The sequence below is a fragment of the Apium graveolens genome, chromosome 4 (assembly GCF_009905375.1).
Source record: "Apium graveolens cultivar Ventura chromosome 4, ASM990537v1, whole genome shotgun sequence".
NCBI classification, from domain to species: Eukaryota; Viridiplantae; Streptophyta; class Magnoliopsida; order Apiales; family Apiaceae; genus Apium; species Apium graveolens.
In genome coordinates this window covers 164,447,564-164,519,652 of record NC_133650.1, presented here as the reverse complement: position 1 = coordinate 164,519,652, position 72,089 = coordinate 164,447,564, and the positions used below count along the sequence as shown (strand labels likewise).

Here is a 72,089-nt window from a genome sequence, read left to right as displayed (position 1 = left end):
ACCCACGTTTTCTCTCCCACAAACCCCACTCCTACTCTAATTCTAAACTAAATCATACCCTGTATATACACACAACACCTCCATATACACTCCCATATACTTTCAACTTCAAAACTCTCTCCTACACTCAAAACACAACTCTCAAACACTTTTCCTCAGTTTCAATGGTACCTAAGAGATCTCGCACTATTGATAGCAGCAACAACGTTCCTAATGCTGATTCTTCGAGGGGAACTGCTGCGAGGCCCCATTTGGTGGATAGGGCTGCTGAGGAGGAGTATACTAGGCTTCTCACTAAGCCGATTCTGAAGGCACTACTAGAAAAATACCCTTAAACATCGGTTATAAACCGATGTTTTTTTTTCACACCGATGTCTTCGCATGTGTAGAGAAAGATAGGGGTCTTTAATATCGGTTTTTAGCCGATGTTAAAAATGTATAGTACATCGGTTGCTACATAGAACCGATGTTAAACATGGCATATCACATCGATTTTAATTAGGTTAGCGATGTTAAATATGGCATATCACATCGGTTTCACTTAGGTTAGCGATGTGAAAGTCCCTATTTACATCATTTTTCCTGTCAAAATTGTTGTGTTTTGCATATTTTTTACATCAGTTGGTTAATAATTAAAAGCTATATAAATAAAAAAATAATCTTAAACGAGAACAAATATATACCAAAAAAACTTATATATCAGCATTCAACCAACATATTTCTATATCTACATCTACATCAACATCAAAAACTATCTACTTACGATTACATTCCTAACCTATCTAGCTCACTCAAGCCGCATTCCCCAAGTAATTCTACCCGGATGGATACGCTGTTGAACCATAAATAGTATCTAGTATCTATTGAAGCAAGACATGGATTTCTACCATTTTCCCTAGATTGCAAGTCCTATCAAAGACATCTTCTGTTGAAGATCCATACATCCAACTAACCTGAAGTTATAGTAGAATTTTAGTAAACAAAATATCAAAAGTACATTTAGTTTGGGACAAGGACATAAATTTATGTAAACAGAACTTAACTTAGCTCGAAAGGACCTATTTGACAAACCTTTGAGCCTTAGCAAGTCCCATATTCATAGTCACAGCCTGTAGCTTGGTTTGCAGTTTCAATAGAGCTCCAAAAACCACTTTTATCAGCCTTAATGCTTCATGATAATATTTGAGTTGATTTGATGAACTCTAGTAAGAACTTTCCAAACTTCTTCTGCATGAACATGTCATCCTCTTCTCCCAACACAGAGAGAGATAATAAGACAAATTCACAGTATTCGGTTCAAGATAGATTAGCAACAAAAAAGAGAAAAAGAAGGTCAAGACACTATATTACATTAATACATCAATCAAATAACGTATTTATATGCTACTGATTTTTATAGAACAAGATTGGAGAAGGATCTACTAGAATAACATGGCCATGGTTTATGTGGGGGAGATTAATATTTTACAAAATTAAACCAACGAAAGATGATGACAACTCCACCTGTGAAAAATGACATTTTAGGATTCATTGGATGTTGTGGTAGTAGATCAATTATACCTTAATTAACTAATCACTTATTAGCTTTTAGAGTGTAACATATGCAAATTACCTTGGAACTTCAATTTGTCATATAACATTCCTCAATCTATTAATATCACTCTAGATAAACTATGTAAGAATATACTGGCCTTAGGATTGCAGAGGACACGTCGAAGATTTGAAAAGCAGCCATCACAAACAATTGTAAGAGGGGCAGATGCTGACAGTTCTTCGCCATTCTTGGTTTTATATTGCACCCCTGTTACAGTTCCGTTATGCTCAACCAGAGATGTCACTGTCCCTTATTCCATTCTTACACTGCATAACAATTAAAAAATATTTGAAAACATTCATAGGATCTAAACTGTATTCATATAATTCAATGCAGTACTGTTGGAATCGTAATATCTAACCGACATCAAACAGAAATTTGTTCATGGAACACTATAATAGAATATATATGAAATATCTATGTTTTTCTTAAAGCTAGTCAGCTAGCCAATAGACTGCTCAGTATTTGTCTAAACAGCCAACTTTGTACCGAACACGAGCTAATTCCAACCCAACAATCTTCCTCTCTGGATAAGAAAATTGAAGAACATTAAGGGAAAAAGCAATTGTATTTCCCACCAAGACAGAAGTGTGTAACATGCAAGACTGCAGTAGTTATTTGGAACTAAATCTCATCTCACATATTCAATTGTAACTTGAAGGGACCAGGACAATTCATAGCTTCATTTGTACCAGTTGAGTTGCTTTGTAAACATGCTTTCAGATTATACTTTATCTCTTTAAGTATGTTAATTTAGTTATAAACACTTGAAATAAAAAATTTACCTCCCTCTATTTTGGTTTTTTCTATCAAGTATTTGATTACACTCAGGGACTTGCAACATTGGTGCTTCATCATTTACACCACATACAAAGATTGTACTCGAATGTTTGTTTACAGCTTGTAATCCAGTAGCTTTGGTTTTATGTCAAGAACTAAGAACTGGTGAATTTCTCAACTTTTCTCAATCAAGCTATACCCCGGAGTCCTTTAGACTCGAGAAATTCTCATCTTTTTCCTCACTTTCTCGTCCTATGTCCATCTACTATCCGCGACATACATGTTTGAAAGAAGAACATAACATCCAGAGTGAGATGGATTCATCTGTGTCAGGATTTCAGCTACCTTCTCCCCCATGTGAGCATCGTCGTGCATTATACATCTGCCAAGATGGGCTCCCCAAACACCTGCATCAGCCTAATAATCCAGCTCGTGCAAGTATGTCAACAATACAACCAAAGTGTTCAGATCTTGGTGTGATGCCATAAATAAATGCTGCACAATATAATAAATAAATGTTGTACATCATATTTGGATTAGCCATTATTCCATAATAAACTTTTAACATAATTATTACGGCTCATAACATGTTTAAATAAAGAAATATCACTGAATTTTCAGAATGGTTGGAAAAAGCAAACTTACGGTGGTGCAAAATTGGAGGCATCACTGTCATAACCATCTTTATCTGAAGGAGTTGGAAATCCATTACTTGAACCAAATGACGATGATGACCTGCCTGATCTCATACTTTGAGACATAGCTGCTGCCAATCTTTAGTGTTGTGTACGTCCTTAATGAGTGTGTAGTGTAGCATAACATAATAGAGAATCCACAGTGTGTGTGTTTGTGAGTGTAAGAGCATATGCACTGATCCTTCCTTTTACTTAATTTAGCAGCAGCTACACTGATATGCAGCATTGCTTGTTTTTTAATGCCATCAATTTTCATTGATTCATTCATAGCAATATTAATTAATAATCAACTGAGCTCTCAACTGGCCGGAAAATGGCTGGACCCACACATATATTTACTCATCTGCATTGTGAAATTAATAATAGCCCACATATTTATGTATAATATAATACAGAAAAAGCCCAAAATGCACAAATTTTACATCGACAGTCCAAAATAGCACTTGAAGAAATATTAAACCTTCAGTGGCACATTAATAATTTTGAACGTAAATGCCTTAGGTGTTGATACCGGCACAAGTTCTATACACAACCCTTAGTCGTCCCTAACACCAATTATATTCACACAGCCCACCAAAATAAGAAAATCTCAAAAAATATAAGTTCTAAACACAACATAGGTTTAAGTTCATCATGCTGCAATTTCACTATCATAAAAACCAACAACAAACATAATCAACTATTTAATCTTCAGACCATAACAACCTATAATAATTAAAGTAGAACAAAAACAAAAATTTTAAATTTAACTAACCGGAAAAGCATGTGTCAAGTAGTTATAATAGGCATGATAAAACCTGAAAAAATAAAACAGAACAAAAAAACAATTGCAATTAAACCTCAAGAATTCCCCCAAATTTCGAAAACTAACCAACAATCACAAACATCATAATTCAATTACACATCACTATAACAAAACTCTATTAAAATGAAAACATAAAATTTGAAAATAAATTCGAAATAAACTTACTTTTCTCACATCGAGTTTAATTAATGGTTTGTACAAATAGGGGTATAAATAGGTTTAGAGAGAGTGATTGAGAAGGGAGATAGTGAGAGATGAGAGAGAAGAGAGACTGAGAGAAGAGAGACGAGAGACAGTGAGAGAAGAGAGACGAGACAGTGACAGAGAAGAGAGAAAAGAGAAGAGAGAGAGAGAGAGAGAGAGAGAGAGAGGGAGAAGAGAATGAGAGAGAGGGGGGAAATGGTTTTGGTTAACAAGGGGGGAAAACTGAGAATAAAATTTTTGGTTAATGGGGGGAATTTTTTGGTGTATTAACGGAGGAAAGAAAGAAGCGGGCCTTTTTTATTTTTTTTAAAAACGATTATAGACATCGGTTGGTTAAGATACCGATGTCTTACAATAACTTTAACATCGGTTTTGAAGCGACCGATGTTAAAACTGCTTTTAACATCGGTGACATTTCTAACCGATGTTAAAGGGGTGATGTCATAGGCACTATTTCTAGTAGTGAGGAGAGGGGATTTCTACCATCGGGGAGGGATGGTGAGTTGTTACCAATGGTTGCTGAGAAAGGGTGGATTTCTTTTTGCGAGTCACCGGAGGCGGTTCCAATGAGTGTGGTTCGCGAGTTTTATGTGAATGCAAAGGCGAACAAGAATGGGTTTACTGTTGTTCGTGGGCTTACTGTTGATTATCAGCCCGCGGCGATTCGCCGTGTGATTGGACAGTGACAAAGGAAGCCCGAGGAGGAGAATTGGAATGAGAAGACTCCCGAGGATTTTGATTTGGATTTAATTTGTGCTACTCTCTGTCAGCCGGGCACGGTGTGGAAGTGTAAGACGGGATCTAACGAGTATCATTCTTTTCCGGCGGTTGCGATGAACAGGTATACCCGTGCATGGAATGCCTTTATTTGCGCTAATATTTTTCCTTCTTCACATGCACATGAGGTTACAGTTGAGAGAGCAAGGTTGTTATGGGGGATCTTGAATGAGGAGTATTATGTGGACCTTGGTGAGTTCATCTACCAAGGGATTTTGAAGTTTTTGAGGGGGAGAACATAAAGCAACATCCCTTATGCATCTACTGTCACGAAGCTGTGTAGAGCAGTTGGAGTTCACTGGCCTTCTTATGAGTAGCTGCAGATGCCGGCCGCTTCTATTGACTCATTGACTCTGAATGCGATGCAGGAGTGGATGGGTGGAGAGCCCGAAGAGCATGGTTTGGGATATCGTCTTCCAGGAGGACGTCCAGCAGCTAGTGCTACTATGGCTAGGCCCAGTCAGGCTCGTGATGAGGCAGGATCTTCTAGAGCCCATGAAGGTGCTGGTTCAGGGATGGCTGATGCCCAGTATAGGAGGTTATCCAGGAGGATGGATGCGATGTACGAGTCGCAAAGGAGGCCTTGGAGCTAACATCTAGTGGCCCATTTTTGGTGAGGACTCTGCTTATCCGCCTCCTGACACTCCACCCTCTGAGGGTGATGATGATGATTTCTCCGAGTAGGTATACCCTGTGTTCCTTTCTACTACCTTCACTGGGGATAGTGAAGATTTTAAGTTTGGGGGTGGTAGTTAAGGAGCATATTTGTGTGTGTGTCATGTAGTTGCATATTCATGATAGTTTTTTTTATTTGCATATTTTTAAGGTTGCATGATATAGTTGCATATTTTTGCCATATAGTTTTTTTTTTATTTTTATAGCTTTATTTATAATGTCATTTAGCTCATGTATATATCATGATCCCTTTTGCGTTGCTTTACCAATTGATTTGTGATATTGATGCGAGTGTAGTGATAGCTTTAGAGTGATGTTGACTCTTGTAGGTTGACATGCATATTAGAAACACTTGTATATAGATCTTATCATCCTAACGGTTGTATCATTCATAAATATTTTGTAAAAAATCGAAACATCAGTATGAGGCTAAACACTAGTAAGAAGTGCTAGTCAATCTACTAGTTCACTGTTAAAATAACAAATCAAATATATTTATTTTTTTATAAATTTTTTAACATATCACTAAAATATATAGATCTTGAAATTTTTACGGTTGGATCATTCAAAAATATTTCGTAAAAAATAAAAACATCGGTATGAGACTAAACACTTGTAAGAAGTACTAGTTAACCTACTAGTTGACTGTTAAAATAAGAAATCAAATACATTTATTTTTTTCTAATTTTTTTATCATATCACTAAAATATATAGATCATGACATCCTTATGGTGGGATCATTCATAAACATTTTGTAAAAAATCAAAACATCGGTATGAGACTAAACACTAGTAAAAAGTACTGGTCAAACTACAAGTTGACTGTTAAAATAAAAAATCAAATACATTTATTTTTTTCTAAATTTTTTATCATATCACTAAAATACATAGATCATGACATTCTTACGGTTGAATCATTCATAAACATTTTTTAAAAAATCGAAACATCGATATGAGACTAAACACTGGTAAGAAGTACTAGTCAAATACTAGTTGACTGTTAAAATAAAAAAATCAAAAACATTTATATTTTTCCAAAATTTTTATCATATCACTAAAATATATAGATCTTGACATCGATATGGTTGGATCATTCATGAATATTTTATAAAAAATTGAAACATCGGTAAGAGACTAAACAGTAGTAAGAAGTACTAGTCAAACTACTAGTTGACTGTTAAAATAACAAACCAAATATATTTATTTTTATATAATTTTTTTTATCATTTCACTAAAATATATAGATCTTGACATCCTTACGGTTGGATCATTCATAAATATTTTGTAAAAAATTGAAACATCGGAATGAGACTAAACACTAGTAAGAAGTACTTGTCAAACAACTAGTTGACTGTTAAAATAATAAACCAAATACATTTATTTTTTTCTAAATTTTTTATCATATCACTAAAATATATAGATCTTGACATTTTTACGATTGGATCATTCAAAAATATTTCGTAAAAAATCAAAAGATCGGTATGAGACTAAACACTAGTAAGAAGTATTAGTTAAACTACTAGTTGACTGTTAAAATAATAAATCACATACATTTGTTTTTTTCTAAATTTTTTATCATATCACTAAAATATATAGATCATGACATCCTTACAATGGGATCATTCATAAAAAAATTGTAAAAAATCAAAACATCGGTATGAGACTAAACACTAGTAAGAAGTACTGGTCAAACTACTAGTTGACTGTTAAAATAACAAACCAAATATATTTATTTTTTTATATTTTTTTTTATCATTTCACTAAAATATATAGATCATGACATCCTTACAGTTGGATCATTCATAAATATTTTGTAAAAAATCGAAACATCGGTATGAGACTAAACACTAGTAAAAACTACTGGTCAAACTACTAGTTGTCTCTTAAAATAACAAACAAATACATTTATTTTTTTATAAAATTTTTATCATATCACTAAAATATATAGATCTTGACATCCTTACGGTTGGATCATTCATAAATATTTTATAAAAAATCGAAACATCGGCATAAGACTAAACACTAGTTAGAAGTACTAGTCAAACTACTAGTTGACTGTTAAAGTAACAAACCAAATACATTCATTTTTTTCTAATTTTTTTATCAGATCACTGGAATATATAGATCTTGACATTCTTACGGTTGGATCATTCATAAATATTTTGTAAAAAATCAAAACATCGGTATGAGACTAAACAATAGTAAGAAGTACCGGTCAAACTACTAGTTTGCTGTTTAAATAACATACCAAATACATTTATTTTTTCTAATTTTTTTATCATATCACTAAAATATATATATAATGACATCCTTACGGTGGGATCATTCATAAATATTTTTTAAAAAATCAAAACATCGGTATGAGACTAAACATTTGTAAGAAATACTGGTCAAACTACTAGTTGACTGTTAAAATAACAAACCGGATACATTTATTTTTTTTCTGTTTTTTTATCATATCACTGAAATATATAGATCTTGACATCCTTACGGTTGGATCATTCATAAATTATTTGTAAAAAATCGAAACATCGGAATGAGACTAAACACTAGTAAGAAGTACTGGTCAAACTACTAGTTGACTGTTAAACTAACAGACCAAATACATTTATTTTTTTCTAATTTTTTTATTATATCACTAAAATATATAGATCATGACATCCTTACTGTTGGATCATTCATAAACATTTTTTAAAAAATCGAAAAATCGGTATGAGAGTAAACACTAGTAAGAAGTACTGGTCAAACTTCTAGTTGACTATTAAAATAACAAACGAAAAACATTAATATTTTTCTAAATTTTTTATCATATCACTAAAATATATAGATATTGACATAGTTATGGTTGGATTATTCATAAATATTTTGTAAAAAATCGAAACGTCGGCATGAGACTAAACACTAGTAAGAAATACTGGTCACAGTACTAGTTGACTGTTAAAATACGAAACCAAATACATTTATTTTTTTCTAATTTTTTTAATCATATCACTAAAATTTATAGATCTTAACACGATTGGATCATTCATAAACATTTTTTAAAAAATCGGAACATCGGTATGAGACTAAACACTAGTAAGAAGTACGGGTCAAACTACTTGTTGACTATTAAAATAACAAACCAAATAAATTTATTTTCTTCTAAAAAATTTGTGAGATCACTAAAATATATAGATCTTGATATCCTTACATTCATAAATATTTTGAAAAAAAAATCAAAAAATTAGTTTGGGACTAAACACTAGCAAGAAGTAGTGGTCAAACTACTGATTGACTGTTAAAATCGCAAACCAAATACGTTAATTTTTTTCTAAAATTTATATCATATCACTAAAATATATATAAATCTTAATATTTGTTTTGTGAACAACTCAACTCGCAAATAACTTAGGTTAGTCTCTTAACAATATAACAAGAATTACAGAAGGGGGTTAAATGGAATTCTTGAAACTTTTTCTTGGATAAAATTTGTTCTAACTCAATTATATATAAATGTGTGAATTGATTAACAGAATGCAGAATAGTTACTTGAAATGAATAAAAACACAAGTAATTAAAAACAAGAGTCTTTAAAAACTTTCTGGTGGATTTGAATGATTCCACCAAAGCTATATATTATATATCGAGAGAACTCTGTGTGCAAAAAGCTCATAGCTGCTTACAAAAATGATAACAACTAAGAACGAAAGAAATGCAAAGAATACTGCTTACAAATGTTTCTCTTCTTTTTGCTTGGTCTTTTAGTTACTATTCTATTTGCTGCTTCTTAGTTTTATATCACCAAGATTACAAAGTAATAAGACAGGATAATAAAATAAAAACTATCAAGTCTAATACAATGCTACTTCATTACTCTATTCCAGCATCTTTAAATATCTTCATAATAGCATGGAAATGACAATGCTTCTTTGTTCTCGAGAACCCAGTTGAATAGGCTACCACATTCCATTTACATACACTCGACGCATGTGACTGTGTTGTCACTGTCAACAGATATTTGAATTCTTTATCCGTCGGGTTTATGATCATCCGTCGAGTTAATGATCATCCGTTGAATCAATTGTTGTTCATCCGTCGGGTAGCAATCAGGCACTTGACTCCATTTCATTTATGCAGAATTACAAGACATCATCTATGTACAATTAATCAACCTATTCTGCATATCTAGTTACAGCCAACATTACTTAATTACTACTACAGATTCTAAACAATATGTATGCAGGAATGTGCTACAGACTTATTGTTACATAAGCTACTCACTCGATGGATAATAAGTCATCATCCGTCGGGACTAAAATCAGTTATCCTTCGGGACTATTAATCTTATCCGTCGAGTGCTACATTTTCACTAAGTAAAATCTACCAAGGTGTTTTGTTTATGAAATCATCAAGTACACAACATATACACAACAATCTCCCCCAATTTATGTCTACTGGAATTATAGCCATAAATTAAGAGAAACTTGATGATAACAAAACACCCTAAAAATACAACTTTGAAGGAAAGTAGATGATACTGAAAAGTGCTTCAAATAACAAAATGTACAAAGTTTAGCTCACACTCATTTTCAAGATGCTCCTCTAGCCTGAGCAGATTTATCTACTTCCTTGAAGGTCTGGATCTCTTTCCAAGCTTTCTGTTGTTTTTTTTCAATCTGATTTTGGAGCTGCCTGTGGAATTCCAGTTCATCAGATTCTGAGAGATCTAGCTTTTCTTGAATTTCCAAGAGAGTCTCATTGCTAGAGATGCTCAATTGGTCTTCTAATCTGAAAAACCTTCTCACTCCTTTATCATCCATGAACTCCATCAGCCAGTAGGGCCTTAGATGCACTCTTCTCCCTGTGTAGGGGATAATTAGAGTCTTTGGGAGTGCATCTTTAGCTCTAACACTCCTTAGTTCTTCAATCATCTTCAGTACCAATCTTCTTGCAGTAACATTGAACCCAAAGTTCTTTTTGAAAGATGAATAAACCTTAATCAGTACAACTTGGCTTTCTTGAAGGATCCTGTAAAGTGGCCACTGAATCTCCTTTCCTCCTTTGTACTTGAAAACTAACCTTTTAGGTAGGTTTCTATATGCATCAATTCCTCTCACTTCATCTAGTTCATCCAGATAGAGGTTTAAATTAGAAAACTCCTTGATGTCTCATAAGTACAGGTAATCTCCCTTATTGGCTTTAGTATGAGCTTTGACTAGATATTTGGATTTGAGAGGTGACAACTTCACTTTCTTGACTGCTCTTGACTTTGTTCTTTTTGGCTTGCTAAGGATTGGCAAATTGAAGTCAGGAATTGGTATGTTCTCCCATTCTATTGGCTCATCCTTAGGCACAATAGGTTCACCATGAATGTTCCTGTAGGGATCCACCATGTTGATATCTTCAAATACCATAGAGGGCTTTGATGCTTTAGTTGTAGTTGGAGTGGATTTCTTGAGAAACTGATTCTCCAATTCCTTATCAACAATGTCCAGGTTCCTTTTGATTCTTTTAGCCAATTCATTGATTCTTAGAGCTTTCTTCTGTTGTTCAACTTGCTTCTTTGGATCTTGAGATTCAATGATTTCAGATGGCTGAGCAGAGATTTGTTGAGATGAATTTACAGCATGTAGCTTGGCCAAGATAGCAATCTGCTCTTTCTTTTGTTTAGCCTTTTTGGAATCTAGAGCAGCTTGCTTCTTTTCCTGTTTCAATCTAGCCTTTTCTTCTCTCTTTGCTTGAGCAAATTGAGGATGTCCAGCCACCACACAAATTTCTTTCCCATTCCTGAAAACTTTAGCAATTCTCTTTTTCAAAGCTGAATCAACTGGATCTTTGTAGAAAGTAATTGACCTTGACAGAAGCTTCTTTTCATCAGGCTTAGGTGTCTCATACACAGTATCCAAAGGGTTCTTCAATGATGATTTTGGATAATTCACCTTTGGTTTCAGAATTATTTTAGCCTTTAGAGATTTGATGCAGGATGACTGTCCCCTTTCCAGATAGTTCATGCTAATCTCATTCACAGAAATTTGCTTGACTTGAGAATGATGGATGGCTGACTTTACTGGCTCCTTGACAAGTTCAAACTTCTTTTGTATATCCTCATCAATCTTCTCCCAGTTGAGTGGACTCAACTTCTTCTTTTCAGCTGCTCTAAAGTTGGCTGCTGCTGCATTTATCAGATCTATACTGTTTGTAACTAGTGGCTTTGAGATATTAATTGAAGGCACAATTACTGTACTGATTTGGATTTGAAGCCTCTCCCCTTCACTTGGTCCTTTCTCCCCCTTTTTGTTATCATCAAGTTGGGTAGAGGATGATGTTTGAGCAGCCACCAGTTTTTGAAGTAAATCTATCTGTTGGGCTTGATGAAGATGAGTGGCTGTTAAAGATGCTTCCATGGCTGACATTCTTGTATCCAAGGCATCTATCTTAGTTACAAGATTAGAATTTTTCCTTAATTGCCTCTTGATTTCAAGAATTGTGGCTTTTGGAAGCTTAGAATCCATCTTGTTTGAAATGGCCTTCTTCATCTCATCAATATCACCCTTGATGGTGTTTACATCCCTAACATGTTGGAAGCCTTGAATTTGTTGAAGTTGCAGTGAGGCTAGATGTGCCTGAAGGAGCTTCTTGGTGCTGGCATTTATAATGGTTTGAAGAGCAGTATTTGTCTGATTGATTAGTTGGATCAGGGTTGTCTTGAAGTAGTGCTCATCACAGTACTTTGAAAATGCCCATGATGGCATACCTGATCTTGAACTGGAACCTACTTCTCCCCCTATGTCCATTGGTTCATCTTCACTATCCCCACTTCCATTACAAAAGAAATCAGTTAAACCATCAGTCTCATAATCCACATCACCAGCTGTAGAGGGAAAAGCTGTGATTGCATCCTTAGCTCTTAGCATAGACTGTGTGGTATGCACCAGATTGAGCATCCTTTCTGCATTGTCATTGCCCTGTTCAGCTAGAAGTTGATAAGCTGGAACAGGGTGAGTAAATGCCTCAGCATCAAGGGAGATGGAATCTATAACAGCTTGAGGTTGCTGAGATAGTTCCTCCCTGTCTGCATCATGGATATTCATTGACTCACTAACAATGACATCCATTCTTATAGCTCTAGTACCTGCATTTCTCTCATTTTCTCTCTTTTGTTGCATCAGGGTCTCACCCTGGCTCCCCACCCTCACACCCTCACCTTCACCATCTAAGGTGGGACTCCTCTCACTTTTTTTTGCCAATCCTGAAGAAGTGGATTGCATAATTTCACTCATTTCCTCTCCTTTTTCCTCGGAACAACCCAGACTCTCAATCAAAACACTCTTCTCTCTCAATCCTAATAGTGACTGTACAACCACTAATTCTTCTGCACTTGAAATAAATGAAGTTTGAAGCTGTGCAGAGATACTCGACGGATTAGTGATATCCATCGAGTGAGTGGTTTTGCTATTCGACGGATAACTGCTGTTAAGCTTATCCGTCGGGATACAATCACTACTCGACGGATGAGCAATATCCATCGAGAGAGTAGAAATGAATGAACTAGGAATGGAAACTATTGTGGACTTTGTGCTGATTGAAGATATTTTGGGCACAGATGATTCAACAGTTCCTGAAAGAATTGGCAAGTAAGCCAACAAATCATCTAAAAGATGATGCTCACTTGCACTAGATTTTGGCTTCCCCAACAAAGTTAAAGAAGGGGAATCAGGAATTGATGTATTTATCATATCCACATCCAGTGAGTTTGTGGGTGAGTTTGGTGTTTGAGGTGCTTCTATTACTAGAGATTTTGGTTGTGACTCCACATTTATTGGAGTCACATCAAGCTGAATTTGTGAAGGTGCGGTGACTGTGTCTTTAGCACCAGTTTGCACAGTGTATGTACCCTGTGTATCCCCAAGGGTTTTAGATTTCTTCTTTCTGGCATAAGTTTGGGGTGAGCTTGTGTCCCTAACCCTCTTGGCATGTGCTCTTGGTTGAGAGCTTTGTTCAATAACTACATCCTTTTGGGAGGATGCAGCTAGAAATGAGCTTTTATCCTTTTTAAGCATTGCAGTTTGTTGGGAAACTGCAGTGTGGCTAGGCTGGGAACCACTCAACTTTCCATCCTTATCCTGTCTTACCCACCTGCACACTCCCCTCTTTGGTTTTGGTGGATTTTGCAACTGGCATCTTTTGAGAGATACCAGAGGGGGCTTTCTTTGATTTGGATTTTGAAATATTTGCAGGTTTGGTAGCTTGGGTAGGCAACTGTTGGGTCATTGACACAGTTGCCATAGCCACACTAGAACTCAAGAAATTAGTGAGGTTGGAATAGTGGTAGGGATAGATGAACTTACCTCACTTACCTGAGGTGCTTCCATTACAGGGAAATAGAACAGTGGCACCTCCTTGTGATGATTGGCCCTGTTCAAATCTGCAATGAACCTTCTCTCTTGAACCCAACAATCTAATTTGTTGTTAGGTTTCTCAAGCACAATATTCTCAGAGAGATGGTTAGCTAACATCATAAAGAATCTAGCATAATACACATTTTTACCTCTCTTATTTAACTCTCCTAGTTTAAAACCCAACTCAAACAAAACAAGGTCACTGAAATTATAGAATTTATCTGTAACTAGCATGTAGAGCATGTTAAGCATGGAGATATTGACTCAATCAAAATTACTGACTTTACCTGAAAATACCTTAGTCACTACATCACACATAAAACTCCATTCCTTCCTAAGACCCAATCTCCTAATATCACTTAACTTAGAAGTAGAAAGAGCATAGTTCATGGAATTAAGCATATTGATTATATCAGTGTCAGTGTGTGGTGAGGTCACAGTGTTATCAGGAATCTTGAAACATGCTTTTATAACATCACTATTGATACAGAATTCTTTACCTTTAATGGTTAGAGTGATGGTCTTATCTGTTGAGTTGTATGTAGCAGAGGTCCCCATCTCTTCAACAAATTCACAAAAGATTGTGGGAGATTCCAGCATGGCATAGCTAAGCTTGCAATTCTTCACAAAGTCCATCATCTTATGATAGTCACTAGATTGCTTACCCTTGTTTACTAATGCAGTGAAATTGTTCTTCTCATAAATAAACCCAGTTTGAGCAGTTTATTTGAGAATGATAAAAGAAGAGCAATGGAAATGAAATAAGCTTTTATATTGTCTCAAAATTAACTGTTAAAAATAATAAAGTAAAATAAAGTAACCAATGAAAATTTCCTAAAATAGCCGTTTAAGAATAAACTGTAAAAATTCCACCCATTATCCGTCGTGTTATGCTTACAAACTGTAAGTATACTCGATGGATAATGTGCAGGGAATTAACGGCTGAGATTAAGATAATTCGACGGATGAGGATAAACTGTTATCCGTCGAGTCATAACATATTTCAGAAAAATAATTGATTTTTATTAGCAAATAGTATACCGACGGATGATCAAACTCGATGGATAAGGATCATCCGTCGAGATACAAATTTTGACTTAGTCAAAATTTCATCCAAGACTGAAAAGTCAATTAAATTTATGGCTGCATTTCAACTAGCAAATTACCTCATAAAGATTTAAGAATAATTAAGCATACCTAACTCACTTACCAACCTTGTAAAGGTGGATTCATCCAGTGGCTTGGTAAAGATATCTGCAAGCTGCTTCTCACTTGGAACAAAATATAGTTCCATAGTACCATTCATTACATGTTCCCTTATGAAGTGGTACTTGATATCTATGTGCTTTGTTCTTGAATGTTGTACTGGATTTTCAGTGATGGCAATTGCACTTGTTTTATCACAGAAAATAGGAATCCTCTCAACTTGCAAACCATAGTCCAGCAATTGATTTTTCATCCATAAAATTTGTGCACAGCAACTGCCAGCATCAATATATTCAGCATCAGCTTTAGAAGTTGAAACTGAATTTTGCTTTTTACTGAAGCAGGACACAAGCTTGTTTCCTAGAAATTGACAGGCACCTGTTGTACTTTTTCTATCAATTCTACAACCTGCATAATCTGCACCTGAATAGCCAGTTAGATGAAAACCAGAATCTCTAGGGTACCAAATGCCAAGTTTTGGTGTTCCCTTGAGATATCTGAAAATTCTCTTAATAGCTATTAAGTGAGATTCTCTAGGATCAGCCTGAAATCTAGCACATAAACAAGTAGCAAACATTATATCTGGCCTACTAGTTGTTAAGTACAGAAGTGAGCCAAACATGCCCCTATAACTTGAAATATCCACAGACTTTTCAGTAGTGTTTAATTCAAGTTTAGTTGCAGTGGCCATGGGAGTTTTTGCAGATGTGCAATCCATTAGATCAAACTTCTTTAAAAGATCAAAAATATATTTAGTTTGGCAAATGAATATTCCAACACTAACTTTCTTAACTTGTAAACCAAGAAAGTAAGTTAGTTCTCCCATCATACTCATTTCATACTTACTTTGCATCAATTTGGCAAACTTTTTGCAAAGTTTCTCATCTGTAAAGCCAAAAATAATGTCATCTACATAAATTTGGACAAGTATACTAGAGCCATTAACATTTCTAAAGAATAAAGTTTTATCTATAATACCTCTTGTGAAATGATTTTCCAAAGGGAACTTTGATAAAGTGTCATACCAGGCTCTAGGTGCTTGCTTTTGTCCATAAAGTGCTTTCAAAAGATAGTAGACATGATCTGGAAAATTTGGGTCTTCAAAACTAGGAGGTTGACTGACATAGACTTCCTCCTCCAAATCTCCATTCAGAAAGGCACTTTTGACATCCATTTGATAGACCTTGAAATTGGCATGGGCTGCATAGGCTAAGAAGATTCTGATGGCTTCAAGTCTTGCAACAGGAGCAAATGTTTCATCAAAATCTATTCCTTCTTGTTGACAGTAGCCCTTGGCGACTAATCTAGCTTTGTTCCTGACCACTATTCAATTTTCATCCATCTTGTTTTTGAATACCCATTTGGTGTATATTGGATTCTTTCCTTTAGGCTTGGGTACCAGCTTCCACACATTATTCCTTTAGGCTTGTCCACTTTCTTTTTTGAGGTAGATTGGCTCTAGATGAAGAGGCCTCATTGTTGTCTTGATGTGCGACTGAGTTTTGATTGCTAGAAACTCCCCCTGAGTATGTGGATCTTTGATTTGAGAAAGGGGAATTTTCTATAGGTGATCTATCTTGACTTCCTGCTCCTCTTGATAACCCGACGGATGGTGAATTTTGAGTACCGACGGATGAAGCAGGTTGCCTTCCGACGGATAAAGCAGATTGTCTCCCGACGGATGAAGCATTTTACAATTCGACAAATATTGAATTTTGTGCTTCATTGGTAGTAGATTTTTCTGCATTATCCTTTGATATTGTTTCTTGATCACTATCATCATCACTGTCATCACTAACCATCTCCACATTGTCAAATTTGAGGCTCTCGTGGTAATCTCCATCTTGAAGTCCTTCAATCTTTTTATCATCAAACACAACATGTATTGATTCCACAACAATGTTGGTTCTTAGATTGTAGACTCTATATGCTTTACCAACAGCATATCCAACAAAAATTCATTCATCTGCTTTAGCATCAAACTTCCCATTTTGATAAGCTTGATTTCTCAGAATATAGCATTTGCAGCCAAAGACATGAAGAAAATTTAGAGTTGGCTTCTTGTTCTTGAACAATTGATAGGGAGTCATGCATCTTGCTTGATTAATCAGGGACATATTCTGAGTGTAGCATATAGTATTTACAGCCTCAGCCCAGAAATATGTTGGCAGTTTAGATTCTTCAAGCATTGTCCTGGAAGCTTCAATAAGTGATTTGTTCTTCCTTTCCACTACTCCATTTTGTTGTAGAGTTCTTGTTGCTGAAAGCTCATGCAGAATCCCATTTTCCTCACAAAATGCTCTGATGACAGAATTCTTGAACTCAGTTCCATTGTCACTCCTGATTCTTCTAACTTTGAAATCAGGATGATTGTTGCCTTGCCTTATGTGATTGATGATGATTTCACTAGCCTCATCTTTAGACTTTAAGAAATATGTCCAAGAGAACTTTGAGAAATCATTTACAATTACTAGGCAAAATCTTTTCCTTGAAGTGGACAACATATTGACTGGTCCAAACAAATCCATGTGTAGCAGTTACAAAGGTTCTTCAATTATTGAATCAAGTTTCTTCCTGAATGATGCTTTAATCTGTTTCCCTTTTTGGCAGGCATCACACGGTCCATCCTTAGAAAACTCTACTGAATGCCTCTAACCAGTTCTTTCTTTACTAGCTCATTCATGGTCTTGAAGTTTAAATGGGATAGCTTCTTGCGCCATAGCCAACTTTCATCCTGACTTGCTTTATTGAGAAGACAAGTAACATATTCTGCATTAGATGAGTTGAAATCAGCTAGGTACACATTTCCCTTTCTCACACCAGTGAGAACCACTTTGTTGCTTCTTTTGTTAGTCACAACACAGGCTTCTGAGTTAAAAGTTACTGAGTTGCCTTTATCACAAAGCTGGCTGATACTCAACAAGTTGTGTTTGAGACCATCCACTAAGACAACCTCCTCAATGATGACATTGTCCTTTGAAATCAAGCCATATCCCACAGTATAACCTTTGCTGTCATCTACAAAGGTAATATTTGGGCCAGCTCTCTCCTTAAACTCTGTGAGCAGGGTAGAATCACCAGTCATGTGTCTTGAACAACCACTATCCAATTACCAAATATTCTTTCTGTTTCCCTGCACACATCAAAATCAAATCAAGTTGATTTTGGTAGCCAAGTTTCCTTGGGTCCTGCCTTGTTAGCTTTCTTTTTCTATTTCTTAGGCTTTTTATCATTTAACTTGGGGATATCAGATTCATCCTTAGTCATTTGAGTTGGGCCTTTGAAAACATTCATTGCAACAGAATTATTATGCATATTATAATTAGCAGGGAATGACATATTATTAGTGAACATGTTATTCCAGTAAGGCATGCTAAATGGCATTTGTGGCATACTAAATGCAGCATAATAAGGATTAGGTGCAAATGACATATTAGCAAACTGTGCATTCATATTCTGTGTAGACATAGAATTCATAGGCATGGGAGGCATAGCATTCATGTTGTGAAAGTGAGGTGGCACAGACATGGAAGTAGGCATGGCAGATTTGCAATTAACAGACAAATGATTTACACTACCACACTTGACACAGATTTTTCTAGGAGCATATTTATCAGGTGTGTAGTTATTATGTTTGTTAATCCCCACTTAACCATTTCTATTATTTTTCCTTTTAGCCTCTGTTTTTACCTCAATCTTTTCAAGTTTGTCACTTAACTGTTTGACAGTCATGTGACCAACATTAGCATTTTTCCCTTTTTTAACTTGACTCGATTCTCCTGAAACAAAGTTCTTGGAGACAGATCCATACTTTTCATTTAACTTAACAAGTTTGGCTTTACTGATAGGCTTGCTTACAGCCGACGGATGAGGATTTTCATCAGTCGATGGATAACTCTTTTTGTTATCCAACGGATGATCCTCATCATCCGTCAAGTCTACATCTGTTAGCACTCCATCCACCAAATTTGGTTCTAGTTTCTCCTTGTTCTTTTTCCAGGCTATATCACAGAAGGACTCGATTCCTTGAACTTTGGTGATTTGAGCATGGATATCTCTAGATGTTTTCCATGCCTTAATCACCTCTTGTTCACGCTCGAGCTGCTTCTTCAAATTTTCTTCTTTCTTCAAGGACTCAGTTAATTCCTCCTTGGCAATCTTATACTCAATTCTTAATTTTTCAAAATCAATGAACTGAGACTCTAGCACATTATTTCTCTCACTCAAAAACAAATTGTTTTCTTTGATTTTAGCATTTTCTTTAGTAAGAGACTTAAGTGTGACACACAAATGATATAACTCTGTAGACATGTCATTTATAGCATCATTACACTCAGCTTTAGATAAATGTGCAAGGTTTGTAGTAATTACCTGATTACTTGAAGAACTTGTTTCTGTTTCATCAGACTTGGCCATTAGGGCTAGATTGACATAACTGACATCTTCATCTTCATCCAGACCATCTACTGCCCAGTCATTCTCTTGTGTAATGAAAGACCTTTCCTTTTGTTTGAGCAGCTCAAAGTATTTTTGCTTATAATCCACTGGCTCAAACTTTTTTTTACTTGAGTCTAGCTTTTACACTCACTGGCAAAGTGCCCTGCCAAGCCACATTTGAAACATTTGAATTTTGATTTATCCACCATGTTTCTATTTGGCTTGGCTGCTCCAAAGTTCTTTTTGAACTTGAGCTTGGCAAACCTTCTGGAAAGAAATGCTAAATGTTCATCAATGTCCTCCATGTCATCTTGGCTCAAAGAGTCTTTACTTTCTACTGCAAGCCCTTTGCCCTTGTTCTCACAGACCCTTGAAGTTGATTCAACAGCTTCCATCTTCATCTCCTTCTCCTTTTCTAACTCAGCAACTAGTGCAATGGACCCTCCTTTCTTCTTTCCTCTCTTCATCCTCTCATCTTGCTCTATTTCAAGCTCATATGTTTTCAGGATGCCAAACAGTCTCTCCAAATTAAACTCTTTATAATCTTGTGAGTTTCTCAATGAGACTGTCATTGGTTTCCATTCCTTTGGAAGAGATCTAAGGAATTTCAGATTGGAGTCCTTTGTCTGATAGACCCTTCCATGCAACTTTAGAGCATTTAGCATTTTTTGAAACCTACTAAAAATGTCAGTGAGTGACTCACTTTCTTCATTATGAAAATGCTCATATTGTTGAATCAGTAGCTGCATCTTGTTTTCTCTAACTTGCTCAGTGCCATCACAGATGATCTGTAGTGTATCCCAAACATCCTTGGCAGTTTTACAGTTGATAATATTGTCAAACATATCACCATCAACTCCATTGAACAGGATATTCATGGCCTTTTTATCCTTCCTGACTTGTTCAATGTCAGGATCAGACCATTCATGCCTTGGATTGGGGACAGATGGCTCATTTCCAGTTGCAGCTCTCATTGGTACATGAGGGCCTCTTTCTATGCAGTCCACATAGGCCTCATCTTGATAAAGCAAATGAAGATGCATCTTTACCTTCCAATGATGGTAATTATCTTTATCCAGAAAAGGAATCTTGACTCCATTATCCTTCTTGTTCATCTTGCTGTGTTGTTTTGATCTTTAAACTCTTTGTTCTTCAAGAGCTTGCTCTGATACCAATTGTTAGTCCCTTAACAATATAACAAGAATTACAGAAGGGGGGTTGAATGGAATTCTTGAAACGTTTTCTTGAATAAAAATTGTTCTAACTCAATTATATATATATGTGTGAATTGATTAGCAGAATGCTAGTTACTTGAAATGAATCAAAACACAAGTAATTAAAAATAAGAGTCTTTAAAAACTTTCTGGTGGATTTGAATAATTCCACCAGAGATATATAATATATATCGAGAGAACTCTGTGTGCAAAAAGCTCACAGCTGCTTACAAAAATGAAAACAACTAAGAACGAGAGAAATGCAAAGAATGCTGCTTACAAATGTTTATCTCCATTTTGCTTGGTCTCTTAGTTACTATTCTATTTGCTGCTTCTTAGTTTTTATATCAACAAGATTACAAAGTAATAAGACAGGATAATAAAACAAAGACTATCAAGTCTAATACAATGCTACTTCATTACTCTATTCCAGCATCTTTGAATATCTTCATAATAGCATGGAAATGACAATGCTTCTTTGTTCTCGAGAACCTAGTTGAATAGGCTACCACATTCTATTTGCATACACTCGACGCATGTGACTGTGTTGTCACTGTCAACAGATATTTGAATTCTTTATCCGTCGGGTTTATGATCATCCGTCGAGTTAATGATCATCCTTGGAATCAATTGTTGTTCATCCATCGGGTAGCAATCAGGCACTTGACTGCATTTCATTTATGCAGAATTACAAGACATCATCTATGTACAATTAATTAACCTATTCTGCATATCTAGTTACAGTCAACATGACTTAAGTACTACTACAGATTCTAAATAATGTGTATGCAGGAATGTGCTACAGACTTATTGTTACATAAGCTACTCACTCGATGGATAATAAGTCATCATCCGTCGGGACTAAAATCAGTTATCCGTCGGGACTATTAATCTTATCCCTCGAGTGCTACATTTTCACTAAGTAAAATCTACCAAGGTGTTTTGTTTATGAAATCATCAAGTACACAACATATACACAACATATACTCAATATAGTCCCGACGGATGATGATTTATTATCCATCGAGTGAGTAGCTAATGTAACAATAAGTCTGTAGCACATTTCTGCATACACATTGTTTAGATTCTATAAGTAGTACTCAAGTCATGTTGACTTCAACTAGATATGCAGAATAGGTTGATTAATTGTACATAGATGATGTCTTGTAATCCTGCATAAATGAAATGAAGTCAAGTGCCAGATTGCTAACCGACGGATAAACAACAATATCATTCGACGGATGATCAGCAAGACAACCCGATGGATGATCATGAACTCGACGGATGATCATGAACCCGACGGATAAAGAATTCAAATATCTGTTGACAGCATGCGTCGAGTGTATGCAAATGGAATGTGGAAGTCTATTCAACTAGGTTTTAGAGAACAAAGAATCATTGCCATTTCCATGCTATTATGAAGATATTCAAAGATGCTGGAATATTGTAATGAAGTAGCATAGTATTAGATTTGATAGTTTTGCTTTATTATCTTGTCTTATTGCTTTGTAATCTTGGTGATATATAAACCAAGAAGCAACAAATAGAATAACTAACTAAGCAACCAAAAGAGAAACATTAGTAAGTTGTATTCTCAGTATTTCTCTGTATTCTTAGTTGTTCATTTGTAAGTAACTGTGAGTTAATTGCTACACAGAGTTCTCTTGATATATTATATATATCTCTGGTGGATATATTCAAATCCACCAGAAAGTTTTTAAAGACTTGTGTTTTTAATTACTTGTGTTTTGATTCATTTCAAGTTATTATTCTGCACTGTGCACATCAATTCACACTGATATATATATATATATATATATATATATATATATATATATATATATATATATATATATATATATATATTTAAGTTAGAACAATTTTATTTGTGAAAAAGTTTCAAGAATTCCATTCAACCCCCTTCTGTAATTCTTGTTGCATTGTTAAGGGACTAACAGGTTGTATTTGTGCGGTTGTATTTAGTCTTGTTTTCTTGTAGTGACGGTATTCGAGTTCAAGGACCTTGGGTTTACAGTATATTAAATTTTGAAATTTCTTTAGGTGCGTGTTTATAATAATCACATTTGTAATAGAATCTTTGATTAATAATTACTTTGTAATAGAATCTTAGATTAATAATTATATTATATTTAATTTTTAGTTTACATTTAATAGTACAATATATCGGCCGTTATAGAAACACACCAAATTTAGACTAGAGTGGCAATGAAATGACAAGAATAGCATTTCTAAGCATCATCACATTTAAAGCCAAAATGTCTACCGGATATGATATACATATTAACTAAAATATAGTGCTCTAATCAAAAAAGACATGTACTCCATAATAACTGTTGATCATGTAATCATTAGCTAAAATTTTAGCGGTCTTAATTTTTTATCTTATTTAAATCTAACTCTACACTTTAATAAATATATATTTATGGTATATTTAATAAATTTTAACTTTACTTAATATTAGGTTTCAAAATATGGTTTTTGTATTAACCAATTTTTTATTATTTTAATATATATTGTATATTTCTAAAATACTATAAAAACTAATATAATTATATATTCTATTATTTATACTATACTATTATAAGCAAAACATAAGATAATTTGGTTGGTTGGTTAACAATTTTCAAAAAATTACTTAATAATTTCCTATATAAGCAAACTCATATATTAATTATTATATAAATTATAAAAATAAAAAGAATTATGATACAACGTATCGCACTAAAAACAAACACCTCACCTACAACATTTATCATCAAGACATCAACCCCGGAGTACTTACTCATTGATAACTCTGCCATCATCCCCGTTAAGTGAACAAAATAAGTATGATATAATAAAATAGTATATCAAAACTAAGGATTATTTATGTTATGTATATTATGTAATATATTCCAAAAATTTGCGTGTTTAAGAAAAGATTTTTAACAGGAAAATTACCTTAAAATAAAGTTGATGTTACAAAATTATTATGAATAACAACAAAACAAACCAAGATATACACCTTAAAAATCATATATTTTAATGCTATAATGCTAAAAGGTAATCAAATTTATGATATCAACATTATAAATTAATTATATAGCTAAGAATATAGTCAAATATTATATCAATATTGAGTAATATATTTATATCATATATAATTACTGAATATTTATTTAAAAAAAGGAAGAAGGACCAAAATGCCTTATTTTTGGAATTCAACTGTTTAAAATACTGAAAAAAACTGAAGAAGACGAAATATTGAAATTTTGGTTGTTGATCCTGATCATTCTATTATCTTTAAAATAGGTCAACTAAATTATATTTCATATTATATTTAAAATAGGACATATATATTATATTTAAAACAAGACACCCATAAAACAAAAAATAATTTTATATATAGAACAGAAAACAATTGTTCATGGTGTGTTCATACAACTTAACATACATCAATTATAATCATACAACTTAACCTACATCAATTATAATTAGCTACCTTAAATTGCCAACAGACTCTCAAAATTCATATAATTATCCAAATTTTGAGTTCTGCATCATGTATATCAATTAGAGTATTCTTTACAAGGTAAATTATCTTCCTAATAATACTGTTATATTGTTGTTTTCTTGAAATAGAAATTTTGATTGGTCGGTTGGTTAACAACTTTCAAAATAAAGTTTAAAAAATATAATTAAATTAAAAAAATTGAATCATTCATCTAATATAACTACAAATTTTGTGAATTATTATCTAACTTAATTTCTAATCGCACTCAACTTTTTTTTTACCTTTTTGTAACTTCCAAAATAAATTTTAGTAATTCACATTATAATATAACAAAATAATTAATAAATCAAGAAAATTTAAAAAACAATTTTAAAAAATAAGACAAAATTATCACCACTACTATTCAAGACTCCCACCACTTCCTCTAGCCCCACCTATAGGATGTAGATTGCAGTACGAGGATTTTTAAGATTTGAACTATCTAAATTTCGAATCTTTCAATAATATAATACATACAAAATAATATATAAATATTTTAAATTCATTAATCTCAATAATATATAATTATTGTTTTTTATAATTTATTTTTTAAAATAATTAAAATAATAAAATTACAAATATCATAATTACTCCCTGCATTCCACTGGTTATGGGCTAGTATATATAAGTAACATTTATTTGTTATTTTTGTAATATTTAAATATGCTATTATATTTAAAATAAAATATATATCAAAATAATATTATATTTAACATATTTTTGTTAAATATAGATTTCATTTTTACTTGTATTTAATTAAATATTAATTACATTTATTTTAACATATTAAATTTTTATAAAACTTTTCTATATATAAATATATATATATTTCAAAATAGTAATACTTGAGAATTGTTTTAATATAAAAGTACAATTTCTAAGTTAAGTGTAATATGCAATGCTATATATATAATATATATATATATATATAAATATATTAGCCTCCAACCAGTGTAAAATATGAATTGAATAATTGAGAATTGTTTTAATATAAGGGTTGAATTTCTAAGTTGTGTAATATGTAGCTGAACAAACGCATACAACAAAACTAATGCGAAGATGTCATTAACACACATAGTATCTGTGTCAACTTCTTTAGTATGGCCTAGCTAAAAAATAAATGTAATATATCTGTGTTTGTCCTCTGGGTTCTCCTAATTTTAATGTATAGGTATACGCTGTTCTCCTATATATAATGTTCTATAAATATATGTATAGCCCCACTTGTCTATGCAATAAAGTTGTGGGGCTCCAAACAAACATTTTTCATAGTCCATATAGGATTACAAACCTAACCCAAAGTTTACAAGTTGAAAATTAATCTATCAATTCATAGATGAACTTTCCCACTTCCCCTTGCTCTTGGGATGAACTACTGTATCACCACAGCTTCCTTCAATCTCAAAAAGATGATTATCACTACAATTCCTCACTCTTGACTGATTTTACTGCAGATCGACAACTTAAAGATTTATCGGATACAAATTCATCAAGGAACAGGAACAACGACGAAGAAGTTATCTCAAACGTTAAACAGGAACAAGAAGTTCTAGCTGACCAACATGAGACAAAACAACAGGAAAAACGTTACATAGGCGTTCGAAAGCGTCCCTGGGGAAAATTTGCAGCGGAGATTAGAGATTCGACTAGAAGTGGAAAAAGGGTTTGGCTTGGAACATTTAACAGTGCTGAGGAGGCTGGCTTGGTTTATGATCAAGCTGCTTATTTGATGCGTGGATCTTTGGCTAATCTCAACTTTTCCACCGAAAGAGTTCAAGATTCTCTCCAAAGATTAAATTACTGCTGCAAAGAGGGATCTTCGCCTGCTGCAGCTTTAAAAGAAACACATAACATTAGAAGTATTACAAAGAGAAGTAAAACCACTAAGAAGATTACTGGTTTTTCCTCCTTGGATAGAAATGTAAACAATAATATGGTAGTGTTGGAGGATTTGGGAGTGGATTTGCTGGAGGACCTTCTTACCATGTCAGAAAGTTCTTCAACCGATTTATAGAATTTACTGGTCTTTTCGGTTATTAGTGTTACATCTCGTGTTTATGCCTTGGACATTATTACTTTTCATTTTTTTTATCGTTGCGTATCTATTATGCTTCACTGTTTTAGTGTTTTTGACTTTTCTCATGCTGTTCTGCTGAATGATAATTTTGGAAAGTTGCTTTGTATACAGGGCATCGAATATATTATATTTTAGTGTCCATATCCTTGATTTACTTGGCACATAATGTATACAAGTATTTTTTGTTTTTCAAACAAATGTGATTAGTCCTAGAAAAAAACTTGTGTGATTAGACGTGGGTCACTTGAGAAACGTCATAAGAACAAGTTTAGGGGAAACCAGTGAATTTTTAGTAAATTTAATATTTTTAATTTCATAGATGATTTTGTGCAGAGTAAAATTTTTAAATTTAATAAAATCATCAATTTAATTAGAAAAATCACAAGTTCTTATAATTTTATTTTAAAAAATTCTCAGTACATGTTTTTAATCCGTTACTATGAGTTTTGTAAAGTCTACAAAGTAGAAGTCAAGTCATTTATATTTTGTTTGGACAAAAATCAATTAATCAATATACTTAAATAATATAAATAAGAAGACCTAGTTGTTTAGCGTTTAGGTGACATTTATCAAATGATTTCATCCTATTTTTTCTAATTTTCTCAATTTTTTGATTTAATAAATATCAAAAATTTTAATTATCTAATATTTTGCTAAATGAATTATTATCGTACTTCTACTTAAAAAAAATTAAACTTACCATCTTTATTATCTCCTAAATTTATTTTTAATATCATTTCTTCTCCTCCTATATTCAACTTATTATATTATATTTTCAAAAAAAAAACTTCTTTTAATTTTAGCCAATGAAAATATTATAAAAAAAATATTTATAAATATTTTTTATCATTTGTAATATTCTCCTAAGGTTTTTACAATATTTTCCATTAAAAATTTTGAAATCAACTTATCATTATATTATTTACCTAAAAATCTTTCTCTCCAAGTCAAATTAGCATCTTGATATTCTTGCCAAATTTCTATATTTTATTACCATTTCTCCTCTTTCTCTTAAAATATCTTAATATATTATATTTTCTAAAAGAAATCTTTTAATGTTAGCCAATAAAATATTACAAAAACATCTATAAATATATTTTCTCAATACTTTTTTACAATCATTATATTATTATCATATCTCATATATAATTGGAGTAAGAAAGATAAATTGATTTGGTTATCATGACTAATATAGTAAATTAATTTTAGAAAATTAATGATACACTAGAGTCAGACACCTAGCCTATTTGCGAGTCTTTATCCCAATGGTTAACACCCGCAAGCTAATAAATATGATTCATTACAAATAAACATATAATACATATATAATTGAAATGTTAAATATTGAAATAAATAAAAAAGATAAATAATTAAAATATAAATTGGTAACAATTTAACAAACCTCATCGATATTTCGTAAAATTATTGTATGTTATACAAATGTTGTCATGGTCAAATATAAAAATATAAAATATAAGTACAAAATACATTATTTAAAAAATATAAATTTATTTAAAGAATAAAATTTTTATATTAAAATTTAGTTAATGAAAAACAAAAATTAATAAAAAAATTATTAAATATTTATAATTATTCATGCATAAAACTACTATTACTTATATTTTAAAGATTTGAAAATAAATGAAAATAAAATATTTTTATTAATATTTTTCTAAATTTTCTCTTCAAATAAAAAATTACTTCAATTTACCTTACTAGCTTCCTACCATTCGACACCATTTTATTTTGTGACGAAAAATTGAACTTACTACTTGAGCAAAAACTACAAATTTTTTCCATCCTAAGTGTCTCAATTATAATTAAGACTCCAGTTCAAAAAAACTTTCTTGTAGTGCTTTCAAAGATTTACTAATAGAGAAAAGTAAAATTTCTATTTTAATATTTTTCTAAATTTTCTCTTAAATTCAAAAGAAAATTAATTTTTCATAACAAGTCAAAAAACTATTATAAAGTCATGTGTATGAATCAATATATCAAAATATAAAATTATAAAATGAGAGATTAAATAATAGAAAAGAGTTTATATATATAGAAAGCAACTACAACAACGGTGAGCTGTTTTTTTCATCTTTTTATATATATTTATATGTATATGTGTATATATAAATATAGATATATTGATCTGTTGATTTATTTTATAACAATTACGTGAAGTATTTTAAAAATTCAACAATCAATCAATAATACTATTTTTGTTACTATTATTGTTCTATTTTTAGATTTGTTCTAATACTTATTATTTAATGTTTTCATAAACATGTAAAACCTAAATGCTCGGTTTTTAGGATTATTGTGAAGTGCAATTTATTAAATATTGGGTCAAATCAAATATTTTGATAACAAGAAAATCGTAGAAGAGAAAAAAAAACATGGTTCTTTTTCAAAGTCATTAAGTATAGTTACTTATTTTGTGTAGTAGTTATGTTGTATGGTTTGTATGATTGTGGTAATGGGTCATCACTTATATTATCTTAATTTAAATAATTACAAGACATTTCTTTAGAATTATGTATTTATTCAGAATTTTAAAATGAGCAACACAAAATCAGAAAATCAAAAAAATCATATTTTTTTTTAAAATTACTATTTTATTCAAAAGCATGTTTATAATCGGTAAAATGCTAGTTAGTAAATTAGTATACTTAGATAAAGAAGAAGACATATTCATTTAGATGGCGCCTCTAAAATTGTTTGAATATATATTTTAAATTTTCTCATTTTTTTAAATAAAAAAATAAAAAATTTTAATAACTAAAACTTCTCCTTTGATCAAACTATAATATATATTTTCGTAAAACATTTTATTTAAATGAAAATATAAAAAGTAACCCTAGTATAAAATATCTTAGAAAAAACTCATTTACCTTATAAACCAATTTATTTCACATATTTTTATTATTTCCCTAAATTTTCTCTTGAAAACAAATATTAAAGCAACTTATTTTTATTATTTTCCTAGAACTTTTTTTCAAGGAAAAACTTATTTTTTTAAGGTTATCACGAAAAAATATATAATAATTAAGAAATACTTCATGTCATTCCTTATTTATTACACTTTTATGAAAAAAGTTTTATTGACTTTTTTTTGTTGAACTCTTCTATATATACAAAATATACTTATAAAAAGTAGAAGATATAGGCGTTTAGGTGGCCCCTCTAAAAAATTTTCGTCTATATTTTGAATTATCTCAAATTTTTAAATAAAAAACAAAAAAACATGTTTTGCTAAAACTTCTCTCAAATTCAAATATAATATGTATTTTTCTAAAACTTCTTTTGAAGTCAAATTATAAAAACTAAGCCACCAAATAATTTCTTAGAAAAAAACTCATTTGTTATATATAATATAATATATAAGAGACATATATAAGAGACTTTGAGAGAGAACTAACTAATAAGAAAAGAGAATATCTTATTCTTGTGTACATAACCATGATACAAGCAAGTCTTATATAGGCTAGTGGGATGAATGTTACAAGAAAATGGAGAGCCAAAAGTCTCTAATTAATGTAGGCATATGAAAGACCAAAAGTCATCTACTAATTACATAACACTCCCCTTTAGATGACTCATAAAAATATCATGCCTTGTTAAAACCTTACTAGGAAAAACCCTATGGGAAAAACTCTAGTGAAGGAAAAAGAGTACATGTGTTAAACGAGTAATAAAGAGGACATTATATCTCCCCCTCATTTAAACATGACTATGAAAATCAACATAGATCTCGAAATTTACGCACCCCAATCTTGTGTACCAACTTCTCGAAGGAAGATGTAGGAAGTGCTTTTGTGAACAAGTCTGCTGGATTTTCACATGATCGAATCTGACAAACATTAATTTCACCCCTTTGTTGAAGTTCATGGGTAAAGAAGAACTTTGGATCAATGTGCTTTGTCCTATCTCCTTTAATGTAACCTTCTCGAGTCTGAGTGATGCATGCTTCATTATCTTCAAATAAAGCAGTAGGACTTCCTTTATTGACTAAGAGACCACATGATTCTCGAATATGATGGACCAAAGACCTTAACCATACGCATTCTCGGCTAGCTTCATGTAGTGCCAATAATTCAGCATGATTCGAAGAAGTTGCTGCTAAAGTCTGCTTTGTAGACCGCCAAGATATTGCGGTATCACCATATTTGAATACGTAACCTATTTGAGATCTACCTTTATGGGGATCGGACCGATATCCTGCATCTGCATAACCAACTAATTCCATTTTTAAGTCTTTAGAATAAAACAAACCCATATCCATTGTTCCTCGAAGATATTTAAATATTTGTTTCACACCGGTCCAATGTCTTCGAGTTGGAGCAGAACTATGTCTTGCCAATAAATTAACTGAAAATGCGATATCAGGACGTGTACAATTGGAAAGATACATTAGCGCACCAATGGCACTAAGATATGGTATTTCAGGGCCAAGTAGTTCTTCTCCTTTTTCTCTTGGGCGGAATGGATCTTTTTTCTTTTCAAGTGATCGCACAACCATGGGTGTACTGACAGGATATGCTTTATCCATAATAAATCTTTTAAGGACCTTATCAATATATGCAGACTGATGGACAAAGATTCCTTTTGATAAGTGTTCAACTTGAAAACCAAGACAAAGTTTTGTTTTGCCCAAGTCCTTCATTTCAAATTCTTTCTTTAAGTATGCAACCGTCTCATCAAGTTCGGCAGGAGTTCCAATGTTGTTTAAATCATCAACATAAACTGCGATAATTGTGAATCCTCCTTATGTCCTTTTAATAAAGACGCATGGACAAATGACATTATTAACATATCCTTCTTTTAGGATGTACTCACTGAGACGATTATACCACATTCGTCCAGATTGCTTTAACCCATACAAGGATCTAATCAACTTGATTGAGTATAATTCTCGGGGTTTTAGATTACATGACTCAGGCATTTTCAATCCTTCAGGAATTTTCATGAATATATCATTATCAAGCGATCCATATAAATAGGAAGTCACAACATCCATTAAATTCATCCGGAGCCCTTCCAAAATTGATAAACTGAGTAAAAATCTGAATGTTGTTGAATCCATTACCGGGGTAAGTCTCTTCGTAATCAATTCCCGGTCTCTGCGAGAAGCCTTGTGCAACAAGACGTGCCTTATATCTTACAACTTCATTTTTCTCATTTCTTTTACACACAAATACCCATCTATATCCAACGGGTTTTATACCTGCTGGTGTTTGGACAATAGGTCCAAAAACTTGGCGTTTTTTAAGTGATTTTAATTCTGCTTCAATAGCTTCTTTCCACATTGGCCAATCATTTCTTCTTTTACATTCATAGATCGATCTAGGCTCATGATCCTCGATTTCCTCCGAAATGTCAAGTGCGGCTACATATGCAAATATATCATCCATGACAATTTCTTTTCTGTTCCACCTCTTTCCTGAAATGACATAATTTATCGAGATCTCTTCATTGTCAACAGTTTCAGGTGTTTGATCATCCTTAAAAGACGTCTCTTCAGTGATCAATTCTATGATACCATTTGATTTTCCAACTTCCTTATCAAGTTTCCTTATTTTTCTTGGAGTTTTACCCTTGGATCCAATTAGTCTACCACGCTTCTGGCGTGCTTTAGACTCATTTGCTAGCATGATTTTATTATTTTCTTCAGGAAGTTTAATCTTACAAGGAACATTAACAGCTGGTATATGTGACTTTGTCACATTCTTGACATCAGGAAAAGCATCAGGCAATCTATTTGCGACTTCTTGTAGGTGGATAATATTTTGAACTTCAAGTTCACATTGATTTGTACGAGGATCATAATGAGACAGGGATACTGCATTCCATAAAATTTCTTTCTTTTCTTTTTCGAATTTTATCTTATCTCCCCCTAATGCAGGAAAAACTGTCTCATCAAATTGACAATCGGCAAATCTTTCCGTGAATAAATCACCAGTCATGGGCTCCAAATATTTAATAATCGAGGGAGAATCAAATCCAATATATACCCCTAATCTTCTTTGGGGTCCCATTTTTGTTCGTTGGGGAGGGGATATTGGAACATAAACTGCACACCCAAAAATTTTCAACTGAGAGATATTTGGTTCTTGACCATTTACTAGTTGTAGTGGGGAATATTTATGATAAGAAGTCGGTCTTAACCGAACTAAAGAAGCCACATGTAAAATCGCATGCCCCCATGCAGAATTTGGTAAAAAAAATTTTATAAGTAATGGTCTTGCAATTAACTGTAACCTTTTAATGAAAGACTCAGCAAGACCATTTTGAGTGTGTGTGTGGGTAACAGAATGTTCCACTTCAATCCCAATCGACATACAATAATCATTAAAAGATTGGGATGTAAATTCTCCTGCATTATCCAATCTTATTTTCTTTATATTATGATCAGGAAATTGTGCTCTTAATCGAATTATTTGAGCAAAAAGTCGTGCAAAAGCAACATTACGAGTGGACAATAAAGTAACATGTGACCATCGTGTGGTGCATCAATGAGTACCATAAAATATTGAAATGGTCCACTGGATGGGGTAATAGGTCCACATATATCTCCTTGAATTCGCTCCAAAAATTTTGGGCATTCAATTGTAACTTTCACAGGAGATGGTTTTGTTATCAATTTTCCTTGAAAACAAGCAACACATGAAAAATCTTTGGACAATAAAACAATTTTTTTTTGAGTGGATGTCCATTTGAATTTTGAATAATTCTTCGCATCATTGTTGAACCCGGATGGCCTAAACGATCATGCCATATAATAAAATTTCTCGGGTCAACAAACCTTTTATTAATAGTCATATGTGACTCAACTGGATTTATGAAAGTATAATATAATCCAGAATTATATGATGGGAGTTTTTCTATCACATGTTTCCTTCCTGAGACAATAGTCGTGATACATAAATATTCATTTTCATGTTCATTTGTTGTCTCAATATGATAGTCATTCTAGCGTATATCTTTAAAACTCAAAAGATTTCTTTTTGATCGGGTGGAAAATATTGCATTTACAATCAATAAACATGTACCATTAGGTAGCACTATATTTGCTCTTCCGGAGCCTTCAATTATATATGATGCACCCGATATTGTATTTACATTAGCTTTGGCTAATGCTAGATGCGAAAAATATTTCTGATTTTTTAAAATTGTATGTGTGGTTAAACATCTCAAGTACTTCATTAATGAAAGAAAATTACATATGCAACTGATAATAATGATTATCATAGTTCAAAGTTTAAAAATAGATAGTGCAACATAAAGAAAAAGTTCAACTAGCACGGTAAGATCTTGTTTAATTATGCTCATCACCACCAAATTTAGGCATGTTCACATCAATATCTTCAAAGAAATCACCAACTTCCATGTGAGTAAAGCCCGAAGGATCAACTTGATTGTCACTTCCGAGGTGTGATTCAAGATGGGCGATCCCCAAAGGATCATTCTGTTCGGTGAAATTAGTTTCAACATTTTTCAAAGATGCCTGATATAGGTCAACAAAGTGTTTGGAGGTACGACATGACCTTCTCCAATGAAAGACCAAAAATCATCTACTAATTACATAACATCATTTATCTTATAAGCTATTTTTATTCTCTCCCTAAAATTTGTCTTCAAGATAAAATATAAAATGCAACTTATTTTTATTATTTTCCTAGAACTTTTCTTCAGGGAAAAATTTACTTTTTTCTTTTAAGGTTCCAGCCTCAACAGGAGTATATAATCAATACTTTATTATAATAGACGAAACATTAAAAGTTTGATAGTCGGTCAGTCGGTACTTGCTGAATTTACTTAATTATCCTTACTTAATTTTTCTAATTCTAAGGTCGATCAATTCTAATTTTAATTGATATTGAAGTCACCTTCCTCTATTACTTGACCAATTTCAATTATGTTTTATATCGAACTCTATATCACTATAATTTATATTAAATTCAACTTCTTCTACCAATTTAAATTTTAATTCATATTGAGTTCTATATCATTCTAATTTGTTACTTTGGGCTAAATTAAATTTAAAAAAACTAAATATAATTCTTAAGATTTGGTTGATATATAATGTGGCTCGGGTTAAGATAAAATAATAATACTATCAAATTTCCTAAAAAAATTATACCAATGAACTTGGATAAATAAAAAAATATATTTTATTTATCCAGGAAATACATTATATAATTGATTCAGACTAACACAAAACTAAAATAAAAATACAATTCGACCAACAAAAAAACATAAATACTAATTATTTAGTCTAAAATAAAATTATCTTATTGATCGGGAATTTAAAAGTAAAAATAAAATTAAACTAAAAATAATTAGTTTGATTTGGTCGGTGTATTGTGCATCGAGCTAAAATAAAATAATGTAAATCACTATTCCGAGATAAATCAAATTAATAATAGACTAAGTATAATTCGTATCCTATTTATGGGAAATAAAAAATCAAATTTTAGTTAAAACATAATTTTTTTAAATACACTTAGAATTATCAATAAAACTATATCTTAATAGAGTTATAGTTAATCGATTAAATAATCACCATGCTAAAATAATAGTTTTTTAAGGTACCAACATAATGGAGACATTATATATTTACCCTCGATAAGATGATAATTTCATTATAATAATATTTCCCCCTTATCAATGTTATCATTTTAAATAAGTTTAAATGTTCTAAATAGTTACGAACATATACGTTTACTTATATAATTATCATGAAATCATATCATTTAAAGTTTTAAATGAACAAAATTAAGAATTGAATTCAATTTTTTTTTTAAAAAGTATATAATATTAAAAAAAATTCTGCGGAGTCCGTTCATCGCACGGGTTTTAAGCTAGTAATTATAAAATACTTAGTGTCATTTCTTATTTTTTATACTTTTATGAAACAGTTTTATTACCTTTTAATTTTATGTCAAACTCGTGTATATACACATGCTTAAAGATTAATTGTCCACAACTTGTACCTATTTTAATTTTTGTATTTGGATATAGGATTTGACATTTTTAACTTTTATTTGTTATTTTATTGCAGGAAAAGTTCACATTCGAATTTTGACTACTCATGACTAACTATTTAACCCGAATTTCGTTTGTAGAGATATATATAAATTTAAATGTAAAGGTGTTAGACTTGCTAATATGTGGTGGATCATACTTGGTTAAATAACATTTTGTGTTTTTTACAGTAACCGTATATTTAACACATATTTTGTTCCTTACAATTTTCATTCTTTTAATAGCTTTTTATATAGTCAAATTTTTAGTCTTAAAATTTTCTATGCTCCTGCAATGAATTGAGTGCATGAACAACTAAACTTCATGACACAAGGGTTTTCGATAGTATTCGATTTATCTAAAAAAGTAAGTTTCTTTAGTTATATGTATTTCAAAGAAACATGTTCAATAACGGCTTAGTAAACTACTAGTAAACTAGTTATATTATTACTTAACAAATGTTTAGCTAATTCAATTAATTTTCATTTACTTCTTTAGTGATTACATATATTTTAGTCACTTTAAGTTTTAAATGAATATTCATATTTATGTATATATTATTGTTTTTAAATTTATAAGTGATATTTTTCTAGTTAAGTTTTAAATTTAGAAATATAAAATTTCCAATTTATTTGTTTTTAATGTACTCTAGTTATATAGTTTTGATTTATGTGTTTAGTCAATATTTTTTTAAATGCATTATTTTTTTATAATTCTTAAATAAAAATTTCAATGATTGAAATTTAGTTGAAATTTGTTTCCTTTTTAGTAAATATTATTTTGACAGTCATTTTAATAAATGTTATAGGCTAAATATACATATTTTATTTAACAAAGTTTATGTAATTAATATTGGCTTGTTAACCATACATTGCATTATTTTAATCATTATTATATGCTAAATATTAAGAATATAAATATACACAATATAATATCTTATAAATATTTTGATGCAATTTTCGAGTGGGAGAGAGATTTGCTATAGTGAAAATTTTGACTAGGCATTAAGCTCTCATGATAAGAAAAGAAAGAGAGATAAAGAAATTGTGTTTGGAAAATCCAAGAAATATATGCAAGAGAGGCATGATAAAGACGACCAATCTGATACTTTCGTAAAAAAAACAGATGCATGACAAAAGACCGTTCTAAATATGATGCTCGACGTGCGAAGAAGGTTTAGAATTCCATGTTAGTTTGTTCTGAAGTTAATTTAGTTTTGTACGTAAGGATACTTGGTGGATTCTGTTATGTATGAGTTCACACAGAGAAGGGGAGTTGAATGTGTGTGACCAAGAATAAACGCAAAAAAGACTTGAGATTCGATTTGATGAATTATAACTTGAAAATAAAGTAGAAATGTATTATTTGAAGTGCATGCGTGAGAAGAAAACACATAAAAATATAAACTCTAAACTGAATTATTTATTAATCAATTTAAAGGTGATTCAATTCTATGAATTTAAGAATATGAACTTTGATCTTCGTCTTAGAACAAACAAAAAAAGAAAGCGATAGTATTAAAAGACATATCTTCCTATTTTTCCTCACACACTCTCTTCATTGTTAGTTCGCTAGAATGGAAAGATAATGGATACTTTATAAGACATGAACATGCTATGTTATAGAGTTTTCTAAAAATAGCCCAAACAGATATGCACAACACCTTTTGTCAACTCTGAACCTGGATCACATGAATCTTTTTGTTGACAACTTTTCTAGTTCATTCTAGCCCTTCATATTTGAGTAAGCACTAAGTTTATTTCAGTAATTTGATCTTTGTGTGAAATCAATACTGAATGTACTATGTCCTTGTAAAAGAATTATAAATTGAAGCTTGAACATCTGTGTGTGTAGCTTAAACAGATAGAGTAATGAAGAGATGAAGAAGAAAGTAAAATGTATTTTCAATCAAGTAAGTAAAAAACAGAGTCTGTGAAAGTATTTATAGACAAACAATTCTAACAAACTATATCACAGCTGGCAGCTATATGCCTAGGTCCACATAACAGATAACAGCTCCTTGTTGATTTGTGACCCAATTGCCTTAGTGATAACAAACTTGTGCTGAGGCTTTAAACTGATCAAAGCTGTCACGTGCTTTTCTAGAGTGACATCCGTATTACTCCCCCCACAAGCTTGAGGAACACAGGGATTGTGAAGACCAAGCTTGGAACAGATAAACCAATGAGCAGTCCCACCAAGTGCCTTGGTTAGAATATCAGCCAACTGAAGTTTGCTAGGAATTTTTCGTGGCAAAATTATACCAGCCTGGACCTTTTCTCTGATGAAGTGACAATCCAGTTCAATATGTTTAGTACGAGCATGTTGAATTGGATTGTTAGCTATGTCAATAGCAGCTTGATTATCGCAACAGACATCAACAATGTAATCAACTGGAACATATAAATCAGCCAACAAGTACCGAAGCCACATAATCTCAGTAGTAATCGAAGCCAATGCTCGATACTCAGCCTCAGCAGTACTTTGAGAAGTAACTGTCTGTTTCTTAGCCTGCCAAGAGATGAGAGAAGAACCCAACTGGAGCAAGTAACCAGTAACAAACCGACCAGAAATAGTGCATCATCCCCAATCACTATCACAATAGCCTTTGAGAATTAAAGGAGTATGAACACGAAAGAAAAGTCCCATTCCAGCAGTGCACTTTAAGTAACGAAGAACTCTGATCAAAGCTGCCAAATGCTTGGCACGAGGTGCTTGCATAAATTGGCTAAGTAAATGGACCGAAAAACTGATGTCAGGACGTGTAAAAGTCAAATATAAGAGCTTGCCAACTAAACTACGATAAAGAGAAGGATTCTTGATAGGGAGTCCGGATTTGATATTATCAAAAAGCTTGGTATGTTGATCTAATGGGATAGATAGAGGTTTGGAATCAAGCAAATTTGTATGAACAAGCATATCGAGAACAAATTTCTGCTGACTCAACAATAAACCAGCATCAGTTCGAGAAATCTCAAGTCCCAGATAATATTTGGCCTGACCCAAATCTTTGATGCTAAATTTAGCATGTAAAGCATCCTTGACTGAAGTAATAAAGTCTGTAGAATTTCCAGTCAACAAGATATCATCGACATAAATGACAGCCACAGTAAAGAAATCTCTGTGTTGATGAGTGAACAAAGCATAATCAGCCAATGACTGTGTGAAACCAAGAAGCAGCAAAAAATCAGATAATTTCTTGTGCCATTGACGAGAAGCCTGTCGTAGACCATATATTGAACGAATCAATTGACAAACCAGATGCAACGAATCAGAATCCACAATGTATCCTTGTGGTAAATCCATGTAGACTTCTTCACTAAGATCACCATGTAAAAAAGCATTGTTAATATCTAACTGAAAAAGTAGCCAGTTCTTTGATGCTGCAAGTGCCATGACTGATTTAACAGTAACCCCTTTTGCCATAGGAGCAAATGTGTCATGAAAATCAACACCAGGTTCTTGGGTATACCCTTTGGCTACCAGCGGGGCTTTGAACCTGTCAATTTCTCCATTCGCTAAGTATTTGATTTTGAATACCCAACGACATCCAATAGTCTGCTTTCCAGTAGGAAGTGGTACTAAATTCCAGGTATGATTAGATTCAAGGGCATCCAGCTCTTTGTTCATGGCTACAATCCAATGAGGATCTTGCACAGCTTGAGCAAAAGACTTAGGTTCATGATTCTGAACAAGCTGACTGAAGAAAACAGCATGTGTAGTAGAAAAAGAACCGGTAGAAAGAAAAGCAGACATAGGATACTTGCCATTAGAAAGACCTTGTATAGAATTGACCTGATAATCTGTCCACCAGACTGGGGGTTTACGTTCTCTACCAGATTTACGAACAAAATGATCATGAGCATCACTCAAAGTAGTATCATGTGACAGATTAACAAGATTATCTTCATCTGGTGGCAAAGAATGCCAATCAGAAAAGGAAGGAGCATCTTCATTAGCATCAACATTATGCATCGTAGATGACTCAGGATCAATAGAAGAGTCTGAAGAAATAGAAGGTAAAATAGGACCTCCATAAAGATGACCAGAATCAGCTGGAGTCTCTAACCAATGATGCAAATGATAAGGATCATCCTGAGAAACGCTTGTAGTTGCATCATGAAAAGGAAATTGAGTTTTATGGAACACAACATGACGAGATATAAAAATCTCGTTAGTGGCTAGATTTAGGAGTTTGAATCCCCGATGATCAGGTGGATAACCCAGAAAAACTGAACGTATGGCACGAGGACTGAACTTATCTGCACTATGAATGGAAGAGTAACACAAACAACCAAACACACGAAATTGTGTGTAGTCAGGCAACTTACCATACAAACATTCAAAAGGAGTCTTATTACCAAGAATATGAGTGGGAAGCCTATTGATAATGTAAGTAGCTGTTAAAATGCATTCATCCCAGTATTGAATGGGAAGTCCAGATTGAAATCGAATAGCACGAGCAATAGACAAAAGATGTCGATGTTTCCGCTCAACTCTGCCATTTTGAGCAGGTGTACCAACACAAGAAGCCTGATGTAAAATCCCCTTATCAGATAAAAGAGAATTCATAGCAGCATTGAAGAATTCAGTACCATGATCACTGCGAATTTGCTGAACTTTAGTGCCAAATTGAGTTTCAATTGTCGCCAAAAAATCTCGAATTTGACTAAACACAAACTGTTTGTTGGGTAACAAGAAAGTCCAAACTATTCTTGTATGATCATCCACTATCGTGAGGAAATAACGACAACCTTGATGTGTTTCATGTGCATACGGTCCCCACAAATCCATATGAACAAGTTGGAATGCACACTCAGCTCGACTGTTACTTAATGAGAATGGCAGTTTAGTTTGCTTTGATATAGGACAAATAGGACAACTTTGAGTACTTTTCTCCAAAATAGTGTTTTTGATGTCAGAAATATGATGTAAAACATCTGTAGAAGCATGTCCTAGACGTAAATGCCAAAGTGCACTAAGCTTATGCTTTGTAACACTATTCACAAACTGGGAAGTATCGTGACTATCTTCATTAGTCAAAGAACAATCTAAATGGTAGAGACCATCAACTAACAATCCATTAATCAAAGGAACGACAGATTGATTATCATAAAAGTCACACTGATTAGGCAAAAACACCACGCGATCTTGGGAATCAGCCAACCATTTGGAGACAGAAAACAGATTATATCCAAATGTAGGCACAAATAAGACATTGTGCAACTCAAGTTGAGGTCGTACAGTATATGTACCTTTTTGTGTAACCAAGATGGTAGCACCATTTGGTAGAGCCAAATTAATAGGCTGCAAAAGAGTCTGAACATTGGTTAATGAGTCTAACAAACAACATATATGGTCTGTTGCTCCTGTGTCGACCAACCAAATATAAGCAGAAGTCTTGGAAACAACAAGGCTAACTCGTGAAGTAACCATCCCAGCCAAATGATCTTCTGGACTGCCTGTTCTCTTAGTATTGCCCATGAAGAGGCTCATCATTTGACTTATCTGGTTGATTTGATTCTGCATTTGATGTATCTGATCAGAAGATGATCCAGATGAACCAGGCAAAACAGAATTGACTTGAGGTTGCTTAGGCAAAGCCCTGAACTGTGAAGAAGTTCCTTGTATAGCATTAGAGATCTCCTTCTTCTTTTTCCATCCTGGAGGATAGCCAATCAGCTTGAAACAATTCTCTTTAGTATGCCCATTATAATTACAATGTGAGCATTTTATGACAGGCTTGGTTGTATTAGGAGTAAATGATTTCTTAAATCCTCCAGCAGTGCTAGAAACATCAGCATTTGCTACTAAAGCATTAACAAAAGGACTAACAGGTGTAGAGAAAGCCTGATGACCCTGACGTGTCCTTTCATCTTGTTTGACAAAAGCATAGGCCTGTGATAGTGAAGGCAATGGACTCATCATGAGTATCTGTCCTCGAATTGTAGAGTTACTCTCATGTAGTCCCATTAAAAACTGCAAAAGCTTTCTTTATAGATCCCTTTCAATCTGGATCTTATGAGCACCACAAACACAATCTATAGTTGGCTCAAGTACAACATATTCATCCCATAAACCTTTCAATTTATGGAAATAAACTTCAACTGATTTATTCCCTTGCTCTAAACTGTGAATATCTTTAAGAACTTGAAAAATTCTACGTCCACTAACACCAGAAAAACGTTCTCTTAATTCATTCCAAACTTCAGCTGCTATAGTGACATAGTTTAATCCATCAGATATATCATCAGCAACAGAATTGAGAATCCAAGTGATGACTAAATCATTCACTCTCTCCCATTGTGCACACAACGGAGAATTAACATCTGGTTTTGGATACAATCCATTTACCAAAACAAACTTATTACGAGCATTAAGAGCAATCTGCATAGACCTACTCCAAGGCGCATAGTTGTCTGGACCAGTTAGTTTCTTAGCAAGTAAAAGCAAGCCTGGATGATCATTGTTATGAAGAAACAAAGGATGTGCATTGCTATCCACTGCTATATTATTGTACAATTGTTCTGTAACCTGTTCTTGTTCATTATTATCATCAACAACGTCATCTGAATGACTATTTGAAGACGAAGCATGAACAGCGTTTACAAAAACATGTTTCGACATGACTAATTGTATATAAACTGTTTGATAAAATGTCAAGTTATTTACGGAAACAAGTCTAATTGACGATTTAACAATCAGATCTAATCTAACGATTACAGTTCTAAAAAACTATAAATTGAAGATTCAGAGAATGACAACTCGTGAAAATTGATAAAAGAACGAGAAAACCTGAAAATTAGGGCTTGAAGAGATCTTCAATGGAGATTGTAGATGTTGTAACAATCCAAAACGAGTAACGAAGAAGACGAAGTAGCGATAGGATCGACATTCATTATGTTTAGCTCTGATACCATAAAAGAATTATAAATTGAAGCTTGAACATCTGTGTGTGTAGCTTAAACAGATAGAGTAATGAAGAGATGAAGAAGAAAGTAAAATGTATTTTCAATCAAGTAAGTAAAAAACAGAGTCTGTGAAAGTATTTATAGACAAACAATTCTAACAAACTATATCACAGCTGGCAGCTATATGCCTAGGTCCACATAACAGATAACAGCTCCTTGTTGATTTGTGACCCAATTGCCTTAGTGATAACAAACTTGTGCTGAGGCTTTAAACTGATCAAAGCTGTCACGTGCTTTTCTAGAGTGACATCCGTATTACCTTGTCACTATTTCATTTGAATTATTCATGTTGAGAACTCGTGTACTCATGTCATGTTGTGATCTCTCATTCTCGAATTACTACATCAAATATTTATTATATCATTGAGACCTTTTCTTACAGCCTTTACATTTTGACCAATAAAATTAAGAGAAACCTGTATAGCATATCAATATATGAGATCTCACAACATGACTTGGCCTTTGAGGCAGTCCTTGTGACATCTCGATCAGAGAGTCGTTGTGGTTTAGGTTGAAAATCTTAATCATGGAATTCTAACTTAAAAATGGAAGAAAAGATAGCAGAAGCAGCAATAGAGTCAGCGACATGCTTGGATATTACGGTTATTTGAAATATTTCGACAGTGCTTTGACATCTCAACTTCTTTAGCACTTTTCCTCTCGGTAAGACATTTCAAATATGGCTATTAATACAGTTTTCTCAAGGGGACTTTTCTATAAGTACTTGTAGCATGTGATGAATCTATTACTTGTTGATGTAATGTTTAGAAAATTTTTCAATCCATAACTTTATTCGCTATAAGCTTTATTCTGCACTTTGAGGCATGATCATCTTCTGATCTTCTTTCAAAATATTTACTCTAGCTCACATAGATTTCAAAATGTCATGATCCCTCTTTGACAAACTTCATTCCTCATTACATCTAGTACTTGAGCCGAGGCAAACCATGCAACTTAGGATAAAATCACTACAAGAAAAAAGTTAAGTACAACCAATCAAAAATCGGTTATATTTAGCTAAATTCGATCGGAAACGGTTATTTTAATACTAAATTTGACCGGTTAAATGTGATCATCTAAATTCGACCGGACACTTTAATAGTTTTTTAAAAATAGTTTAAAATTCAGAAAATACTTAATACAACCGAATGTGGTCATATTAGATAGATACAACTGATTTCTATTGAAATATAATTGCAAAAAGGGCAGGGAAATTTTATTCCCACTTTTGCACCAAATTTTTTATAAAGTGTGGGAAATTTCTCACCATTTCCAAATCCCAAATTGACCGAAATCGGTTAAATTTAGAAGTTTCAAATAAATCATTGGTGGGAAAATTTACTCCCATTTTTGGTAACACTAAATTCAACTGATTACAATTGAAGTAAATACCAAATTTGATCGAATAAATTTGACCGTATTATTTGCGACCACTTTCAGTTGAATTTAACCGTGTCCTTTAACTGTGACCGAATGCAGTCGAATTCATCCTGGTTGAACTAGATCGGTTGTATTCAACCTTATTTTTTTGTAGTGTATGTGATGTAGATTTGTTGTTGTATTAGGTATTTCTTGCTCAACAATCTTCCCCAATTTATGAGAAGTTGATTTCATATAAATTTATGCCTGATAACAGGTCTACCCTAAGTTGAAAAAATGAGACATAGTTGTACAAACAAGATACCTTCTGATCAGTCCATACATATTGTACACCCTGCATCATATTTCCTAAATCCATATTTCTTCCTTAATCCTCCCATGTAGATAACAATATTTCTTTGGTTTCATCCATTGTATGGTCAAGAGTTCTTCTACAGCAGTACTTGAGATTTTGTTAGGGCGAAAACACGCGCTTAAATTACACGCAAGTATACACGTTCGCAAGTAGTATAAGATATCAATCAGATTCGTTCCCATATAGACTGGTTTAGATTAAGTTCAATTTATGCACCTATGCAACAATGTATGGTTATCGCTCAATGCTAAGACAAATAATAAATTGGGTTTTGATTAAACTAAGAGATTATAGCATTAACTAAGAGAATTGAGGTTGAATTACTTATATGAGACAAACATGGGATTCTAACTTTATTAAATACTTCATTCAAAGTCATTGTTCTTAACCTTAACATGCAATGGTGATGACAACTAATCAGATAACACGAAACTAGTAAACGCCAACTTTCATTGTACGAATACCCTACTACGAGACATCCACAAAAGAGATAGAAGCTGAATAGACACCAATTATGTTGAGACCCTATATGTCTATAGAATTTGACAACATAAAGGTTTAATGCGCAAGTTATCTATCGTGATTACATAGGGCAAGTAAGATGGTTAAAATTACCTACGAATCATGCATTACAATTATACATGAACCTATGCTAGCATGGCAAGTTCTAAACCTCTATATTCACTTTCGCTTCAATAGAGATTAAAACACTATCTTATATGTTACCTACGCACATAAGACTAAAAAGCATAACCAATACTAGGATATCAATCAATCACCGCACACCAAGATATTGAAATAAATTAACTATATGAATCCATAAGTAAATCCGTTAGGACCCCACGATAACGACTAGTTCATAATCGAACTCATCGTCACCATAGGTTCTAATGAAAACATGATAATAAACAATATAAGAGTACTACGGTTCAGAGACAAATCGAAAAAAAGCATCCAAGTATCAACTATACTAAAGAAAACAAAAGTCTTCTTCTCCGTAGCCGTCTCGTGCTATCTAGGTCTTCTTATTGCTCTCCCTGGTCTCCTTGTTAAAAATGTCTTTTTATTGATATATATAGGCTCCAGGATGACCAAAACTCTCAAAATCTTCAATTTCGATAAAAATCAGGATTCTGGTGCGGAAACAGGGCACGGATGTGCTACTTTCGGGGGCGGCCATGCTGGAATAGTGATTTCTGGAGCGCAGGCGCGCTGGTTCTGGCGCGGCCGCGCTGGCTTTTTGGAATTTTTTTAATAATTCTTCTTTTGGTCGTATCTTGAGTTCTACTCGTCAGAATTAGGCGATTCAACTGCCCACGTGAAGCTAACGAGATTATCTACAAGTTGAGAATGGCATAGGATTCCAATTATTATCTCTTTTCAGCATATTTCCTTAAAAAACTCCTTTCTTCATTTAACCGATGCCTGAAATGCAATAACACAAAAACATATCAAAAATACCAACAACTTGAGTCCAAAACACCAACTTAAACTTGTAATGAAGCATTCCAAGTAGATATAAAATCCACTTATCATACCCCTAAACTTGAATCGATGCTTGTCCTCAAGCATAAACAGACTCAAAACTACAAAACAAACCTAATGCATGAATGCAACTACGTGAATGCAGCTAAATGATAATGCAATCGATCCCCTCAGAATAACCATAACCAAATGAATAAGCCAATGACTCAAAATAGAGGTCGAATAAATCCCACAAACCAACTCACAAACCAGAAATGTGCGATGTGTGTAATGCTTAACAGAAATACTCTCGATACTAGTTCAATAATCATAACTTATCTATCATCAAAATAATCAGAAGTTTATAACTAGATAAACGTTAAACATATAATGACTCACAACAACTCCGTCCAACTAGAGTCATACAATGATTCACGCTATTATTAAATACATAACAAAGATGCTTATTTGACCGTGTAATGAGTGAGGTCCCAGAAGACTTATACAATAATACCCATATAGCGAACGTTAGGTTAGCGAATCCCAGACTATAAAAGCCTTAGGTCACTAGGCACAAAGTCCCCTAGAACTTAATAACTCGAGTATTAAAGTGCTCACTCATGATCAATTATGCTTAACACATACTTTTTTTTTCTTTTTTTCTTTCTTTTCTTTCCAACAATTTCTGAATGAGTGCGTTTCGCTCCATCTCATTCAACCCTAGACTACTCATAAAAATTATGAGCCGGATACTAGCCATTTGACGCCTAGCCTTATTCACAACTAGCAATGAAATCCAAGTTTTTCTCCAGATTAAAAATCAGTGTTCTTTTTCCAGTAAGAGAATACCAAAAATTCAAAATGTAACCAAGTGATTAAATGTCAACAAATAAACAAGTATGATCATGATCTAGATCAAAAGCAATCCTATAAGACTTTGTGAAATTTTTTGTTTTTGGCATGCAAATCAATTCAGTAGATTTAAATAACCCTCTATTCGTCATCACCACACTCAAATCAACATCAACTTATCAATCAGAAATTGCTCTACCTAAGGGATCATGTTATATGCATGCATATTCAACTATATGAACTCACATAAAAACACAAACAAATATGTCTTATATGAACCATCATGCAAAAATATGAATAAAATATAACTAAACATGCAACATGAATCTATATGAATCTATATGAACACACACCAACTAATCTTTACATTATCACCCCCAAACTTAAAATTTTAAATGTCCTCATTGAAGGTAATAATAAGGAATTTAGACATACCTAGTTAGCATGAGGATCACCCTCTTCGGGTGGAGGATTAGGTGGCCAATCAAACTCGAAACCAGTGTCTCGAAAAATAGTACCGAGAACGTGTGTCAAATCTGCAGCAAAATGACGGTGGATGTCGTGCATGGCCTCCATACGCCTAATTAATCGCCTGTACTACTCATCACCAACACCAGTCCTATCAACTTCCTACTACACATGAGAATAACCCTATATAGGCACGGGAGGATCCGTCTGAACACTCTCTACATCATCAAAAATATATCCCAAGCCCTTGTCATGGGGTGCACCTAAGAATGCATAACTCAAGTGATCTGGTAGCGGTTTGAGCCCAAGTGTGGGAGCTTCTTCAATAGACGGCTCAAAACGCTCTTGAGAAATTTTCAGCTCTGCTAACCCAAGAGAATCGAATGGCATATCCAACTTCCTCTTCCACGGAGGTCCATTTAAAAACTGCAGCTGCTCTGCTCCTTCTTCATCTTGAATAACTGATTCCCCTATGAAGAATCTCTCTAAGGTATCTGACTTTGGCAATTGCTCAAGCTCTGAATTCATGACAGAGTCGACCCGCTTTACTTTAAAGCACTGCTCTTTATCTGAGGGCAACTTTTTTACCTTGAACATATTAAAAGTGACCTTCTGATCTTGAACCTTCACTGTAAGCTCTCCTTTTTATACATCGATCATAGTTCGGCCTGTAGCCAAGAATGGTATTCCCAAGATAATCGGAATCTTCTTATCTTCCTTGAAAACCATAATTACAAAATCAGCAGGGAAGATGAGCTTATCCACCTTAACCAAGATATCCTCCACTATACCTCGTGGATAAGTGATGGTCCGATCAGCCAACTGTAAAGACATGTTCACAGGTTTTGGATCAGGTAGTCCAAGTTTCTTAAAAATAGACAATGGCATCATATTGATGCTAGCTCCCAAATCACACAAGCATTTTTCGAAAGACAAGTTTCCAATAGTGCAAAAAATAGTGAAACTTCCAGGATCCTTAAGCTTTGAAGGCAAATTCTGTTACAGAACTGCACTGCATTCCTCCGTAAGAGCAACGGTCTCTAAGTCATCGAGCTTCACTTTCGGAAAGAGAATACCTTTCATAAACTTTGTATATCTAGGCATATGTTCAAGAGCTTCAGCGAAAGGTATGTTGATGTGAAGTTTCTTGAACTCCTCTAGAAACTTAGCAAATTGCTTATCCAACTTCTGCTTCTACAGCCTCTTAGGAAAAGGAGGTGGAGGATAGACTTGTTTCTCCCCTATATTACCCTTAGGAGAAGTGTGTTCCACAGTTTTCTACCTTGATTCCACCTTGGCATCCTTCTGTACCACTTTTTCAGCTACAATCTCATTTTCTGGAATTGGCAAGGGTGCAGACGCACCTGCATTCTGGACAGAGTTTTCATACTCTTCGCCTTGCTGAATTTTGGGGCTTGCGACCTTTCCGGATCTCAAGGTGATGGTGTCCACCTGTTTGTTAACTTTCATCTTGCCTAGATTGGCTTTTGTATCACTAGAAAGCGTTCCTGGTAGTCGATTTAATAAGGCGTTAGCAATTCACCCTATCTGGTTCTCTAGAGTCTTGATAGAAACAACCTGGCTTTGGCATATAAGAGCCTGGTTTTTACACATAAGCCTCAACTCCTCCAATTCAGATTTTTCATTCGAAGATAAACCTGTACCTCCATGATTTTGTTGTTGAAGTTGGAGTTGTTGTCTTGGTGCATATTGTGGTTGTTGAAAATGAGGAGGGTTGAATTACTTTGTTGCATACTGCTGATAAGGTTATTGCATCGCATTATGATTATAGCTCCAGCTGAAGTTAGGATGATTCCAGTCGTCAGGATGATAAGTTTCTGGAGCTAGTTGCTGCGATCTCTGAAAGTTGCTCACAAACTGGGCTGATTCACTAGATATAACGCATTGCTCCGTCGCATGCGAACCTGCACACAGCTCACAAACACTGGTCCTCTGATGAACTCCATAGTTAGCCAGAGAATCGATCTTCATAAAAAATACCTTTAGCTGAGCAACTATAGCTGTAGCTGTATCCACTTCAAGAACTCCTGCTACCTTGCCCTGTGGCAATCTCTAGGTTGGATACTGATATTCATTTGCAACCATCATCTCAATTAGAGCATAAGTTCCTCATAGCTCTTTGCCTGTTAGATATATTTGTGATGTCATGTCTAATCTGATTTTTTTAGTTTCAGAACTTACTATCAGAACTTAACTGGAAATCAGAACTTACTGAAGACAAGAAGTTATCAAAACTTAAGCCATCAGGACTTACATCAGAACTTAAGTGTGGATACACTTTAGGGATGAAAAGCGGCTGATTTATAGGAGAGGATCTGGATTAAACAAAAGAAGATATGCTTGGAGAGTTGTACAACTAAAAGGACTACAGTAGATAATCTCTGATTGATGTATTTTAGGAAATAGAACATATCATATCAATTAGGAGATATCTTGTAACTGTGTAGTATATAAACACAGATTAGGGTTTACACTATATATGTTATCATTCACGAGAATATTATTCATTGTAACCCTAGCAGCTCTTAGTGATATCATACATCACTGAGAGAGTAGATTAAACCTACTGTAACAGAGTTTGATATATTGAATAAACTTGTTTTCTGTTACATAGTTGTGTTTATAATCGAATTGATTGAAGATACTATATTCAACCCCCTTCTATAGTATCATTGAGGCCTAACAAGTGGTATCAGAGCCAATCTGTTAAGCTTACAAACAGTTAAGATCCAAACAAACAATCAATCATGTCTAATCAATCAAAAACACAAGACTCTCAAGAACCTGCAAAGGTTCAACCCATTCAAAACACCAGTAGATATGAAACCATCAGGGTTCTTATGCTCAGGGTGTCTGAGTACCCTGTATGGAGTGTGAAGATGGCCATGTTTCTGGAAGCTACAGATCCAGAATATTTAGACATAATTAATGATGGTCCATACAAGCCCACAAAGCTTTCTGTTGCAGTTGGGAATGAGCCACATAAGATGATTCTCAAAGAAAAGAGAGAACTCACCAATGAAGACATCTCTTCATTACGCAAGAATGCAAAAATAAGACACTTGCTTCATAGTGCACTTGACAATGTCATGTCAAATAGGGTGATTGGAAGAAACACTGCAAAAGAAATCTGGGATGCATTGGAAGTGAGATGTCAAGGAACCAATGTCATCAAAAAGAATAGGAAGACAATACTCACACATGAGTATGAGCACTTTGACTCAAAATCTGATGAGTCAATAACTGATACATATGATAGATTCATAAAGTTGTTGAATGATCTGTCACTAGTGGATAAGGAATATGATCCAGAAGATTCAAATCTGAAAATTCCTACTAGCTCTTCCTGAAAAGTGGGATTTGAAAGCTACTACAATAAGAGACAACTATGAACTTGCTGATATGTCTCTTGATGAAATCTATGGGATGCTCAATACTCATGAACTTGAGATGGAGCAAAGAAAGAAGAGGCATAGAGGAAAGTCTAAGACAGTTGCTTTAAAGACTGAAGAAAAGCCAATTATCTCTAGGAAGGCAAAAGGAAAGGCTCTTATCATACAGTCTGATTCAGAGTCATCAGATTCTGATGATGATGATTCAGAACCTGAAAATTTATCTGAAGTGGATGTTGATGCAGAGATGATGCAACTGTGTGCTCTTATGGTGAAGGGTATCACAAAGATAGCCTACAAGAAATTCAGAAAGGGTAAGAAGGTTTCCAGTAAAGGTGGAAGTGCTGACAAGAAACTGAAGGCAAAGGAGGAAAGTCTGACAGATGAGACAATTGTGGTAAAAGAGGCCACATCTCTCCTGATTGCAAGAAAGGAAAAGGTGATAAAGGCCAGGCACTTATCACAAAGAAGAAAAACTGGGTAAACACTTCAGAATCTGAAGAAGAGGTGAACTATGCCTTAATGGCAAATGCTGATAGCAGTCCTGATGCTGCTGAACTAAAGGTACCTCTATCAACTCTTTCTTTTGATACAGAAGATATTACTGAGTTGAGATTATTTCTGAAAAACATTTATATTAGCTATAGAGATCAAAATTTAGAGAATGAAAGATTAAAATATGAAAATCTTAAGTACAAAAACAGAAATAGCTATCTTGAAGAAGAGTTAGTCAAGATGAACACTATTTAGACAGAGAGAGATAATGTTGTGTATGTCAAGAATGAATTGCTTCAACAGAATGATTATCTAAAAACTGAATTATAAAAAGAAAGAAAAATCATCAGGACTTGGACTAACTCAGGCAGATCAACTCAGAATATTCTAAGTAGTGGAAACTGGAAAGAGGGGTTAGGTTATAAAGATGGTAAAAGTGAGAAAGGGACTTTGCAATTTAAGCCAATTGCTATCAAACAGACTGAAAAGCCAAAGGTAAATCCTGTTAAATTTGTTGCAAAAACTGTTGTGTCTGATTCTGAAGAGATGAAAGACTCTAAAACAGAAGCCAAAGAAAAGTCAACTTCTGATAAATTAAAACAGGATAAACCAGTTTTGGTAAACATTGGCTTAATGACAAAGAAGCAGCTTAAGTATAAGTTGAAAGAGATTAAAAATGTGAACAAGGTAAATGAAGCTAGGAAAAATATGAATGGAAAGGAAGGTGTGAATAAAAGTAATAATTATATGCCTGTTCTTAATGTTCCTAGAAAGAAATTCTATAATTGTGGAAACTCTAACCATCTTGCTTCTTTTTGCAGGAAAAATAAAGATATAAACTCTTTACCTCCTAGATCAGGAGTTAAGAGTCAGTCTGTTAGGTTTAAACCACAAAATCCTTGTTTTCATTATGGTAGTTTATGGCATTCTATTTATACTTGTAAGGAATATCATAGTATGTACTATGATTATTATGAAATAAAACCTTCTTTAAAGAAAATTAGTGTAATTCCTTCTATTGTAAATTCTGATGCAAAGTCTGATATAAAGTCTGATAAAAAGCATGTTAGCATAAACTCTGAAACTAAATCCGCTGCAAATGCTAACAAACTTAACAAGGCCAAAGGATCCAAGCAAGTCTGGGTCCTTAAAACTAATCAATAGTGGTCTTTGTGATTGCAGGGAAACAGGAAAAACATCCTGGTTCTGGACAGTGGATGTTCAGGACATATGACTGGAAATAAAGCCCTGCTATTAGACTTTGTGGAGAAAGTTGGTCCATGAGTTTCTTTTGGAGATGGAAACATGGGAAAGACTCTGGGATATGGCAATATCAATCTTGGGAATGTCATAATTGAAACAGTAGCTCTTGTCTCAGGACTTAAACACAATCTGCTAAGTGTGAGTCAAACCTGTGACAGAGGTTATCATGTGGATTTCTTTGAAGAACACTGTGAAGTTGTAAGTAATTCTACAGGCAAAGTGGTTCTGAAAGGTTACAGACATGATAACATATATGAAGCCAGACTTTCAACAAATTCTGATGGTTCTGCAATCTGTCTGTTAAGCAGAGCATCAATTGAAGAAAGCTGGAATTGGTACAAGAGACTCTCTCATTTAAATTTCAACAACATAAATGAGCTAGTAAAGAAAGATCTTGTGAGAGGACTTCCAAAAACAATATTTGCTCCTGATGGTCTTTGTGTCTCATATCAAAAGGAAAAACAAAGAAAATCTTCATTCAAGAGCAAAACTGAATCCTCAATTCTTGAGCCTTATCACTTACTGCATGTTGATCTATTTGTTCCAGTCAATGTCATGTCTATTGAAAAGAAGAAATATGTTATGGTTATAGTGGATGAGTTCACAAGATACACTTGGGTGTATTTCTTGCACAAGAAGAATGAAACTGCATCTACTCTAACTGATCATGTCAGACAGATGGATAAGTTAGTCAAAGATTCTATTAAAATAATAAGAAGTGATAATGGCACTGAGTTCAAGAATTCAATCATGGAAGAGTTCTGCAAAGAGCAAGGAATAAAGCATGAATTTTCTGTACCTCAAACTCCACAGCAGAATGGAGTTGTAGAAAGAAAGAACATGACTCTTATTGAAGTTGCACGAACTATGCTTGATGAAGCAAAGCTACCAACCTATTTTTGGGCTGAAGTTGTGCAGACTCTTGTTTTACACAGAATTCTACATTCATACATGGAAAAACACCATATGAGATGGTGGAGAAAAAGAAGCCAAATCTGAAATACTTTCATGTATTTGGATGCAAGTGTTCTGTTCTTAAGACTCATCCTGAACAGCTGTCAAAATTTGATCTAAAAGCTGATGAAGGAATTTTTGTTGGATATCCACTTTTTACAAAAGCCTTCAGAGTCTACAATTTAAGAACATGGGTTGTCATGGAATCTATCAATGTATCTTTTGATGATAAAAAGATTACTGGACTTGAAGATTTCAATGATCATGATCAGCTGAGATTTGAAAATGAAGATGTAAATTCTGATGACCTAAATACTGATCCTGTAAGTTCTGACGGGTTAAATTCTGATGTCATTGAAATTATGGTAACTGCTCCAAAGGAAAATGCACCTGTTCAGGGGGAGCAAGCTGATGATCATACCACATCTCAAGACTCTCAAGAAGCATCAGAACCAGTCACTGGCTCTTCAAGTTCTGATTTATCAAGTTCTGATGAGCCAAATTCTGATAATTCTGGAAACTCTAGTTCTTCAATTCCTGAAAGATCCAACTCAAATTCTAGAATCTCAGAGAGCATAACTTCAGGGGGAGCATCAGAAAATGCCGATGGAGACAACATGGATCATGGGGGAGGATCCAGTTCTAGAGATCAACTTCCATCTGCAAGGAAGTGGACTAAATCACACACACCTGACTTAATAATTGGAGATCCTGAAGCAGGTGTCAGAACTAGAAAAACAACAACAACAAATAAAGTCTGGACCCTAGTACCAAGACCAAAGGACAGATCAATTGTTGGTACAAAATAGGTGTTCAGAAATAAAACTGACAATGATGGCATAATTACAAGAAACAAAGCAAGGCTGGTTGCTAAAGTTTACTCTCAACAGGAGGGTATTGACTATGATGAAACATTTGCTCCAGTTTCTAGATTGGAAGCCATAAGAATATTTTTTGGCTTATGCTGCTCACAAGAAGTTTAAAGTCTTTCAAATGGATGTGAAAAGTGCTTTTCTCAATAGAGAATTGGAAGAAGAGGTATATGTTGAACAACCTCCAGGCTTTGTAGATCCAAAACTTCCAAATCATGTCTACAGGCTTGACAAAGCACTTTATGGCCTTAAACAAGCTCCTAGAGCATGGTATGAGACTCTGGCTCAATTCCTTCTGGAAAGTGGATTTCACAGAGGCACAATTGACAAGACTTTATTCTACCTCAACCATGGAAAGGACTTACTTTTGGTACAGGATATATGTTGATGATATCATCTTTGGCTCTACAAATACAAAACTTTGTGAAAGATTTTCCAAGTTAATGCAGTCAAGATATCAAATGAGTATGATGGGAGAGTTGAGTTATTTTCTGGGACTTCAAGTCAAACAAACTAAAGAAGGTATTTTTATCAGTCAATCCAAGTACACTAGAAATCTACTCAAGAAATTTGGAATGCAAGACAGTTCTACTGCATCAACTCCCATGGCCACTACCACCAGGTTAGATAAAGATACTGGAGCATCAGTAGATATTACTAACTACAGAGGTATGATTGGCTCTTTACTCTATTTAACTAAAAGTAGACCAGATATCATGTATGCTACCTGTCTTTGTGCAAGATTTCAGGCTGATCCAAGAGAACCTCATCTAAAAGCTGTGAAAAGAATATTCAAGTACCTCAAGGGTACAGCTGATCTAGGATTGTGGTATCCTAGGGAATCAGATTTTAAGCTAATAGGTTACTCAAATGCAGATTTTGCAGGATGCAAAATAGACAGGAAAAGTACTAGTGGAAGCTGCCAATTTCTTAGAGGCGGATTGGTTTCTTGGTTTAGCAAGAAACAAAAATCAATTTCCACATCAACTGCAGAAGTAGAATATATTGTTGCAGGAAGTTGTTGTGCACAGATTCTTTGGATGAAGAATCAGTTAATGGACTATGGGTTAAAATTTTCTAAAATACCTATTTACTGTGATAATCAATGTGTTATTTCTATGATAGGAAATCCAGTTCAACACTCAATGACAAAGCACATCAACATTAGGTACCATTTCATAAGGGAACATGTGATGGAAGGTACAGTGGAAATGCATTTTGTTCCAATAGATCAACAATTAGCAGATATCTTCACAAAACCACTATGTGAAGCTACTTTTATAAGACTGGTAAATGAATTTGGAATGGTTTCAGGTTCTTTCTCAAAATCTGTTTAGTTTTTGTTCTCATACATCAGAATTTATGATCAGTGTTTACAGATTTTTCTATCTCAATGTAATATGTGCTTAAATAGTAACATATTAAACACTACTTATTATCTGATGTGATTCTATAAACTCTGAAAGTCTTTTAAATGTTCTGTGACTATTCAATCCAATAAGGATTATTTTGTTAGATGCCGACTTAGTAGTCTTTAACAAACTATGTGTCCCATGTTTGAATTAGTTATTTATGTGGAAATCACTAACACAAGCAAATTCTGATTTTGATCTTAGTCAAATTTACTTCCTGTATCTTATTACTAAGTCACAAACTAGATTATTGCTTCTTATCTGTCAAATTCTGATGTCAGTAAATCTTAAGGATGAACTACATGCTTGATAAGCCTCACTTATCTGAAGAAAATAAAAAAAAAGAAAAAATTGAAATCAGGTACTCCTTTGAGATCTATAGTAATTTATGTGAAAGGGAAGATCCAAGTGCATTGCTGGTATTAAGTTATATGCATTAGAAAAGCAAATTAATTTTTCTTGGTGACTTTTCACATTCTCTGATTACTGGAGAAATATTCTGATAACAACATTAATTCTGATGGCAGTTGTAACTCATTTACACTGAGAAGCCCTTGTCAAAAGAATTTCAAAAGATGCATAAAATAAGCACAAATAGTTGAGGTGGATTCTTGCATAACTTTATTCTAAAGTAGACTTCACAATTCAAGACATATTTTAAGCATTTTTCTTAGTTATGCCTTATTTCTAAGATATACTGAAGTTTATCAGACTTTAATCTTTATCTGATCATTTGCACATACACACACTATCACTCCATATGAATGATGAAAATTACTATGGTGATTAAGTTATTTCTGATAAATAGTTAAGTATTATTTGCATAAATTCTGAGGACAAGTTCTGATTATGTTCTGATGATTAAACTCTGAAGAAACCAGTCAGTATTTGTTTGAAAAAACACATAAACAGTCATTCACTTTTTGAGTACAAAAGCCATGTTCTGATGACCGTTAAATTCTGATAATAGTCAAGTTCTGATGCAAATCCTGATGCTTACGTGGCATTATTTATTTACTTGACTTATTTTTGGTATTTACTGTAACGGTTATATTTCTCAAAAAAATAATTAGCTGAGATAAAAACAGTCATAATCATTTGTTAGTGGGTTGCGTGTTGGTTTTGGTATGTACAGGTGTGCAATAATTACTGCATGTTTACTGTGCCCGCTATTTATGTTTTAACTGATTACACGCTGCCAAGTGTAAAGCTGCCGGTTCTAATTCACAAAAAGAGACGTTTCCATGTGCAGAGTATAAATATCAGAGATACAAGATTATACAATCTTTTACCCACTCTTTTACTATATTCTCTCTCTCTCTTATTTTCTTACTCTCTTATTTTCTGACATTCTCTTACAGGCATTTTATCAAACACTTTGCAAACACAAAAATTTCACTTGATTTTTCAAGAGAATTGGCACTAAAGGATGTTATTTTTAATGGAGCTAAGTTTGTCCCAAACAACTACTCTGCTATCTTGAACAAGGATGAAGCTCCATCAGAACTTCACTTTGTTCAGGATTTCTTGGCTCACAGTGAGATTGGGTATACTCTGACCCAACCTCAAGCAATCTCTGGTAAACAAGTGATGGAGTTCTGAAAGACTGGAATCTATGATGATGGAGGTGAAACTGGATCTCCAAGCATCATCTTCTCATCAGAAGAAGATGAGTATATGGTAACTGTTACTACAGTGAAGCAGGCTCTTCATCTACCTGAAAACTGCACTTACAACTCAACACTTGGAGAATCTGTTCTTCAGAACATGATGGCAAGCTTGGGATATGAGAAAAGCTTGTCCAAGCTAGGACAGTTGAAGACGCCTTACATCAGGAGGGAATGGAGCTTCTTCTTTGATTGCATCACAAAGACTTTTGCTAACAAATGCTCCAATTTCTTTGCCATTCCAATCATGAGTCAATAAATAGGGTATGCACTTCTTAATCAGACTCATTTTGATTATGCATCTGCTGTGTTAGGCTATATTGGTGACAAAATGAAGGAAGATGCAAATATAGTATATTTTGCTAGGTTCTGTTAATTAATTTATAGTTATTGTTGTTTAGATAAGCCACAAGTGTTCAGTGACCTAATGGAACCTTTTATGTTACATAAAAGGGCATTTACTGACTTGTTATCTGCTGATAACAAGAAGGAAGTACTAAGACCTCTCCAAATACCCCAATCTGTCAAACAGTTCTTAGTCAACACTATCCCAGGCACTTACACAACCATATTTCCTGATGTAGCACCATCACAACCATCCACTACTCAACAACCACAGTCTACCTCACAAACACCAACATCAGCACCTGTTGTCAGCACTTTCCAGTCCAGACCCAAATCCAAAACCAAACCAACCTTTGGTACTTCTCAAAAGGTGCCAGTTGTAAAATCTGACACATCCTCCAGACCCAAAACCTCAAGAGCTAAATTTGTTCCTCAATCTCCACCAAGGAGAAAGAGAAGGCTGATTCTGAGAGATGAATCAGATGAGGAAGAACAGGTCCAGTTTCCTGCATCATAACCTGTGACAGAAGAAGCTGAAGAGTCAAATCTTTAGAAGGAGAAAGCAGCTGAAGCTTCTGGCATTCATAAAAGAAAGAGGTCTTCATATTTTGATACAGATCATATCACCCCTCCATCTAGAAAATCAAAATTGAGGAAGGTGAGAGCAGGTGTGCATATTGCACAAACTCAATCTGAGGATGCTGAAGATGCTGAGTAAGGGGATCAGGAATCTCTGATCTCATCAGAACCTATTGTGATTGAAGCCCTGCCAGCAGCTGAAGAAGTTCTGATTCAGGAATCTGAAATTTCTAAAGTCCACAGATCAGAACCTGTACAAGAATTTGTGATTTCTCCACCTCACTCTCCAATCAAAGCTACAGATGATGTTGAAGAACAAGAGACAAGTCCTGAAATAGATATTCATAATTTGAATATACTATTATATATCTGGAAGCTCCAACTACAAAATAGCCAACTCCTGTTACTTCTCCAATTTTACAGGCTGAGATACCAACAACACCAATTCTTGATATTGGAACTGAAGATCAGAATTTAGACAAAGCTGCAACTACTTCAGAGTCTCCTATAGCCACACACACCTTGGTGTTATCTGCAGATGAGGAGATTCTAGCAAGTTCTAGAGAGTCAGCTCCAGTAAACACTCCAGTGCCTATAGGAAAGGAGGCATTATTCCAGTTTGAGGAAGAGGCTGCTCCAGTTCCATGGGAGGAAACCTTTAGAGGGGCTGAGTGGATACATAAATGGAATGATACTGATTTTATTCCCATCCCACATGTTCTGATAGAACATGTTTCAAAAGCTGATGAGTTGCTGACAAGTTCTGACTTCAAGCATCAACTAAAGGTCACTACTCTCAGTACAAGAACTCTACAAGGTCAACATTCCAAGACTCATGCAAAGGTTGATAAACTTCAGGAAACAGCTGATAAGCTAGCCATGATACAAGATCTAGACAAGAAGAGGTTTATCAGACCAATTCAAGCAAAAGTGGATGCTATTGAGCTTGTTCAAACCAAGCAGCTGGCCCAACTGGATGAGGTATTACAAAATCAAGCTGCTCAACAGACTCAGTTAAATGAGATCCAATCTTGAGTGGAACTCCTTCTTTCTCTACTCCTGACAGATGATGCCAAAAGGGGGAGAAGGTAGTTAAGTCCAAATTCTCACCAAGCCAAACTCTAAAGAAAAAGGATGATCATGGAGATGACCAGGGAAACTCTGAAAAGAGTAGAGGTCAAAGTCAAGGGAAGCAGCTGAGCAAAATTCCCACTCAACATATAAGTTCTCATCAAAGAATGTGTGATAGCAAGAACTCTGATAGATCTTCTATGCAAGGGAAGAATAAGGAAGGAAAGAAGCCAACAGATTAGGATGTTACTTTGTTGATCACAAATGCTGATACTTCAAATACTGATGATCAAGTTCTGACAACTACTTCTGATGTGATAGTCCAAGCTGGAAGCCAAGAGTCATAGAAGTTTTTGCAGACTTTGAAATTCAAAGGAAAGAAAGCAACATTCTTCTATAAAGATCCCAAAATTCAATCTGTTGATGAAGAATTGGACAAGAGACTATTCCTTAAGGATAATCCATGAGTGGATTTAGAGGAATTAAGAGAAGAAGAAGCTAAATTTGCTGCTGAGAAGAGCAAACCCAAGTCAAAAGCTTTTGATGCTAAAAAGCCACCAAGGCCAAAAGAAAAGGGGATTGTGATAAGAGAAAGATCTGCCACAGAGATTCCTAGATCAAGGACTAGATCTCGAACTACTACTGATCCCAAAGACAAGGGAAAAGGAAAAGTTGGGGAGACAGTCAAGAAACAGAAGATGAAGATTCCTCAAATTCTGATGGATCATGTGTGCAAGATGGTTCAAGTCTTTGATGATGCTGCTTCTGAAGATGAAACAGTTGAAACTCTGAAGAGAAAGAGGATGACAGAAGAATCTAAGACAACCTCTGACATAGCTCAAGTTGTTCAGAGTGAAGAAGTTCAGAACTTAATAAATCCTGAAGATATTTCAGAATAACAAGCTACACATGAAATTGTAAATCCTGACCAATTTATCAAGACATCAACCTCTGACACTGCTCAAGTTGACATAGACAGCTTAACATTAGAAGATAATAAGAAGCTGATATGGAACAAGTCTATTCCAGTTCAGCCTAAGATAAATCAGATGTTGAATCAACTTGCAGCATTTGGGGTAAGATCCAAGCAAGCTAGAGACACTTCTGGATTAGGTTCTGACAGAGAGAAATTTCATACTGGGATAGAAGTTGATATTAGAGATCCATTCACATTGACTGACAAGCCATATGAAGAGATCACACAGAAGCACCTTGACAAAGTGCTTTTTGCTCAAGTAGTGATGGATACGCATGATGATTATAAAGAAAAAGAGAAATTGATCTTATTTCTGATTGATGGCAGAACTTATAGATTATCTAACTCTGATGTGCCGAAGAAATCTGTCAAAGAGCTCCAATATATTCATTATCTACTGGAGGTAAATTCTGATATTACCATGAAATAGTCAGAATATATTCTGAAGACAATAAGAGATTTACTCATAATTTCTGGTGCAAGAATGACAGAGTATAATCCAATGATGACTGAGGATGATGGAAGAGAAATTCCTATGAGGAAGAATTCTGCTAAGGTAGAAGTAATTCTGAAAGGAAGATGCTTATGCTATAATGAAGATTTTAAACATTCAAGGGTAATTTGACTGGGAGATGGACTTGAAAGAAATTCAATTTCTGCACTTAGTGCTACCATATATCAGATTGGTGATACTGAAGTTGAAGAACTGCAACACATCAAAGCTCAGTTACTTGAAGTTAAAAGAAATGCAGAGACCAAGCTGGTATCAGACTTTGTAAGGAATCATTATGGATTCAGGCCGATTCAGTGAATTTGGTAAAAGCTGCATGGACTGTAAGTTGTATTTAGTTGAGCATATAAACTCTCATTACATTTGTACTTAAATGTTTTTGACATCATCAAATCTATAAACCTGTATATTTTTATAATTTACAAGTTGGGGGAGATTATTAGATATATTTGTGATGTCATGTCTAATCTGATTTGTTTACTATCAGAACTTAACTGGAAATCAGGACTTACTGAAGACAAGAAGTTTTCAGAACTTAAGCCATCAGGACTTACATCAGAACTTAAGTGGGGATACACTTCAGGGATGAAAAGCGGCTGATTTATAGGAGAGGATCTGGATTAAACAAAAGAAGATATGCTTGTAGAGTTGTACAGCTAAAGGACTACAGTAGATAATCTCTGATTGATATATTTTAGGAAACATAACATATCATATCAATTAGGAGATATCTTGTAACTGTGTATTATATAAACACAGATTAGGGTTTACATTATATATCTTATCTTTCACGAGAATATTATTTATTGTAACCCTAGCAGCTCTTAGTGATATCATACATCACTGAGAGAGTAGATTAAACCTACTATAACAGAGTTTGATATATTGAATAAACGTGTTTTCTATTACATAATTGTGTTTATAATCGAATTGATTGAAGATACTATATTCAACCCCCTTCTATAGTATCTTTGATGCCTAACATTGCCCATAATGCTCCACCTGATGCTGCATCGAGCATTGGTCTAGAATGTGCTCCTAAACCATTATAAAAACTATTGATGATCATCCAATCAGGTATGCCATGATGAGGACACTTCCTAAGTATCTCCTTGTAGAACTCTCAAGCTTCACATAGAGTTTCTCCTGATTGCTACGCAAATTGAGTAAGAGCATTCCTGAGTGCAGCTATCTTCGCCATAGGGAAGAATTTAGTAAGAAACTTCTGAGAAAGATCCTCCCAAGTAGTGATAGAACCTGCTGATAAAGAGTGTAACCAGCACTTAGCTTTATCCTTCAGAGAAAAAGGGAAAAGTCTCAGCTTTATAGCATCTTCAGAAACATTGTTGAACTTTAAGGTGACATTATGTACCATCTGAATCGTGCCAGGCTTGATTTCAAAGGTATTACCTACGATCACTGACCTGAAAATGCTAGATTGAATGTCATTGATCTTGGGTTGAGAAAAAATCATCAACATTTTTGTTGGTGCTGCTGGATCTCCCATTGTAATGAGTACCTAAAACACAAATAAGTAAACCGTGAAAGTAAAAGAATCCGAGTTAGTGAACTTTAACGACCACTGATGTCAAGCACATAAACTAAAATTAACACCTAGTCCCCGGTAGCGGCGCCAAAAATTTGTTAGGGCAAAAATACGCGCTAAAATTACACACAAGTATACGCGTTCGCAAGTAGTATAAGATATCAATCAGATTCGTTCCCACAGAGACTGGTTTAGGTTAAGTTCAATTTATGCACCTATGCAACAATGTATGGTTATCGCTCAATGCTAAGACAAATAACAAATTGGGTTTTGATTAAACTAAGAGATTATACTAAATAGCATTAACTAAGAGAATTGAGGTTGAATTACTTATATGAGACAAACATGGGATTCTAACTTCATTAAATACATCATTCAAAGTCATTGTTCTTAATCTTAGCATGCAATGGTGATGATAACTAATCTAGATAACACGAAACTAGTAAACGCCAACTTTCGTTGTACGAATACCCTACTATCAGACATCCCTAAAAGAGATAGAAGCTGAATAGACACCAATTATGTTGAGACCCTATATGTCTATAGAATTTGACAACATAAAAGTTTAATGCGCAAGTTATCTATCGTGATTACATAGGGCAAGTAAGATGGTTAAAATTACCTACGAATCATGCATAACAATTATACATGAACCTATGCTAGCATGACAAGTTCTAAACCTTTATATTCACTTTCACTTCAATAGAGATTAACACGCTATCATATATGTTACCTACGCACATAAGACTAATAAGTACAACCAATATTAGGATATCAATCAATCACCACACACCAAGATATTGAAATAAATTAACTATAAAAATCCATAAGTAAATCTGTTAGAACCCCACGATAACGATTCGTTCATAATCGAACTCATCGTCACCATGGGTTCCAATGAAAACATTATAATAAATAATATAAGAGTACTAGGTTTCAAAGACAAATAAAAAACAAGCATCCAAGTATCGACTATATTAAAGAAAATAAAAGTCTTCTTCTATGTAGTCGTCTCGTGCTCTCTAGGTCTTTTTATTGCTCTCCCTGGTTTCCTTCTTGTTAAAAACGTCTTTTTATTGATATATATAGGCTCCAGGATGACCAGGACTCTCAAAAACTTCAATTTCGACTAAAATCAGGATTCTGGTGCAGAAATAGGGCGCGGGCGCGCTACTTTCGGTAGCAGCCATGCTGGAATAGTGATTTCTGGAGCGCGGGCGCGCCGGTTCTGGCGCGGCCGCACTGGCCTTCTGGAAATTTTATGACAATTCTTCTTTTGGCCATATCTTGAGTTTTGCTCGTCAGAATTAGGTGATTTAACTGCCCACGTAAAGCTAATGAGATTCTCTACAAGTTGAGAATTTGCTCATCAGAATTAGAATTGTGCATTTGAGTGGCGGTTGTACTTGTTATTTTAACATCTTAAATAGATGTATCTTAAATAACAGTTTTGAAGGATTGTTGCTCATTTTCATGAACCTCCAATCTGATTTAGGGTGCTCCTACTCAAAATAACTACCCTAAAACCCATGACATTTTTGAGGATGTATGTGCACCAAAATGTGCATAGATGTCTTTCACGTGGTTTTCATTAAAAAGTGATGAAACCCATTTATTTATGTTGATATCATTAAGATATAACTCACTGTAGCCTATAATAAATAAGATGTAGGATATGAGTAGTGAGTATAATGACAAGCATTTCTTGATTGTATTGGCTCAGCAAAGACATAATTTCACTAATTTTTTAGAAGGGTTCAATTTCCTGAACACCTAGCTTTAAAGAAATTTGACGCTGTTTTAGAGATAGTTAAAGCAAAGTAAGTTCAGATAAGAATTTGGAAACTACCCCGGAATAGAAGAGGGATTTTCAAATGATGTTCTCTTTAAACTCATGTGATGTACCTTCTTTTGTTCTCACTTGTGAGTTCATAAGAGAGTGCGAACTTTATAGAAATTGTAGGGTTACAGTGCCGCCAAGTTCAATAATCATATTTTGTATGAGAAAATCAGTAAAAAAGTATGCCTAATATTTTGCAACTAAAGTCAGAGAGAGAGAGAGAGAGAGTATAACAAGATATAGCTTCATATTATTCCTCACACACTCTCCTGATTATTATTAATTAGATAGACTTAAAAGATAGTGGATGCTTTATAGGACATCAATGTACAATATTACAGAGTTTTTCTAAAATGGCCATAACAGAAATGCACAACAAATTATTTTTAGCCACTTCGGTCAACTCTGCAACCTGGACCACGTCAATCTTTTTATTGAAAGTTTTCTTTAGTTCATCCTAGCCCTTCATCCTAGATTAAGATCCAAGTTTATTTTATAGGCTTGCAACCTTTATTTCAGAAAATAATATCTCTAAAAAATTTTGACGGTTTGATTCTGGTTGTCTCCAAAATCTCTCCAAGAAATTAATAATAAATGTTCTTTGTCCTTGTCATTGTTACATTTGAATTATCCATGAGAAGAATTTCTATACTAATGTCATATTGTGATCTCCACTTCTCAAATTACCACAACAAATGTACATTATAATCTGTAAAAACTTTTTTGCGACATTAACATTTCGATCAATTAAAAATAATAAAGACCTTGATATTGTATAGCATATCAATATGTAAAATATCAAAGTTTAACTTGGATTTTTGATAGCTGGACAAAAAGAGATCTTGATAGGCCTTGTAATGTCTCGATCATAGAGACATTGCAGTTTAGGTTGACCATCTCGATCAGTGTTATAGTCTGTGACATGTTTGGACATCGTCGTTAGTTGGTACATTTTGATAGTGGTTTGACATTTTGACTTGTTTACTACTTGTCTTCTCAAAAAGATATTTCAGATATGCATATTAGCATAATCTTCTCGAGGTGATTTTTGTATAAGTACTTATAAAAATGTGATGAATCTGTGACTTATTGACTTAACACTAAGAATATTTTTCAATCCACACCTTTATTGGTTATAAGCTTTATCCGGCACTTTGAGGCATAATCATCTTCTGATATTCTTCCCAAATGTGTATTGTAGTTCGCATGAATTTTGTAGAGAAAAAAAATGTCAATGCAGTCTCAATCCTTCTTTGACAGGCTTCATTGCTTGCTGCATCTAGTATTCGAGCTGTAGACAGACCCTACAACTTAGGGTGTCATTAGTGACATAGAATTGTTGTTGAATAAGACATATTTTTCTCAACAATTTTGGTGCTACACTTACAAAAGTGTGTTAATGCAGGGATGTGCGTGCGGCCGACCACCAAATTGATGTTGAAAAATTCATAGTTATAGGCGACGACAATAAAGTCTAAGTTAAATCTATTGGAGCATTTAGATTATTATTAAAAACTTTTATTTATTACGAAAATTTAAGTAGGGAGTAGGATAAATACATTTATGGTCCTTAATATGTCAAATACAAATACAAACAAGTTTTTTTCTCCTCGATATAGACATCTATTATTAGTCCCTAACAATGCAACAAGAATTACAGAAGGGGGGTTCAATGGAATTCTTGAAACTTTTTTCCGAATTATAAAATGTTCTAACTTAAGATATATATGACAGTGTTTTGATTTGCAAAGTGCGGAATGACAAGTTAAATATGAATCAAAACACAAAGTAATAAAAACACAAGTCTTTAAAACTTTCTGGTGGATTTGAATGTATCCACCAGATATATATATATATATCAAGAGAACACTGTGAAGATTGAATAGCTCACAGCTGCTTACAAATAAGAACAACTAAACTTACAGAGAAATGCTAAGGATACAGCTTACAAATGTTTCTCTGAAAAAAATACTTGCTTAGTCTTCTTGTTGTTCTATTTGCTACTCTTGGTTTATATATCACCAAGATTACACAGTAATAAGACAAGATAATAAAACAAAACCTATCAAGTCTAATACTATGGTGCTTCACTACTCTATTCCAGCATCTTTGAATATCTTCATAATAGCATGGAAATGGCAATGCTTCTTTGTTCTCAAAAACCCAATTGAATAGGCTCCCACATTCCTTTTGCATACACTCGACGCATATGACTGTGTTGTCACTGTCAACAGATGTTTGAATTGATTATCCGTCGGGTACATGATCATCAGTCGGGTTGCCTTGTTGATCATTCGTCGGGTAGCTTTGTTGATCATCCGTCGGGTAGCTATTTGGCACTTGACTTCATTTTATTTATACAGAATTACAAGACATCATCTATGTACAATTAATCAACCGTCGAGACTATATTGAGTCATCTGTCGGGACTATATTTGCTTATCCGTCGAGTGCTAAATATTTCACTAAGTTAAATCTACTAAGGTGTTTTGTTAATGAAATCATCAAGTTCACAAAATATACACAACAATCTCCCCCAATTTATGTCTACTAGAATTGTTACCATAAATTAAGAGAAACTTGATGATAACAAAATACCCTAAAAATACAAATTTAAATGGAAGTAGATAAAACTGTAAAGTGCTGCAATTAACAAAATGTACAAATATTTGCTCACAGTCATTTTCAAGGTGCTCCTCTAGCCTGAGCAGATTAATCTATTTCCTTGAAGATCTGGATCTCTTTCCAAGTTTCCTGTTGTTTTCTTCTATCTGATTTTGGAGCTGTCTGTGGAATTCCAATTCATCAGATTCTGAGAGATTTAGCATTTCTTGCATTTCCAAAAGAGTCTCATTGCTAGAGATGCTCAATTGGTCTTCTAATCTGAAGAATATTCTAACTCCTTTATCATCCATGAATTCCATCAGCCAGTATAGCCTTAGATGCACTCTACTCCCTGTGTAAGGAATAGTTAGAGTCTTTGGGAGTGCATTTTTGGATTTAATACTCCTCAGTTCTTCAATCTTCTTTAGAACAAGTCTTCTAGCTGTCACATTGAATCCAAAGTTCTTCTTGAAGGATGAAAAACATTTATCAGCACAGATTGGCTTTCTTGAAGGATCCTGTGAAGTGGCCACTGTATCTCTTTTCCTCCCTTGTACTTGAATACTAACCTTTCAGGTAGATTCCTGTAAGCATCAATCCCTCTAACTTCTTCAAGTTCATCTAGATAGAGGTTTAAATCTGAGAATTCCTTGAAGTCACAGATGTACATGATGTCTCCCTTGTTAACTTTGGTTTGAGCTTTGGTTAGGGACTTGGATCTGAGAGTTGAGGGCTTCACTTTCTTGACTGCTCTGGTCTTTGTCGTCTTTGGCTTCATGAAGTGAGGTAGATTAAGTTCAGGTATTGGTAGACTATCCCAGTCTATTGGCTCATCCTTTGGAATGATAGGTTCACCATGAAAATTCTTGGATGGATCTATCTTGAATTCTTCATTAGCCACAGAGGGCATGGCTATCTGAGTAGTTGTAGAAATAGACTCTTTGGGAAAGTATCTTTCCATCTCTTCATCACTGAAATCCAATTTTCTCTTGATCCTTTGCTTGTACCTTGGCTTCTTTGTCTGTGGAGGTTCATTTTGCATTACTTGATCTTGAGATTCAACAATTTTATATGGTTGTGCAGAAATTTGTTGTATGGGTTTCACAGCTTGTAACTTGGCCAAGATAGCAGTTTACTCCTTCTTTTGTTTGAGCTTTTTAGCATCTAGAGCAGCTTGCTTCTTTTCTTTCTTCAGTCTTGCCTTTTCTTCCCTTTTTGCTTCAGCAAAATGAGGGTGTCCAGCCACCACACAAATTTCCTTACCATTTCTAAAAATCTTGGCTATTCTCCTTTTTAGAACTGAATCTGCATGATCCTTGTAGAATGTTATAGACCTGGCCAACAGCTTTTTCTCATCAGGCTTTGGTGTCTTATACACCGTGTCCAATGGGTTCTTTAGTGAAGATTTAGGATAGTTCACCTTTGGCTTCAAAATTAGCTCAGCCTTTGGAGATTTGATGCAGGATGGCTGTCCTATTTCCATATTATTCATGCTCATATCATTCACAGAGATTTGCCTGACTTGAGAGTGATGAATGGCTGATTTTTCTGGCTTCTTTACTAGCCCAAATCTCTTTTGAATATCCTCATCAATTTTCTCCCAGCTGATTGGGCTCAACAGCTTCTTCTCAGCTGCTCTCAATGTGGCTGCTGCTTCATTAATCAGATCAATGTTGTCTATAGTTGGTGGCTTGGTGAAAGCAATTGTAGGCATAATTACTTTGCTAACTTGAGTATTGAGCTGTTGCTCCCCCTCACTTGATCCTTTCTCCCCCTTTTTGTTATCATCAAGTTGTGTGGGAGGGAGTTGAGGAACCACCAATTGTTGGAGTAGTGCAGTCTGAGCTTCTTGATTGTTAAGTATCTTGGCCATTGACTTCTCTACAGCAGATAGTCTTGAGTCCATGGCATCAACTTTCCTATTGAGATCAGCCTCCTTCCTTAGCTTTTGAGCAATTTCAGTCATGGTGGTTGCAGGGAGTCTAGCATCCATCCTTTCTATAACATCTTGCTTGACTTCAGAAATTTCCTGCTTGATTGCATCCACACTCTGAATGTGTTGGAGGGCTTGAATTTTATGCAGCTGGAGTGCTTTAAGATATGCTGTGAGTAGCTTCTTTGTGCTAGCATTGGAAGATGCTTGAATGGCTGCTTGGGTGTCATGAACTAGTTTGAATAGAGTTGATTGGAGATGTGAGTAGGAACATTCTTTTGTAAGCATCCAGGCAGGAACAGCTACATCTCCCCCTATGTCCATGTTGTCTTCCTCATCATCCCCATTAGCATCCCCAAAAAAAGCTTCATCCAGTTCAAAATCACTGCCAATATTGGAAGGCATAGCAGTGATTGCATCATTTGCTCTTTGTAAAGATTGTGTAGTATGCACCAAGTTCAGCAATCTTTCAGCCTCCTCATTGCCCTGTACAACTAGAGTTTGGTAAGCTGTCACAGGGTGAGTAAATATCTCAGCATCCAGGGAAATGGAATCTATAACAGCTTAATATTCTTGCTGAAATAGCCTTTCCCTTTCTGTATCATTGACATTCATTGACTCACTTGCAATGGTTTCCATCCTTATCACTCTTATACCTGCATTTCTCTCTTGATCTCTCTTTTGTTGCATCAAGGTCTCACCTTGGCTCCCCACCCTCACACCCTCACCTTCACCATCTAAGGTGGGACTCCTCACACTCACTTTTGCCAATCCTGAAGAAATGGATTGCATTTGTTCACTCTTTTCCTCTCCTTTTTCCTGGGAGCAACCTAGACTCTCACTCATTTCACTCCCGTCCCTCAATCCTATGAGTGATTGCACTACCACTAAGTCTTCTGCACTTGTAATAATTGATGAAATTTGAAGCTGTGCAGAGACACTCGACATATAAGGGATATTCGTCGGGTTAGCAGTTTGACTATCCGACGGATAACTGCTGTTAAGCTTATCCGTCGGGATACAATCACTACTCGACGGATGAACAATATCCATCGAGTGAGTAGAAATGAATGAGTTTGGAGTGGAAACTATTGTGGACTCTGTGCAGATTGATGAGAATTTTGGCACAGATGTCTCAACAATTTCAGAAAGAAATGGCAAGTGAGCCAACAAATCATCTAGAAGATGATGCTCACTTTCTTGGATTTTTGGCTTCTCCAAGAGAGTTAAAGATGGATAATTTGGAAGTGATGTGTTTATCATGTCAACATCCAAAGAGTGTGTGGGAGAGTTTGGTGTTTCAGGGGATTCAATTGTTAGAGATTTTGGCTGTGACTCCACATTTATTAGAGCCACTTCAACCTGACTTTGAGAAGGTGCAGTGACTGTGTTTTTAGCACCAGTTTACACAGTGTGTGAACCCTGTGCATCCCCAAGGGTCTTTGATTTCTTCTTTCTAGTGTAATTTTGGGGTGAGCTTATGTCCCTTACCCTTTTGGCCTGTGCTCTTGGCTGAGAGCTTTGTTCAATAGTCATATCCTTTTGGGAGGATGCAACTAGTAATGAGCTTATATCCTTATTAAACACTGCAGTTTGTTGGGAAACTGCAGTGTGGCTAGGCTGGGAAACACTCACTTCTCCAACCTTATCCTTAGGGTTTCTTTGATGTTCACCCTGTCCCTCACCTTTCTTACCCACCTTCACACTCCCCTCTTTTGGTTTGGTGGATTTTACAATTGGCATCTTTTGAGAGACACTAGAGGGGGCTTTCTTTGACTTTGTTTTTGAAATTTTGGATTTGGTAGCTTGGGTAGGCAACTGTTGGGTCAATGACATAGTTGCCATGACTAACTAGAATGCAAAGAAGTTTGTGAGGCTGGAAGAGTAGAGACAGTTGAACTTACCTCACTTACCTGAGGTGCCTCCATAACTGGAAAGTAGAAGAGTGGCACCTCTTTGTGATGGTTTGCCCTGTTCAAATCTGCAATGATTCTCCTTTCTTGAACCCAATAATCTAATTTGTTGGTTGGGTTCTCAAGCACAATATCCTCAGAGAGGTGGTTAGCAAGCATCATTAAAAATCTAGCATTGTAAACATTTTTACCCCTCTTATTTAGCTCCCCTAACTTAAAACCCAACTCAAATATAACAAGATCACTAAAGTTGAAAAATTTATCAGTTACTAGCATGTAAAGCATGTTGAACATAGAGATATTAACTGAATCAAAATTGCTAATTTTACCAGAAAATACCTTAGTAACTACATCACACAGATAACTTCATTCTTTCCTAAGACCCAATATTCTAATCTCACTTAATTTAGAAGTAGAGAGTGCATTGCCCATGGAATTAAGCATATTAACAATGTCAGTGTCTGTGTGTGGAGAAGTTACATTATTATCAGGAATTTTGAAACATGCTTTAACAATATCACTATTAACACATAATTTCTTACCTTTAATAGTGAAGGTGATAGTCTTATCAGTTGAGTTGTATGTCGTAGTCGTCCACATTTCTTCAACAACCTCACAGAAAATGGTGGGTGATTCCAGCATGGCATAGTTGAGTTTGCAGTTCTTCACAAAATCCATCATTTTATGGTAGTCCCCAGACTGCTGAATCCCCTTATTCACTAAAGTAGTGAAGTTGTTCTTCTCATAGATAAATCCAGTTTGAGACATGATCTTGACGACTGGTGCCATTGTTAGAGAGTAAAAACTTGCAGAGAGAGAGTAAGTGCTTTTGAGAAGGAAAGAAATTAGAGCAGATGATTTGAGAATGATAAAAGAAAAGCAATGAAAATGAATTATGCTTTCATACTCTCTAAAAAATAACTGTCAAAAACAATAAAGTAAAATAAAGTAACCAATAAGAATTGCCCAAAATAGTTGTTTAAAAATAAACTGTAAAAATTTCATCAATTATCCGTCGTGTTATGCTTACAAACTGTAAGTATACTCGATGGATAATGTTCAGAGAATCAACGGCTAAGAATAAGACAATTCGACGGATGAGGATAAATCAGTTATCCATCGAGACATAAAATATTCCAGAAAAATAATTGATTTTATTGACAGATTGTATACCGACGGATGATCAAACTCGATGGATAATGATCATCTGTCTAGATGTAAATTTTGACTTAGCCAAAATTTCATCCAAGACTGAAAAATCAATTATAATTCTGGCTGCATTACAAATTGCACATTATCTTTAAAGATTCAAGAGTAATTTAGCATACCTAACTCACCTACCAACCTTGAAAAGGTGGATTCATCCAGTGGCTTGGTAAATATATCTGCAAGCGGCTTTTCACTTGGAACAAAATGTAGTTCCACAGTACTATTCATTACATGTTCCCTTATGAAGTGGTACTTGATGTCTTTGTGCTTTGTTCTTGAATGCTGTACTAGATTTTCAGTGATGGCAATTGCACTTGTATTATCACAAAAAATAGGAATTCTTTCCACCTGCAGACCATAGTCTAGAAATTGGTTTTTCATCCACAGAATCTGTGCACAGCAACTGCTAGCAACAATATATTCAGCTTCAGCTGTAGAAGTAGAAACTGAATTTTGTTTTTACTGAACCAGGACACAAGCTTGTTTCCTAGAAATTGACAGGTTCCTGTTGTACTTTTTCTATCAATTCTGCAACCTGCATAATCTGCATCTGAATAACCAGTTAGATCAAAACCAGAATCTCT

At 34.2% G+C, this 72,089-nt stretch overlaps 2 protein-coding genes and 1 non-coding gene across 3 annotated transcripts; 2 read left to right on the top strand and 1 right to left on the bottom strand.

Annotated features, from left to right (window-relative positions):
- Positions 1-25,537: 25,537 nt before the first annotated feature.
- On the top strand, positions 25,538-26,535 carry LOC141720418 (ethylene-response factor C3-like). The gene has a single exon (XM_074522818.1). The coding sequence runs from the start codon at positions 25,654-25,656 to the stop codon at positions 26,329-26,331; it is 678 nt and encodes a 225-aa protein (XP_074378919.1). The 5' UTR covers positions 25,538-25,653; the 3' UTR covers positions 26,332-26,535.
- Positions 26,536-41,406: 14,871 nt separating this feature from the next.
- LOC141719121 (uncharacterized) lies at positions 41,407-42,039 on the bottom strand. Its single transcript, XM_074521503.1, has one exon. It carries the CDS (start codon positions 42,037-42,039, stop codon positions 41,407-41,409), a length of 633 nt encoding a protein of 210 aa, XP_074377604.1.
- A 19,500-nt stretch (positions 42,040-61,539) lies between these two features.
- On the top strand, positions 61,540-61,646 carry LOC141722966 (small nucleolar RNA R71). Its single transcript, XR_012575963.1, has one exon. It is a non-coding gene; the product is annotated as a small nucleolar RNA R71 (small nucleolar RNA).
- Positions 61,647-72,089: the final 10,443 nt, after the last annotated feature.

What these genes read in the sequence shown, in the direction of transcription:
- LOC141720418 (XM_074522818.1), top strand. Translation starts at nt 25,654, where the DNA reads ATGAACTTTCCCACTTCCCCTTGCTCTTGGGATGAACTACTGTATCAC.
- LOC141719121 (XM_074521503.1), bottom strand. Translation starts at nt 42,039, where the DNA reads ATGTCGAAACATGTTTTTGTAAACGCTGTTCATGCTTCGTCTTCAAAT.